Source organism: Arachis ipaensis, chromosome B6, assembly GCF_059453495.1.
Source record: "Arachis ipaensis isolate K30076 ecotype BB chromosome B6, ASM5945349v1, whole genome shotgun sequence".
NCBI classification, from domain to species: Eukaryota; Viridiplantae; Streptophyta; class Magnoliopsida; order Fabales; family Fabaceae; genus Arachis; species Arachis ipaensis.
This window is the reverse complement of record NC_142441.1, coordinates 151,505,223-151,558,376: the sequence shown is the minus strand read 5'-3', so window position 1 is coordinate 151,558,376 and position 53,154 is coordinate 151,505,223. Positions and strand designations below refer to the sequence as shown.

Genomic DNA, 53,154 nt, shown 5'->3' with positions numbered 1-53,154 from the left:
ACCACTAAAATTTTATAATTATAATTTATAAATGTTTAAATCCTTTCAATTATTTAGCTTTTTATTCATTTTACAAATTTGGCATGCCTTTCTTTATAAGCTAAGAGAGGGAAGCCAAAGCAAGAAGATTCTATTCCAATTTTTTTTTTTCTAAAACACTGTGAAAGTGGAAGCAGCCCCACCTCTTGTATCACATATTCACATGACCACCGCCACTACCTTTCAAAATTAAAATTATAATCATATCATGTCTTATTATTTGGACAAAACTTCCGTTCAGATTTTCAAGGAGAGACAGCTTCAAAACACCCAACGTATACGGCACAGTCAAAATTATAAAAAGGAAAAATAAAAAATAAAGTTGTTTCAGAAACTAACGTACACATTTTTATGATCAAGAAACTATGCATAAATTAAAAGTTATTATAAAAAGTTTTCATATAAATTTAATTTATTGTAATTTAAACAATAATTCAAATTTAGAAAGAGAAAAAAAAAGGTGATTAGTAGTTTAGTACACATACTATATATTATATGGTGAATTTTATGGTGCCTAACTTATTTTTTATGGTAATTTTTGAATATTTAATAATTATTTATTTTTATACTTTTAAAATTAAATATTAATTTTTAACCTTTTTTGATAAGTTAAGCAAATACTTTTAGGCACCATGATAATTACCATATTATATAGTATGCATAATACTATTATACAAAAACATCCAAGTAACAAAAATAATTTACTGATGAAATAGTAAATAAAGGTTAATTTTTTTTAGATATTGGATAAAAATTGGTGTAATTCTTTAATATTGGAAGTTATGGTGTTTTACAAAATTTTGGAGGCTATAGAATTCGCAGAGAGTGTAAATTGTCATATCAATTTTTTTTTTAATTTATAAAGACAATACACAGACTGCGTATTATATTATTTTAATATTAAATTACAATACACCGTCTGCATATTGTAAATACACAAACTGCGTATTATCAGTGAAATATGTATTCTGCGTATTGTACTTTCACAGAACAGCTCCCCTAAAATACTGTAAAATTCTATTTTTTATAACATTAAGGTAAAATTCTATTCACTCTTCCATATTAAAATAAAAAATTCATAAATAATATGCATGAAGTTAAAAAATGAAAATCATATATATATATATATATTTGTCATTAATATACCAAAACAAAAACAGAAGACAAAAAAAATATAAATACACACCTTTATTGTTTATATTTTTTAACTGAAATTCTTTTTAACTAAAAAAAGAAAGAAAAAAAAAAGAAAATGGTATATTCTATACGACAAAAATTAAAGCTACTAGGTTCTCTCTTGTGTCCCTTTTGGCACTCTCTATTGTCTGTTTCACTGACCCATCTTCGCTTTCCATAAAAACACACTTTAATAATAATAAGTATCCTCACTTGAAAAATTAATAATATATATTTACATAGATTCGTGTTAGATTATAGTTATAGAAAAAATGTATAAGACAACGAGACACAGCCAATTAATAGTTAGTTATAATAATATTTACATTGTTATTAATTTAATTGAAGGGTCACGAGGGGCTATGATATATGAATCCATTTGCACGAGCCAATTTGCACTCTCTCATAATAATGTATTGGACAACATGCATGTTCATTTGTCTTTCTAGAGCCACACTTTTTTATATATCATACACACACATGTGCCTCATCCTATACCCTATTTATTATGTTTCTTTTTCTTTCTAATTAATAATAATATCTTCTATATTATTATAAGTGTTCATCATGTGTATTTACACATGTTTTAGAGGGTAAGTTGTAAAGAGTTTTATACGGGTATTTAATTATATTTATATTTATGTATTTAGATAATTTTTAAAAGGATAAATTATACTTTTTGTCTCTGAAATTTGACAAAAATTTTAAAAATATCTAAAAACTTTATTTTATTTCAATTTTGTCTCAAAATTTTTCGATTTGCATCAAATATACACTCGACAGCTAAATTTAAAAAAAATTTAAGACCAATCTAACAATAATGCATGAAAATTATACTTAATTTGCTTGTGTTAAGGAGTTGTTCTTATAAAACTGTTATTGAATCGGTTTTAAACTTTTTGAAAAATTAGTCGTTAGGGGTATATTTGATTCAAATAAAAAATTTTTGGGACAAAATTAAAATAAAATAAAACTTAAAGATATTTTTAAAATTTTTGTCAAACTTTAGGAACAAAAAATATACTTTACCCATTTTAAAATAATGAATTTAAAATTAATTATTTATATAAATATAATTAATTATTGTTTATATAATTTTTTTTATACCAACGTTGCATGAAAATTAAATTCATTTTTTTTGGGTGGAAGTGTTTGTTCATTTTATATTTTTTAAGAAAAAATAGTTATAATACATGAAAATTATAGCACATTTATTATTACATAAATGTATATGTATGAAATGATAAAAATAGAATGGAATAAAGAGTAAAGAGTATATATGAACAAAGGGCATCGTTTGCATGCGAAAGTTGAATTATATTGTCCATGAAAAAATTAAAGACGTTGAAAAGCAGGTTCATGGAAGAATATTAATGTCTCCCTAATCAAAATTGTAGACTTGCATGGCAAGTATAAGATTTGCTTTTTATCACTAAAAAGAAATTAAAGATAATTTTTTTAGCTTACTTTAGAGTTAATACATTAAAAGGAGTGAACAAAATATGTCTTTCCTCCTTCTCTTTAATCTTCCCTTTTCCCCCTCTCTTTCTTTTAGTTTCCTTTTCCTTTTATTTATTATATTATATTTTATATTTTTTTCTTCTTTAATTTCTTTATGTCTTTCTTAAAGTCATCCATGCGACTTACGTAGAAAAAAAAGAGAAAAAAGAAAAAGAAAAAGAGATCCTTCCATTTTTGTGAGACAAGATACAAAAGAATGAAACCAGAACTAGTGGTATATTCAATCATTCATGAATATTATATTCCACCTAATCTTAAATGATAGTATCTAATTTTGTAAACTAGATTGAAAGAAGAGTGTGATAAAATTAGACTCAAGAGTGAAGATTCAGTTTCTTGTATTGCAAGAAAGACAAAGAGATATGAGAGAATGATGCTTTGAGTGAAAATAAAATTGTTATTATTCATTAATAATTAAGATGATTGTTAACTAAAGTGAGATTTTATTGATATTAAAATATAAATTAATTTTTTAATTATTTTTTATTTTAATAAATAATTATATATATTATATTTAAATTTATTTTAAGAATATATGTTAAAAATAAGGCTAAACACGCTGATACAAGATGGTATTTAAGTGTATCTAAATTTTTTTTTATTTTTTTATTAAAACACGGTTGAATAAAATATTTATAAACTTTGAGTAGTTTATATAGTTATCTTGCACCTAAAGTATTCATATTCTTAACAAATTTTAATATTTTAGTTAAATTCAAATAATATTAAATTTTTCATCAAATCATATCAAATGAAGAACAAAAAGCAAGTAGAGAAGTGAACAACCCAAAAAGGTTTGATAAAAGAATAATTTTACACCCTCCTTTAAATTTAACTAATATTGAAAAAAATTAATTAAATTTATATGTTTGATAAAGAGTATATTATTCTATCACTTCTATATATTTTTCCTCCCATGATTATTCATCAACAGGGAAAGCAATGACAAATAGTTCTAATAATTAATAATTAATCAATTAATTAATTATTTCCATTTAATGTGATATTAGACCTAAATAACTCCACTATTATTTAAGCTTTTAACTAATTTGCATGAATGATTAAAGAACACTTTGGCATGCATGCATATATGGCCGACCTCACATGTCTAATAGTGGGACCCAAATTATGTTTTCACTACAATTAGGGCTTAAAATGTCTCTCCTTGACCTAAACATGATTATTAACCCAAAAAAGTATATATATCACCGAATGTCCGAAAAGATAGAAGAAATTAAAAAAAAAAAAAAAGAAAAAACGAAAAAGTTAGCTACCTAGTGGATCATTAATTATTATAGGCTGAGAAAATATTCAACAAAGAATAAAGAAGTAGAGATAAAATAATGTAGCTATATATAGAGATATATATATAGGAGGTAATAACGGGGAACATAAAGTCTGCTTGGTCACATGCATGTCACGATCCATCTTTTATTTTTTCTCCTTCTCTTCTTTTTATAATGTGGGTGTGATGAATGTTTAAAGAAAAAAAAAAGGTTGATTACTAGCCAGAAAAAAAAAAATAAAAGAAAGGTAGAAGAATAAGAAGAAATGGGCTATATATATATGGATAATTTGAATATAAAATTTGATATAATTGAATATAAATAAATGGTGAGACATTTATCAAAACGAAACCTTAATGTATATACTTGGTTAAAAATTAGGGTTTGTATTTCCTCTAATCACTATCATCGGAGAGATTTGTTGAGTATTTATATTATTAATGATACAATAATTAATCAGATTTCTCCTTCACCTTATCATAAAAACCAAGAACTAGATAATATAAACTATAAAGTGTTAAAACCCTAGACACTATACACTCACTAATTACCCCTCCCTCAAATAGCTAACAACTAAGATATAATGCTCAAATAATAACAGTAATAAGGGTTTGGCATATAATTATGTCCTACTTTTTCTCTCATAATAATATAATATATTATCATGTTAAATTGTTAATACGTAACATACTAAGATAGATATTAACACAGACATAAATACAGGATATGATATAATATGGGACATATCGAAACACGAATTTTAAAATTTTATTAGATGCAAAAATACATATACATGTATAAAATATAAAGTATTTTTTAGATAAATTATAATAATATTTTGATATTTTATTGGTATTATTTTTTAATTATTTTTAATATCTTATTTTAATTATATAAAATATTTAAAATATTTTTTGTTATAATAAATAATAATATATACTATTTTTAAATTTATTTTAAGAATACATTTAAAAATAAGACTAGATACGTTGATACGTGATAGTATCTATGTATGTTCAAGTGTGTCGAAATTTTTTTTATTTTTTATTAAGACACAGTTAAACACAACAGATACACGTGTCAAATAAATATCAATAAATATTATATCTAATATATATCCAACACACAAACACATCAATTCAATTAAGTGGCCGTCCTATATAGATAACATAAGACTATAGGGTAATGTTAGGTAGACAAAAAAAATAGCCAGAACTTGTCTTATTTAGCATTAATTAATTGTCGCAATAATTAATAAATGCTAAATAAAGCAAGTTATGACTGTTTTTTGCTGATTTTCTTTGGTTACCAAACATTTTCGAGACTATATATATGCCCATCCATAAATTTTACACGCACATTCATATTATTCCACCGTTTTTGACGTAACTTTGAAGTTTGTTGCATGCTATATCATATCCTCAATCTAAGGGATTTCATGAGATAATTAATGAAGCTCCTTTTCTCCTAATTATGGTCCCCAGCCATCATTTCATGCATGTAGTTGAAATTAGAGACCCACATCACTTTCATGTTCATATGTAACTTTGTGTACCATTTTATTAAAGTGGGATTTTTAATTTTTTTTTTTCAGATACTAGCCAATAATACACCATTGATCTGTGTGTAACTATGAACATATATAGTTGGCACAAACCATCATGCTCATTATTATATATTATTATCGTTGATTTTTAATTTGGTATATATAATAAAGAAGCCAAAATTTTGGTATACGATTTTTTTCCCTTAAAAATCAAGTGGAGAATACATTATTATTCTTAACAATTTGGCATACATATATGACATCAATTTGTCACTTTTAAGTTTTAAGTTTGTAGATAAATATATATAACAAAAAGTTTATTGCCTTTATTTTACACCATTTTACCCCTCGAATTTATTTTGAGAAAATATTCAAAGAAATGACTATTAATTAATTTATAGTCATTCTCACATGCAACTTCTTGCAAAAACATTAAAACAATTAGTGTAATTCGTTTTATTATAATGATTTTTTAAAAATTTATTTATCTAACACGTATATTAAATATTTTATTGAAAAAATAAAAATCAATTTATCCAATAAGAATAATTTTTAAAATTTTTTTGGAATAATAAAAAATTATTAGAACCAATTTGAGTATTTAACTCTTAAAAGTATCAATTATATTGCTTATAATATACATAGTCTTAGAAACTTTGGGTAAATAATTAAAAAAATATATACATGGGTACGCATTTCATGGAAAAAGAAGATTAGAAATGTACCATCTAAGTGTGGGGAAAACACTTTAAGCTTTGCATCAGAGTGCAATATCCATCATCATTCATCAAAAGCAGATAGAAAACACAGTATGTAGTAAGCATAAATAGTTAGAATGTTCAGGTTAAAGAAGGAATAACTTTGACTGCAAAAGAACACAAACACACACACATAGATATGAGGAATTATTATTATTGGATTGTCAAATTAAATTGACTTTAGAGATTTAATAATATTGTGATGTGATATGAGTGAGTGGTGAAAAGAGAGCATATAGTTTACAAAGTGGAAAGAAGCAGTGTTAAGAGAAGGCTGACCATTGACCCCACAAAGAAAAGAAAGAAGATATGAAAAAGAAAGTATAAAAACAGCTTTATGGGGAATCAGGATATTGTAGGTTGCATGATTGATCTCAAGTAAACATATTCTTGCTCTTAGATTTTTTTTTTTTTTTTTTAATTTAGATTTAGATGGCATGTTTTTATTTGGCATATAAATTTAAGTATATAGTTATTAATTTTCAATGGTTGTGTTTGATTTAGATAAATGTATAGAGAGATATATAAATCTCACGGAATTACTTATTCTAAAAATTTAAACGAGTGATTTTTATTATAAAAATTATGATGTCATAAAATTACTTATTAGAAAAACTAAAATTAATGGATAATAATATATGAATAATTATATATCTTACAAATAAATACAAGTATAAATTAATATTCTTTTTCTCTTCTTCATCTTCAGTACCAACCCCCCCCCCTCTCTTATTAAGAGAGACTTTCAATAGAATATGTAGTTACATACTCTTTTTTTTTTTGAGAGCTCCCAAAAGCTCCATTAATGTTAAAGAGAAAAATCACATTAGATTTTTTTCTTCTTATTTTCAGAAAAGATCAATTAATTAGGTTTTTTTTTTTTTGAAAGCACATCCTAAAGAACAATCCAAACTACTTGGTAAATATATTGTAAAAAGGAATCATAATGGACTATTCAGATGCACTGTTGAAAAGAGGGGTCACCTTCAGAATCAGAATGATCAACGGTCATCGAGATAACATGGGTAAGAAAGATGAGAAAATTTACAAAATCCATTGTTTGTGTTTATCTTTTATGACTTGTGGAAAAAGAAAACCTTTATAATGAGTTTATCATAATTCCTTTGTTATTTCCAGTTTTTCTCTAGTAATAAATATTTAAAAGTTAAATATTCAAAGAATAAGAAAATTATCAGTAGCAGCCTTTACCTAGTAATCTGGATCACTCCAAAAATAAAATTAAAAATGAAAAAGTAATCACGTTGATGCCATGCATTTTCGATAAGATCATAAACAAAGATTGTCAAGTTTTAACGAACCTTTCATTCCAAGTTTTATCTAACCTAGTAGAATCCATATTGTGTAATCATTTATTTATTTACATCCTTTATCCTTTTTCCCGGAACAGAAATATCTCTTATCTCTTATTTTATAGATTGACAGCATGTAAAAAACAATGTTTCCGAATTGCAAGACCACTCTACTACTATGAAAATTCTACACTATGGTACAATTTGCAGGGATTGTCAAAAACTGCTGCTTCAGCTATGCCTTCCTCAATTGGATCGTTAATAAGTAACAAATGCGCTTTGTCGTGTCCTGTGCCGATGTTAGTGTTCTATTGATATCAACCTTGTCTCAAGAAACTTTTCAACCTGTAAATTTGATCATCCGAAACCAAAAAATGTCAGCTTAGAAGAAGACAGTGATGAAAACCAAAATGGCATTACAACAGTTTAGGTTCTATTATTATGAATTATCCATATACCTTAAATTGAACATATCAAAGCTTGCAATTCTATTGAGGTGCATGGTTTGCCCTTACCCATGTGGCATATATTCCATGATCTTTAACTCTGCATAAATAGCATATCACAAAACCACTTATGCTTAATTGAATCAAACAACAAAATAGTATGCAATGCATCAAACTGAAGTCCAATGAGAACCCAGGAAAAGAATAGTAACATATCAAGCATGATGGTTTCCTTACAAATGCAAATCATCTCGATCAATCTCGGTGAACAGGTTAATATAGAAACGAAATCCATCCGCACTTATATCTCTGCATAGCAAACCTGAAAAGATTCAACCAAGATCACAAGTTAGAACACGGTTATCTTGCTTAAACTATTGAAGTAGTAAGCACTACCATACCCTTGCTCTCAGCAGACAGAAGATGCTCCTTCGCCATTGCTGGGGCAACTCCAAGTGTCCTTGCAGCATCACTAGCACTTATTCCAGCCCGAAGAGTATCGGGCTTCATAACAAGCACCTTGATTTTAGTGAAAACCTGCACCAAATCATACTTGCTTAAGTCAAACTTAACCACCTTTTTAATATAAGATGAGGTTGACGTCAAAATGACAAAAACGTGAATGAAGATTGACAACATTAGAAAGGGGCCTTATCTGTTTACAACAGAGAGACAAACAAAAATTAAAGAAACCTTATCCAATATATATAAAGCCAGCAGACATTTGGAGTTAATGATGTTGAGTTTACCAACGCAGAATTAGGGAAACATTTGGGTAAAATCACTAATGCAAAGATGCCAACAAAAGGACATGACTTTATCCACCACATGATGAAATACAAAAAAATATCTATGCAAAAGGAACAGTGATGGCTGCTATGGTTTGAACATGAACATGGCTTATGATTACCAATTAAAAATAAAAAAATATGGTGCTTTTGATTTATATAGCCAACCCTGCCTATTTTCAGCTACCATAGTCCAAGACTGCAAGCAAAACAAAAGCTCTTAAGGCCACAAACTTCGAGAGTTACATGGAAGCATCCAATAGTAGAAAAGACCACAAAAAAGGGGAGAAAACATAGTAAGGCAAACCAAAATGCAGGAAGATGAAATGAGAACAAGTTCTACTTCACAATGCAAGGAAGAAGAGAATAAGCAACGCATAGGCCTTTAAATTTTCCCCGTTTTGTATGGCCTGAAGCTAAAATAATCTCTGGAAAGGGTGAAGGCAAGGATAAAGGTGGAGCAGAAGAAGAAAATCCATCTCCAGAATATTTCATGGGAACTTCGATTCTGAAAAACATAACTTTCCATTTCCTTTTTTTTAACCATCTTACTTCCTTATGTTTCTAGATTATGCCCTCCACTAGATGGGAGAAGAATTAGTTTTCAAAAGGTAATAACAACATCAAACCTAAAAGAGATATAAAACTGACCGGAAACCAAAAAGATAAATGAACTAACCTCCTCATCACTGTGGGACTTATTCTGTATTACCATGACTCCACTGTCAAACTTACGTAGAACCACGGGGCTGAAATAATTAAATAAGATTATCAATGAATGGAAGTACAGATGACAAAAAAGAGGACTAAATTATAGAATCAAACAAGGTAGAATACAAGGAGTTTGATTCAAGTCAGCTACTACCCATGCCTACACTATGACTTCACTTTATCATGCATTGTAACTGAAGTTATTAATATCAAAGACAATGTCATACTACGTACACATCAAACTTCTCCCACAGGGAACATGCTTGTAACAAATCATCAGGTGAGATTAACTCTGTTTATTAGACAACCAAAACAAGCGAGGAATTAGTTCAAAAATGTAAAACTAGAGGCATAACCAATTCAAGGAAGCACAGAAGGGAAAGATTATTAGAACCTGTGCCACGAGCGCGATTGAAGAGACAATAAATATCAATAAGATTGACTATTCCTCCAGCTCTCTCAAGTGGAACTTTGACAAAATCTGCCAACTAAGTATTAGCACGAGCAGATTAGAATACAACAACAAAAAGTACAGCTAGAAGAAATCATGTTTTTTTCTACAAGTTGGAGTTTTCTACAAGTTCTGAATTGGAATAGTTTTATCAAATACAAATTTAACAAAAGACAGCTAGTCAAGTGAGTGAGTAAAATTAATTAGATCCGCCGAATTAACAGGATGCAGAGACCATTGTTTTTCCCACTACTTTTAAACCAAAATGAAATTCATATCGAATGATATGAAAGTACAGCCTAAAGGAAAATTTACTAGCAAAGTATCAAAACTAACGACTCAGTTATCCCAACTCACCCACCCACCCACCCCAATAGTTTTCCAGGCTCGAGTCATACAGCAACATTATGTCAAACTGCAACATGGGTAAATGGCATCCAATGAGGATAGATGATAATACACATGATATCCTTTGATTTGAGCACACTAAACCTTGCGGGAGAGGTCAATGTCATGTTTATAAGAGATGTTAGTATCACATTTTACAAAATACAAGAATGCCGAGTGTCGTATATCCTAAATCTCACGGGGAGTTAGTGTATAATATTACAAACAAAAGGGTGTTGAGAGTAATATTGCCTAATCACAAGAAATTAGTGTAAATTACTCTATTTTGTATGCATCAAGAGGATATTAATGTATTATGTCGACTGATTGATAGATGTTATTCCAACCTTTAGCTGCCTTCACTCATGTTATGCCTAGCTGTCTAGTATTTTTACTTCCTAATATTACCCTTGATATCATTTCAATAGTCCTGCTATACGAGCAAAACTTAAATGCCACCATTATATTCAGAAAATAAAGAATTTTTCAAATATTACTAAACAACATAAATCCCAAAAACTCCAATCCTATAATTTTGTCTTTTTCCTTTAAAAGAAAAAGGAAAGTAAAACTAGTCTCCATGATAAATATGTTGAACTGTGACTTGTAGGAGCATAAATAATAACTGGGAATCTTATTAACAATGCTGATTTTTCCCCCCAACACCAAATCAACCTTTTAAATGTTAACATAATGATCCATCTTAAAGTCTGTCTTAGAATTTTCAATGCATCTTGATGATTGGGAAATAATTTTGCAAATGAGAAGAAACGATAAGCGAACCTGACGGGATAACTGTTGATGATACATAGCACCCGCAGACTCTTTGGTAACGGGGGATATTATACCAACACTCAACAACCAATCTTGCATCTCTTCCTTCGTACCCATCTCCTCATCATTAGATGCATTGGTTTGAGAAGTTGAGCCAGACAAAAGTTTTTGCCTCATTTTTTCTGCTAGCATTACCATCTCTTTGGCCTTGCTCTGCAATCAAATCAGTTATGTTTTCTTTTTGTTAAATAGATCCAAATAACAAAGAAACACATTTCCAACAGCAGGGAATCAGCAGGGTCAGCAAAGGTTATAGGAAAAACATTGTTTAGAATACCTTCCCCACAAAATAAAAACATTATCCAATATTTCCTGTTACCTATGCCAAGCAAATATGATAGCACTTTGGTGGAATGAATATATGTTCAGGTGGAGGGTAGTTCTATAACTAGAGGTAGAAGAGACCATATTAAAAGAGGAGATTTAAATATAAATGGTTCAAACCTGGCTACAATTTGTAACAGAACATATGGCTTCATTTTATCATGGGATAAGGCTTAGTCGTTGTTAGTGTAAAAACACATCACAAAGACATCTATACCTGTATCACCACATCAACAACTACTACCTTGAAAGACTTGCAAGCAGAAGCATTTCGTTAAACGGTAAGATAAAACCCTTTCAACTGACATTGCATCAAAATAAATCTAATCATGATAAACACAAGGATTCAAGAAAGCAACACATTTCTGAATCCTGATCAAAATCCAACTAACCCATGATCACAACTACCCAAAGGCTTACATAACATCTATATAGTTTGATAAAACAGAATTCAATTCATCCAATTTGTCATCCTTCCACTCTTGATCCTATAAGCTAAAATTGAATTTATCAACAATATGAAAGAAACACCATATCCTAAATAGCTACCACAACAGAATCCAATAAATATCTGAGTAAACATGAACCACATTACCATGAGAGCATTCAAATCTTGAAATGCATCCTGCAAGCTCTTATCAGTACTCTCCCACATCTCCTGCTCCTTCCTCAGTATCCCTGCCACTCCCACCATCCTCACAGTCCCATCGCTCGAATAAATACCACTCGAAGCCGGAGCCGAACCTGAATTCGAACTGAAACCCGAGCCCGAACTGGAGCCCGGAGCAGGCCCGTCATCCTCCCAGGCCCTGGCGCGCCAATTCTCCCAAAACTTGGTGAGGAAGGCATCACAGTCCCCCTTGCCCCTCAAAACAATCGTTGCTACCACCGATCTCAAACCGTGGCCCGAAACCCTACCGTCCGGCGTCAGCGACAGCTGGAAGCGGATCCTCGGCGAAGCAAACATGGACTTGATGGACTTCTTGTGGGAGAAAATGTGGGAAATTGCGGCGAGGGGGACGGCAAAGGCGCCGGTAATTTCGGAGGAGGAAGAATCGGAAATCCAGAGGAGGCGGTGGCTCGTGAGGATAAGGAGGCCCGATTTGAGATTAGGGAAGGGGATGGTGGTGGGTTCGTCTTCGGAGATAAGGTCCACAGAAGAGAGATAGAAGCATTCGATTTCGTTCCGTTGGAGAACCGGCCGGCCGCTTGCGGTGAGCTGCACCGGCGGCAGGAAGTTACCGGACATCGGAGACGCCGGCGATTGCGAGTGACAAAATTCGACGCCAAGACTAAAGTCGCGGCACAGCCTCGTAGACTTCACTTCTTCTGTTTCTGTGTTCTTAATTCTTTTTATGTATTTTTATGAACCCTATATTTTTCCATTTTTAATATGCAGGTAGCATAATTTTATTAAGAATCCAATTAACCAAGTCTTATTTAACTGAAGTCCTATAAAAGGAAATTTTTGTTTCCATATTCAAAGCTAAAATTATTAATTGGAGAGATTAAAATAATTTCCACTTTATATATTGATTAAGTATCATCATGGTTGATTCAAAGGTTTAATAATTTAAACTATGTAACTAAATGGTATATATATTAGAATAAAATATAATTCTCCTTCAACAGAGATAACAATAATGTACTTATTACTTATCCTTTAAGCTTTAGCATAAAATACAATTTTTTTCTTTAAAATATAAAAATATTATAATTTTGTCACCTCACTTAATAACAAAACCGCTATTGATTAACCGGTTTTTTAGATGATTCGATCATTTTAGACTCCATATATTATTGCAAAACAAACTTATTCACGGTACCTAATATTTACATATCTACTACAATATTATTGTAATCCAAGTTCAATCAAGTAGACTAAACACGAACAAAAATCACTCTTATTAAAAGAATGTGATTATACACGCTTTACGATGTCGTCATCATCATTTTTTTTTTGCGTTTCTCTTCCTTCTTCTCCTCTTTCTTTTTAGCATTCTTTTTTCTTTGACGTTTTTTTTTTTTATCGTTATTCGTTTGTTGCTGCATTTTTTTCTTTCCTCCTCCTCACCTTGGTGATGTTGCAGCATTAAACTCTCTTGTTTGACGTTCATCCAAAAGAACTTCATCCCTGCATATGTATGTAGACAAGAATAACTCTTAGAATCGATTCTTGTAAAAAATGGATCTCTTCTTTTTGTTTTCAGAAGTCAAGCATTGCCATGAAAGCTTCTGCCGGTACATCCTTTAGAGTAAGCTCTGAGGTCATGCTTTAACTCATTCCATTTGTGAAAAATCTGGAAAAATGATGAAATACTTTATATTGGGAACATACCAAAATGTGAAACACTATCACTACCAAACATTAAATAAACATTGCATGCAGTAGGAGAAATTTAAATCTCATACAGACATAAGTCGAAATCCCTGTTTCTGTATAGCATCCTACCTTGCATTGAATGACTCAGGCACAATACATTGCATGTTGAAACAATTTATAATTGTATTGAGGAATTAATTGGTTGGTCTCACAAGTAAAAAAGATCTGTCCAATGGCATCCTAGAGTAATGACTTATTTTTTATAATTACATTTGTATAATAGTTTAGGCATACTGTCATTTTGATCGAATCATTGTTAGCATATATGTCAAGAATTTAAATATTGAAAGATAATAGCCAATACACTACAATATGATTGAGATAATATTTAAAAAGTGTTACCTATAAAAAGTTGTCTTTGATCTATAGCAACGTTTTGAGACTTGAGGCAACACTTTTAGGGGACCTTGCCGATGCAGTCGTTGCCTTAGATCGAAGCAATATTTTTTGCTTCAAAAGCAACGCTTCTAAAAAGAATTCTTTAGAAGGATTGCTTATTTTTTAAAATAGACTATGCTTCTGAACTATTTTAGACAACACTTTACCCCTGCTCTTTTAGCTGTGATGCTTCAACTACTAGCAAAAAGTGTTGTCTCTTCCTCTGAATATGCAACACGTTAAAATGTCGCCTATTGTTTAGAATATATAACACGTTAAAATATTGCCTATTTATTTGAAGTTGCAACCTAGTAAAGTGTTGCATGTCAGTTTGATATGCAACCCTTAAAAGCATTGCCTATTCTTCTAAATAAGTAAATATGCAACCCTTAAAAGGTTCTCTTTTTGGCTAAAAATAAGGGTTATTTTTGCAGTGAAAATACAAAAGAAACGTGTAATCATTTTAATTATTAAATAAATTTGTACACAATAAAATTCAGAAAAGAGATAAAATCTTAATAGCTAATAAAGTTCTAATTAAAATAAATATTAAAAAGTTCAACTAGCATTTCAAATACATATACTCATGTTTGCCAATGTCATAACAATTTGGTGAAGAAAAAGATCTTAGCCTGGTTGAAAACTCATCAGATTCGAAAACAAAAGATTGTTGCTGGAGGCAAAGATTCTAGCTTAGTTGAACGCTCGTCAGATATGGTAGACCTCCGTCATCTCCGTGATTTTGATTGTCTAAAGAATTACAAACAGACGCTTGATTATTCTTAGAAGTCAGGTATTGATGTGCATCCAGAGATGAAAAAAAAAAACATCAACCCAGGACCAGGAAATGAGCAAGTTTCTTATCATAAGCCTTAGGCAGAAGCTGAAACATCAACCAAAATAGACTTGGTTTGATGCATGTAGCCCCAGCAAATTTGAATGCCCCTGCTCACCAATAAATATCTCTTGACAGAATCTGCAAATGTATATTATGGGCAGATATAAGAATGAAATGATCTCAACAACTTCAGCTCTCAAAACAGGAAAGACAATAGGTCCAAAGGTAAGATACTAACTTAACAGGTAAGACAATAGTGCTAACAAGATTACAATTATCTCGTGGAAGTAGAACAAGATTAACTTCCTAACTCAATGTAAAAACATCCACATTTTTTTCAAAAGAAAATCTCAGAGCATTCATAATGTGGTTTAATTTGCGAGTTGTTTTGGAAAAGATTAGAAGAATAACATGGTGTCCGAAGGTGAACCACATAGTATCCGATTATGAATTGAGCGCAGTGCAAAGCGACAGGAAAATGGTAACTTGCAGGAAAACAGGAATCTTCTGGAGATAAATCTATACTCTGTTGCTCATCCTTGTGATATTCTACATTCAGCCCATTGATGAAATAAGTAATTTATATACCCTTGCAACAAACTCAAGCCAAACAAACAGTCACGTAACAGTAACAAAAATGCAGTTATTGTTTGCAGGAACCTATTCCATTAACCATGCTAGAAAAATATCCAAAGTATATTGGAGACTAGTAAAATGACAAGCACAGGTGTTTTTGGTCTCGTATTTCATCTCACCATTTCATCACATGCTGCAAGCAAAGCACCATAAGGATACAGATGTGGATATCCTGCAATCTGATTCAAGAAAGCCTCAGCTAAATCAAGCTCTAGTGCACGGCTGCAACTGACTGAAAGTGCTGCCAAAGTTGAATCAAGTGGCTTCAAATTATTCTGTTTCATTTTCTTTAACTGCAAATTAGATTAAGTGATAATAAGGTCAAAATAAAATTGTATTTTACCAAAACAAGTATATAACCACTTAAGCAGGCATGAGGTCAATTGTGTCACATTAGATATCAATTTCAAGTTCCAATACCATGAAGCAATTAATGATCAATTAAGCCCAAAAGTAAGTGGATGAAATTTCCATGAATTCCCTCTGGTAGCAGCCCGCTCAAAGAATAATAGAATAAGGAAAAAAAAACTAAAATAATATAAAAGTTACCAAAAATAAGTGACTTTGAACACAATGATTGTAACAGAACTTACTATTTCCATGCCATCCTTAAAATGTCTTTGAGAAACAACTGCTCTAACAAGGCAATCATATGCATGCCTGCTTGGGTCCAAACCAAGGTCTTGCATCTGAAGACAAAAGAGTCCTTCAATATGTTGAGAGGTATTATTCTAATGAAGTTGTCAATAAATACAGATTCCTCAAAATTTCCCATAAAAGACAAATAATGTGTTATGAAAGAGTTTTGAAAGGAAAAATGTATTGAGACAGTAACACCAATATTCATATCATATCTGCTATTCTGATTGACATTAAACTAAAGGGTGCTTTAAATATTTGAGATCTGGGGGTCTGACATGAAAAAAAAAAAAAAAAAATTGACATAGTAGAATTCAACTTATAGAGAAACTTTCAGGATTTCAAAGTTTTGAAGGAAAATAGAATCTATTGACCCGTATTACCATCACACATAGATTATACACGCATACCGGAATGGTCTGTAATTTACATCCTCACGCGAGCAGAAAAATAATACGGAAATAAAAAAATAATATAATACGGAAAATAATGGAGAGAAGAGGGAGAGAAAAGGATGAACAAATTCAATTTTTATTTATTTCATTTTTTTTTTTTGAAAAACAACAAAAAAAAAATTACAAGGAATCATTGAATCTAAGAAAAAGAAAAAAGGAAAAAGAAAAAATAGAGCTAATCCCAGATTAAGGTTCTAAAAACCCTAATTTCTAAAAACCGTACCTTTATACAAAATTGACCGATGAGCCGTAGAAAAAACCCTACCTTTATACAAAGAAGAAGCTAATCCCAGATTAGGGTTTTTAGAAATTAGGGATTTTTGTATAATCAAGAACTCTAATTTCTAAAATCCCTAATTTCTAAAAACCCTACCACTATACAAAATTGACCCGATCATCTGCGTGGAGCAATTGTAGGCTATGCCTCTGTCTGTTCTCCATCAGTCTCAATAGCTTCCTCTTCCCGGCAACCATTGCCTTCTCCATCAGCCTCACTCGCTTCCTCTTCCCGGCAGCGGCGGCGTAGCTCTTCTTTCAGATGGAGAATCATCGGTAACAGTGAGTGATCGAGCAATAGGACTTTCAGGCTTATAGCAGGGTGGTGGGACTTTAATTTTATCTGATATTAGTTAATTAAAGAAATCAATTTATTAAAATATTTTTTAATTAATTAATTAATAATAAGCCTTAGGAAAAAAACTAATCTCTATCATTGTTGTTAACTTAGAAATTGACAATAGACAAGTAATAAGGAATTCATAAAAAAAATAAATAATAAATTTTGTCTATCATTAATATTATTGGTGAAAAATATTTATTAAAAAAAATTAAAATATTAAGTCATTAATAAACATCTTTAGATGAAAGACATCAAATTCAAAAAAAAAAAAAAAAAAGCTAAAATTATAGATTCTTGAATTTTGTCAAGCTATAATGAATTAATTTTTTTTGTATATAAGAAACCATTTAATATATTTAAAAGATAAAATATTATGATAAATTTTAAAAGAAATATATATTTGAACTAAAATAAAATTAGTTGATATATTTTGACTTATTCTAAAAGTTGTCACGTGTCAATTTACAAGTTTTGATATGCCAATTTAAAATAATAATATTAAAAGTTTAATCTAATCTTTATTTTTTTGGTAATTTCACGTTAAAAATGATTTTAGTCATTATTATTTAAACAATATTTTATCAAATATAATTGCTTTTGAATCAAAATATCCAAACATAAATCACGTTGAAACAAACTTAATTTTAATCAAAATCAATTCTAATATAATTAAATTGAACTCAACTCCTCTTTACAAAAACTAAACTAAACACACACTTAAATTTCTTTGAGAATTTACCAAAAAGAGTGTAATTTTAAAATCAATTCTCATACCAATTTAACTTAACATATCAAATGTCAAAAATATCCCTATTTAAATAAATAGATATTTAATAAAATAATTTTGTCAATGGCAAAATTATAAAAGAAGAAAATTTAACTCATATAAAAGTTATTCCAAACTAATTTAACTCATGTAAAAATTGTTCCAAATTAAAAAATTGAATTCTATTCTATTAGTATATTAAAATCATTTCAAACCATAGAATTAAATTTCAAAAAAAAATAAATTCTTTTTTTAAAAAAAATAAAATCTTTTTTTCATACTCATACTTTTCAAACAAACTCCTAATATGTAGTTTCGAATATTTTCAAACAAATAATAGTATTTTTTACAAAAAAGTAAATAAGCATAAAAGACTGGCAAAATCTTTTTCCATTTTTTTACTTCTCCTCTTATGAGCTTATATGAGAACTATGATGCACGGACACTGACACGGACACGGAACACGACACGACACGGGACACGCTGACACGCGAATTTTAAAATCTTACCTGACACGGGGACACGTATACATATAAAATATAAAGTAGTTTTTAGATAAATCGTAATGATATTTTGATATTCTATTGATATTAAAATATAAATTAAAAATTTTAATTATTTTTAGAGGTAAGTACGATTTTGGTCCCTTAAGTTTAGTGCCAGAATAGAATTCGTCCCTCTTGTTATTTTGTCATTAAAATCGTCCTTAATATTTTTTTTCGTATTAAAATCGTCCTTTTTATTAAAATTTTTAATTTAATACCTAAACTACCCCTATTCCTATTTTAATAATAAAAATTATAAAATTAAAAAAAAAAAAAACAAAACGCGTTTGGGGAGGAGGGGGGGGAAGAAAACGCGTGGGTGGGTGAGGGGGGAGGGAGATGGCGCCGGGGAGGGGAGGGGAAGGGAGCGGGGGAGGGGGATGGCGCCGGGGAGGGAGCTGCTCACGTTGCTGCCGTCAGACCCTGTCGCCGCCGTTCGTGCTTCAGTCGCCGCTGCTGGTCGCCGCCTCATCGCTGCTGCTCGTCGCCTCTGCTTCTTGCTTCGTCTTCTGCTTCTTCTTCTTCTTCTTCTTCTTCCCTTCTTCTTCTTCTTCTTCTTATTATTATTATTGTTGTTGCTGATTTGTTGCTGATTTGTGGAATATTATTGTTGTTTTCTGTTTCTGATTTGTTGATTTGGGTGAGGGGGAGACGGGGAGGGGGAGGTGACGCGGGGTGGGGGTGGAGGTGCTGGGAAGGGAAGACGGGGAGAGGGGGGGTGACGCCGGGTGGGGGTGGGGGTGCTGGGAAGGGAAGACGGGGAGAGGGGGGGTGACGCCGGGTGGGGGTGCTGGGAAGGGAAGACGGGGAGGGGGGTGACGCCGGGTGGGGGTGCTGGGAAGGGAAGACGGGGAGGGGGAGGGGAAAGGGGGGGGAGGACGACGGCAGCGTTGATGGTGGTGCTGCGGTGGTGTTGGTGGAGGTTGTGGCGGTGGTGTTGGTGTTGGTGGTGGTGGTGGTGGTGGAGGAAATAATTATGTTGGTAGTGGTGAGGGTATTTTTGTCCAAAAAAAATAAAAAGGACGATTTTAATACGAAAAAAACATTAAGGACGATTTTAATGGCAAAATAACAAGAGGGACGAATTCGATTCTGGCACTAAATTTAAGGGACCAAAATCGTACTTACCCCCTTATTTTTAATATTTTATTTTAATTATATCAAGTATTTAAAATATTTTTTTATTTTAATAAATAATAATATATTATATCTAAATTTATTTTAAGAATATATGTTAAGAATAAGACTGGACACGCTGACACGTGACGGTATTTAGGCGTGTCCATATGTGTCTGGAGAAAAATTTTTTATTTTTTATTAAGACACGGTTGGACACAGCAGATACGCGTGTCGGACGAGTGTCGGTGAGTGTCGTGTCCGAAATGTGTCTGACACGCGGACACGGCAACTCAGCGAAGTGTCCGTACTTCATAGTATGAGAATGAACTCTTAGATCTTACATCAACATTAATGGTTAGATTAAGATTATATAATATTTTAGTAATTTTTTGTTTAAAAACCTTACCATAAAAACCTAGTATTATAAAATCCATCTTTAAAAAATTATATATATATATATATATATATATATTACTAGAATGTGTATTAATATTTTTTTACAGTATTTTTTAATTTAAGAGACTAATAATTAAAAAATTATTACTAATCAATGAGTTATTGTATACAAATTAAAATTTAAATATAACCACTAAATCAACCCAAGTTAATTATGAGATAAGAATTACATTGCATGAAAAAACAATTTATTTCTATTAATTTCTTAGTTTAGAATAATTTAACATATAAATAAAATTGAATTGTTTTTTGGATTGGAATGACTGTTAAATTCTCATTTGATTTATAAATACAGGGGAAGAAGAGTTATTAACCAAATGTCACACTCCAAAATTGCCACCTGCTGACAACATGGGTCAGCACAGTAGAATTTTGTGATTAAAAATATGGTGAATTATATGGTAAAGATGTAATTTTATAGATTTTTTCTTTAATAAGATGAAAGAGAGATTGATAAAAATAAAATCCATATTTTGAATAATAATAAAATAATAAAAAATAACTATAAAAATACTCTTTCTCTATACCACTTTAATCTATATACTAAAGGGCCTCTAAAAATATAGGAAAAGATAGAAGCCTACTCCCTTTACATTATTATTGTCAAAATTGTATATTATATTATTTCTTTGCATAGCACGAGCATATTACACAAGGTCCAAAGTAAAATAAATACACTTTATTAGTAAAGCATACTTAGACCACTAGTTGAATTTACCACCCACAATTATCCTACACTCGATGCCTGTTATTATAGATATCTCCGTTTTATCTCCAAAGCAAAACACGAGCCTCATCCATAAATTATTTATTCAAATAACTAATTACTTAATAACCAACTAGTTACTTAATAACCGTAATGTACATGACAGAGCCAAGCTCATAAAGGTGAGTGTCTGATATTTGATGGTATGCTATGGTCATGACTGATGTAGTACCAAAGCAAAAGTGTTTCTTTTCTAATGGAAGTAACCATACAGTTCCAGGTAACAGATAGAGAAGTTCCAGGGATTGGTGGCATCAACGGTCGGCCGAGTCAAAACAACCCGAAAATACCTAAAGGGAAGTAAAGCGTTGGGTCCGGTTATTGACCAAGATGCAAACTGACCCGGCTTGCACACTGTTCCATCATTTTCATGGACTTTCAAGTTTGTCCAATTCTTCCCATCAAGTGAGCCCTGAAAGTTTCCCACAACATAAATAACTTTTGACCCAAGAAATAACATAATCATGTAATTCTTCCCTTGTATATAACAGCTCATAATTCCATGCCTTTTTTGGGGTTAAAGCCAAATATACCCTACTACACGTGGCAACATTTTTTTGGTGGAACCGTGAATTTATCGTGTTTCTTCCTTACAGTTTTACAAAGATTTAATTTTTGTTATTATCATTTAGAACAAGTGAATGACTATCAGTTCACAGTTAAGTTTAACAAATCTTTAACACGAAATCATAAACAAAGCAAAGATTGTGTACCTGAAAATTCCAACTTCTTGGGAAGGCCTTGGAACCGTCCTGCCTAAGCGTATAGTAGTTGCACATGAGCTGCATCCAATCATTTTCCATTTTAATTTTAGAACATTGCCTCCATCTATTGAGTTATGATTTACTCGTATATAGTTGCAGTTCTACTTCTAAGCACTTACTTAAATTAAGGTTGGAGGATACAAAAAAAAAAAAAAAAAGAAAGAAAAAAGAAAAAGAAAAGATCTTCAAAGTAAAAGTCTATTACTATGCAGTCATATATGTAATCTTGATGGTTTTCTAAAACTTCATATACCTGATGGTCTTGGCCAAGATCAACCGTCCACCAAGAACAGATATGGCCATTTTCCAATCGAGGCCCAGCATAGCATGTTCCCTGTGATAGCCAAATGAGTTTTGAGTACCATCTAAGAAGCTATAAATTCCATCGACAATTACACTAGAAATATTTTAGCATACCTGGTAGGTTCTTGAGACCAAAACTTTGGGATCGGTGTATCTCGAGCGGGGACTGCTCGCTGTGATGGTAATTGTCTTTCGCTGACAACAGATATAATTTGTTAATGAGGTGCATATATAGTTCACTTATTGGAGCTTGCACTTGAAACTACCAAAGGACATCAATAGGAAAAATGTAAAGTAGATGATCTACCACCTCTGCTAAGAGAGGATTGACCCATGGGTGTTCACCATAGGATGTGCCTGCAAAGTACAAAACTCCATGGTTGTCCCCATCACAAATGTACTGGAGCTCCCGGTAACTGGAATGTCTATGTTGGAATCTAACCCTATAAGGAAATCCAATGTGAGCCGTTCCATTTAGAAATGACACTAGAGGGAAGAGTTATGAAAATTATAAAGATGTGCGTGCTTTTTTAACTATTGAATCAGAATTCATGATACAGTTTAAAAAAAAAGAATATAGACTGTTCCACAATCTAAATTTTGAAAATCTTAACTCAACATGTGACTTAATGCCCGAATGAAGTTGAGGAAACAAAACTAAGTTGAAGAATTTACTTTTCTTCATTTTCCAGCCGCGCTTGTCCACATTGAATGAAATTGATAGCTTCAATAACCTGTAGTGAACAGCAGAATAGAACAATTACTCGGACAATATTTACAAAATTACATTACACAGATGTCTTGAAAAATAAACTAAAGTAAGACAGATGACTTACAAGATCTTGCAAAACAGGAATATGCGAGGTAATGTTGCTTTTCTGCAACTGCACAGAATTACAACGTACAGTCAGAATAAGCAAGCTCTTCGGCTTTACAATGTGCACTAATGTCTAACTTCATGTTATACAAACCTTCTCAAGTAAGGAATATGGTAGCAGCGGAAACCGCACAAATGGCAATAAGTCATAAACTGACTGCAGCCTCTCCCCAAAAAGGATCTCAGGTTCTGAATTAACCAGCAACTCATCCACCATTTCCCACCCAAGCAATTCTTTTGTTCTCATGCCGAACATTAGAATTGCGTTAAGAACTTTCTCCTCAGATGTTACTGTCAGATCTGGATGCTGCAAAATCCAAATATAAATTGTTAGAGGTAGACAAGACCTACTAAGACAGAATTTGCTAATAGTAAATTATCATATCTAAACTAGTTTGCAAGGAATTCAAAGATTAAACAACTATAAGCAGTAAGCACTATTCACATTGGGAATGCAGAAACCAATAAAACTTGTCTTCAACTTTTAAACATATCCACATAATCTTTTGTTGTTTGGCCACTCATTCCCAAGGAGCTTATCTACTTTATGTGCAATCTAATAGACAAGCAGGCCCTTTTAGATGTTATATTTTATTCAGCAATACCATTTGTGAATACACTGTCAAATTCAACAGAAAGAAAAACTTGAAGAGAGACACACCTTAATGATATTGATGAAAGTTGCCTCATCTAACGAAACAAAATCAGTACTTGAACTGATATAATAGTCAAAGTTCATTGAAATTCTCCTCTCTAATGTTTCTCTAATAGGTCTACATGATGGGATTGAAGAAATCACTTGGAGAAGTGGACATACTGAGTCCTGCAACAAAGTTCAACAGTTAGCTTCACAAGCTACGGCATTATTAGTTGCCAAAATTGTCTGCTTCCTCCTCCATTAAATTTCTGTATAATAGGAAAACTCTCTTGTTTGACGTTCATCCAAAAGAACTTCATCCCTGCATATGTATGTAGACAAGAATAACTCTTAGAATCGATTCTTGTAAAAAATGGATCTCTTCTTTTTGTTTTCAGAAGTCCAAAACCGCAACTCTCTTCTCCGATCAGTTAAGTGGCACCCACATGATAAATTATTCAAACTTCTATTAAGTACCAATTTATTTGTCATTCAAGTTAACCAATCTACCTCTGAGAGGCAATCTAAAAGCATTTTGCAGCATTCTTGATGAAGAAAAGTCACTCCAAATTGGTCAGCCAACAAAAGCAGCTGGAGCAACAATGCGCCAGAATCAATAATTTTGTCATTCAATTCACCATCGTATAAGAAGTCAAGCATTGCCATGAAAGCTTCTGCCGGTACATCCTTTAGAGTAATCTCTGAGGTCATGCTTTCACTCATTCCATTTGTGAACATCTGGAAAAATGATGAAATACTTTATATAGGGAACATATCAAAATGTGAAACACTATCATGCAAAACATATCACTACCAAACATTAAATAAACATTGCATGCAGTAGGAGAAATTTAAATCCCATAGAGATATAAGTTGAAATCCCTGTTTCTGTACAGCATCCTACCAATTAATTGTATTGAGGAATTAATTGGTTGGTCTCACAAGTAAAAAAGATCCGTCCAATGGCATCCTAGTATTATAACAGCGTATGTTGAATACCTCTCATCTCAATGCTAAACATGTTAATTCTCTTGATTACCTAAAAATGTTGGTTGTTTCTTCAATCTGAGAATGTAAAAGAAAATATATTCAAGAGATTTCAGGTCCTGTTCATTGTAAAAGTATAAAATAATAAAAAGTAAAAACTTAAAATGTCGGGAGAGTTTTGAATTTTGCTAAAATTTCCTTTCAAGGTTTTCTTGGATGTAATTAACTTTGGATTGAATTTCATTTGGTCAAACTTGCAATTTAATACTTCATTCATTTAAATAGAATCTTAGTGCTAGTTAGGGGCATAAATCTTGTTGCATCAAATCTCCAAAACCCACCTTCATGAGTTTAATTCCCATGTCATGCCATTGGCAGCTTAAGTTCAATCAAACAAAAATATGGTGAAATTGGCTCACCTTGGCAAACGGGACACTCCATAAACTGAGTACAACTTTATGTGCTCGTGCAACAAGGCCGTAACTCTCAATGTAGATATTTACGTCGCTGTACTGGCCAGTTAACTTGAATTGTCTGAGTCTCTCAATGCTGATAGGAAGCGAGGCCAAAGTCGAAGAATGCAGCTGAATGCACGGGTATGTTAATTCCACTATCTTGCTAGGATCAGACAGCTTATCATCTTGCTTAAGTCGTTCCATATTCTCCTCACATTGCTTCACCAGTGACATCACTTCAAACTGTAGGCTCAAAGCCCTCAATGATCCAAGCTGATGCTGCGGAATCTACATGACACAGACACAACACAGCAACCTTGTGAATATAAAATACTAACAGTAGGAATCAAGCAAGCTTAGCACCCCAACTCAAATAAAAATCGCCCGAGCCAAATTATAGTAGAACAGTAGAATCTAAACAACAAATTTATCAGTGAAAAAAAAAACCTTCCACAAGCACGGATTATTATTAGTACAATTAACTTCCACACTAAACAATCATGGCTAAAGTGCTCACATGTAACACCAATAATAGCATATGCCAAGGTTTATGATGCGGCTGTAACCTAGCCAAATTGGCACAGCAACAAACTCCATTTAAGTTCCAAACACATTAATAAAAAGAAAAAGAGCATCACAAAAGCTACAATATCTGCCATTAACAACAACCGCAGCAAATTTAAAACTTAAAAACCATCAGATAGAGTAATCATGATTATCTTAATACTTGAATGATCAGTTTAATGACCCTCATGGTGCCCAAAAGATTAGTTTCGCTTAAATTCACCTAGAGTAAGAACTAATTTGTCTACAAGCTGGATATTGGATAACTATATGACATTATAATCTTTCGAGTACTACAGGATAATATCAATCCAGGAAGATTATTCTATCAATAACTAACTTTTAAGAGTTAAATTGATGGAATAACACCGAACCTGGGTCCAGCCAGTGTATATGTACTGAAGCAGGGCATGAAGAACGCCATAAGAAACCATGGGCAGCTTAACTACGAACGACGAAGGCGAGCAGAAAGAAAAGTTCCCAGAAGCTGCCAAGATCGCCTTATGAGCAGGCACAGGCCGTTCCTCGGAACCAACTATGAACAACATGTCAGACAACTCCCAACTCTCAAGAAAATTCTTAAGTCCCCATTTCTCATAATCCATCATGATGATCTCTTCCCCTTCACCATCCTCAACCTGAGACACACCAAAACTCACGTGCTTCCACTGGGGCACGTGAGGCGTCAAAGACAACACATTTACATTCCTATACTTGACATGCTTGTCCCAGCTGCTCAGCCCAATGTACTGAACCCCACAGTTCGGGTTCGGGTCCCTCCACTGGAACACAACACCCTGGAGAGGGTAATTTCCATTACCAACACTTATCAAACCATCGTAAATGCTGATCCAGTAGCTCTGGAACGAGGAGGAACAGCACAAACCAATCCCTGCCACGTCTACAACGTTTTTCCCGTTGACCTCGATCCGAAGTCGCCGGTTCCGGTGGCTCCCCAATATCACGGTGTAGTGAGGGCTACTGTCCCTTTTATAGTGATACCTATGTTACACAAATTCAAATTAAATACAATACCATACGATATGGAAAATTTCTTGTCTATTACGAAAGAAAATGAATTTAAATATCTCGAAAATGGTTAGATTTTTCGAACTAACCAATCTTTAATAGGTATCGAATTAGTACCCTAAGCCAAGGATACCTAACAGTATATTTGAGCGCCAACAATTGAATGATGTAAACTATTTCGAAAACGGTTAGCTTTTTCGAACTAACCACATCGAATTAGTTTCTTCTATCGTTTCAATTGTGAGCGGTCAAATCTCAGATATGGTAGTTTTCTCGAATCAGTACCCTTGGCTTCCAACATTCTGACGAAACACCAAAGTGACGTCGTTGCAGGCGTAAGCCTCGAACGCCACGCAGCCGCGACCGGCTTCTCGGAACTTGAGATCCTCTCGCCACGCGCACTCGAATGGCGGAACCGTTAAGAACGTGTCCTTCTTCTCCACCATCGTCGGTTGAGATCTAACTAATTCGTAAATTCCACTTTCTAGAGTGATCGGTATTTGAGAAGGAAAAAAAAAAGAAAGAAAGAAAGTGGCTTCTGTTGTTGTTGAAAAATGAAAACTGCAGCGCAGGGAGGGAATTTTAAAGAGTGGTCAGATTTTAGAAGGCAATCATTGATGGAACATCGTTATCAAAGGCAACAGCATCCAGCATATACATACATGGTAAGAAAGTGCTAGAAGTTTTGTTTCATAAAAATAAAAAATTAATTAATTATGTGAAGAAAGGATAGAGATGAATGATGTGAAATTAATTAAGAATAGTGGTGGGGGTGGGGTGTGGATCCTGAGCCACAAGCTTATCCCAAAAATGAAAAGAAAGCAGGAAGGGGTTGATATAGAAAATATCTGTGCTGACTAAGATCCTCGTAAGAAAATTGGATTGAAAGAGAAGGGTGTGTTTGGCGTCTTGTGCGGATCTTTGCCTCATTGGATTTTTGTGGGGTCATCGGAGACAGAGAGAGTCACATCACATCACATCCAAGATCCACCGTTATGCCCACTGATATTTCCAAGTTTTTTGTTTTTTTAAGCCACTAGCTCTTATTAGATTCAAAATTTTATCATTTTACAATATGAAAATAATCATTTGTATATTAATTCACCTTTTTCCTTGTTTATGTTGTTGTTTGAAAAGTAAAATGTGACCAATTATTTTGTTATTGAAATCAAAAGGGATTACTACTAATAATCTAGAATGTATAAATAATATTTCAGCTCAGTTTTTATTTAGGAAAAATTAGTATAAACACAAGATATTAAAATAGATAAAGAATTTTAAAAGAAAAACCAGTAATTTTCAATTAAGTAAAAGTACCAAAGACTTTTTACATGTAGATGATACTGATAAAATCCCAACATTTCTCAATTATACTTACAATCTTCAACAAAGATTGAATTAGTTGGGTAGTTTGTTTAGTATAATTTTGTTAAACTAACCTCATTTTCATGGGCATTAAATTAGTTTATATCTTTCATTGATAGAATTGTTAGCATTCAAATCTTTTATTACCATAAATAATAGTTAACCCTATTGGTCTTTTATTAATTCTCCATTTGATCTATTTCTATACAATTTCAGCTCAATCTAAGTGTGCTGTTCACTTTGAAAAGAATTTAACTTCATTTGGTTGAAGACAATCATTGCAACCAGAGAGAAGTGTTTCTAGGTCTGGTAAAATAGAAAACAGTTGCTCTTAACCAAGAACAGAAAAATTACTCTCAACAGAGCTTGAGACAGCAGAAACATCTAAAGCGTATTCAAGGAAGGTGCCATGGCTCTGATGATTATATCTGCCTATTGTGGTAATAACTTGAGGACTGATAAGATCTCATGCGACCAGGCACCAAGAGCCTCCTTGTATGGAATTGTGATTCAAGTCTTTTGGCCCAAAGGCTTTGATCAGCTGACTTGAGCATTGGAAATCCTGCAACAGCACACCATCTTAAATTCAACAATGCAACTGAGAGTTCCTCGTTACGATCTTTAAATAGCTTAATTATTCTTGACTCGGCATCCGAATCTTCTGCAAAAATGAATTCGTCGAGAAAATCTTCCTCTTTGAGTATGCTGGCGTATTTAGACATCATACGCAAAGTTAAGACCTGCAATGCTTCCATTGCTGTATGGTGAAAACCAGCAGCTACATATGCACAGAAGACATGGCGACATGTTGCTGGATCAGGCTGAATTTTCTCTCTGTGCATATACTCCACAATAAACTCAATTATATCAATCCTTCCCTGATACAAAAAGAAATTTTCAAGGCAAAGAGAATATTATTAATTCTCTAAATTTTCCTTCTTTAATGGAAAAAGGTACGCCCCAATGAGACTTTTATAAGTGAAGAAACTTGCCCATGAATACAAAGTACTAACATGCAAGTGTGCAGAAATTGTAATACAGCATATAATATAGTAGTTGCAACAGAACACTTCAAACTTACCTATGGGCATTTCTATGAGTTTCATTTTGGGGAGAAGAAAGGAAAACGAAGGGAAGCATTCTTAAGAGTACTAGTTAGTCTAATTTAATCACACCTATATTTCCCTCCTTTTCCTTCTTACCTTGTGAGTTCTATTTTAAAGGGAAAGGGAAGAAAATGTAGAGATTTGAGGAGAAATAGACTCGACAGATTTGAAACAGATTACTCTTATTTGTTACTTTTAATCCCCCTCCAGGAAGAGATACTTCCGAGGATATTTTATCGATGACTCTTTGGCACAAAATCCAGATTTACTAATGAAACATTTAATTATCAACATTCAATTATTTCAGTTTGGGGATCTCACACTACATTTCTCAATTCTTGCTATCTTTGGAATATTTTGAAGGGTAAAACTGAAAACGTGAACAATAAATGCTTCATTGACATACGAGAAATTGAGAATGGCAAATATTTTAACGTTTCCACCTAAAATAACACATAAAATAGACTGGAGGGAATATAAGATAATGAGCAGGGTACCTTGTAACTTGCAGATCGAAGAAAGGTATTAAACAGCAGCACATCAAGTTGAATCCCACCCAATTTGGCCCGTTCCAACAGATTCAAGGCTTCACTAAAATTCTCATTTTCCATCAAAATCTGATACGTACAGGATCAGTAATGTATCAAGTTGGTATATCAAGGTTCTAAAGACAAACTACGGGCATGACACACAGCAAATCAGTAGATATAACAAAACATGCAAAATGGGCAATGTTCTACATACAGCTCCACGAATAAGATATAATTCACCTCCCAAAAATGTCCAGAAGTCAGCAAAAATATCCCTGAATCTGGACATTTTGTTGGAATAGAGCCACTGCAAGCCAACTGATATATTGAGCAATACGGAGAGGACAAACCAAAGCTAAATGATCCAGGCGATGGCTTATACTTCCCTTGGGTAATGGGAAAAACTTTTTTTTTTTTGCCACAAAGAAAACATAAAATTTAGGCCAAAGCAAATATTTGGTGGTTTCATATGTTCAAACTCCATATAGCCTGCTAATTTCAACAAAACGGCACCATATTTTGTTCATCCAACTCCCTTATTCTGAAGGAATTATGAAAATGTTAGGCAAATTATGTACCAATAAAATGTGCAAGACAAATGCATGAATTTGTCACTTGCTAGCAAGTTGATTTACTTGACTTGCGGAAGGGGACATGGAAGTTCATAAAGTTGTTAGACACAAAATTCTATCACAATCCTTCACTGAACAGCTTAAGCTCATAATCTATTAAGAAGTTGACATGAATCAGAACATCCATGTACTAGGTAGATGGACATGAACATTGATTAAGCTGAAAGGCCAAAGGGGTTTGGCGTCAAATGTTATAATAAAATCATTTATAAGCTTCACCTAAACACATAAGCTTTAAGGATAGATGCCTCTTGACAGGTACAATAAAATGATAAACAAGCACATCTTACTGTTTTTATACGAATCATCTCAGTCAAGTAAATTTTGGTTGGGGGGGGGGGGGGGGGGGAGAGGGAGAGGGAGGGGGGGATTCGCAAAATCTCACAACCCTTAATGAGAGCAAGACATGTGCAAACCTTTATGAGAGAAGTATACGTGCAAATCTCCAGATGAAACCCTTTACGTATCATCATTGAAACCAACAAAGAAGCCGATTTGAAGCATCTTGTGATGCTACAACAATCAATCATTATATCATATGTTGCCGAATCTGTGTGGAAGCCAAACTTCTTCATTTTCTTAAAAATTTCAATAGCCATATGACTCTGCATTTCCAGACATGATTAATAAAATACCTACTTTACATGGGAAGTGTCAAATAGTAAAGTAATGACATCTGAGTCACTTACTTCTCTGGCTTCAACAAGATAATGCAACACTGTGTTGTACATCTCTGTTCTCAAAGAAGAGTTGCTGTAAATGGAAAGATTCTCTGCCACATGTAAATATTGGAACAATTCTCTTATCATTCCTTCTTCTCCGAGGGCCTTCAACTGAGAAGAAAAAGAACACAGGCAAGTGATAAGCAATGTAAATGAACAACATACCATTCCTGTCCTATCAACCTAAGTGAACTTTGATAGCATTAGTAACAGAGTTATACCAACAACATAGTAAATAGTAAGACTAGATTTCCCATCAGTGCGCTCCCACACAAGTATCTATATGTGCATATGAAGGAAAGTAGAAATAAGAACTAAAAGAAGAACATAAGTTTTCTTTTTTTTTTTTTCCCCAATCAAAAGAAGTAGCAAGATGTATCAAGAGATGCCATTTACATCAAGGTCTTTTCTTCCAAGAGTTTCTTTGGCCTTCCTTGACTTCTGTATATCAGGCTACACTCCATCACATCAGCTCCTCTTTGCCTTTTGTGGTTTTTTCCTTACCTGACCATCACATCTAAGGCAAGATTGTCATTTTTATCCTCAATAGCTGTTGTGTATCAATTTTTACAATTTCCTTGTTTCTTGTATGTTCACCCATTCACCACAATATTATCACATCAGCAATATTAATTTATGCTGCTGTTGGCAGTTCAATCTCAAACATACATAGGATGAAGCATTATTTATGACTTTCCTTTGAACTTAACCACCTCCATTTAATTCACCACACCACCAACACCATCACCAGCAACAACATATGGCACAAGAGTAGTCTAACCTAACAGTAGAGTGCAAAAAAGGTAATATGAATTGAGCTTACCAAGTTTTTCATTGAAATATGACTGTGCTGAATCCCATTCTTGGCCATATCCCTTTCAATAGCATTAATTCTTTTAAATGCATCCGCCTGTGACATTCTGTTACCATTTTCGTATGGGGCATTTACAGTGCCAAACAATGAAAAAAGATTCTCGTATATCCTGATATCAGGTACAAGTTTTATCTGCTTCATTTTGGCAAACACCCTCAAAGCACGTTCGGGTTGATCCTGCAAATTTTGATTAGTTTAATGAAAAGTAAGCATTATAGTTTCCACAATGCAAGACACGAAAAATGGTAACTTGCAGGAAAACAGGAATCTTCTGGAGATAAATCAAGTATAAAGCATAAACTCTGTTGCTCATCCTTGTGATATTCTACATTCAGCCCATTGATGAAATAAGTAATTTATATACCCTTGCAACAAACTCAAGCCAAACAAACAGTCACATAACAGTAACAAAAATGCAGTTATTGTTTGCAGGAACCTATTCCATTAACCATGCTAGAAAAATATCCAAAGTATATTGGAGACTAGTAAAATGACAAGCACAGGTGTTTTTGGTCTCGTATTTCATCTCACCATTTCATCACATGCTGCAAGCAAAGCACCATAAGGATACAGATGTGGATATCCTGCAATCTGATTCAAGAAAGCCTCAGCTAAATCAAGCTCTAGTGCACGGCTGCAACTGACTGAAAGTGCTGCCAAAGTTGAATCAAGTGGCTTCAAATTATTCTGTTTCATTTTCTTTAACTGCAAATTAGATTAAGTGATAATAAGGTTAAAATAAAATTGTATTTTACCAAAACAAGTGTATAACCACTTAAGCAGGCATGAGGTCAATTGTGTCACATTAGATATCAATTTCAAGTTCCAATACCATGAAGCAATTAATGATCAATTAAGCCCAAAAGTAAGTGGATGAAATTTCCATGAATTCCCTCTGGTAGCAGCCCCGCTCAAAGAATAATAGAATAAGGAAAAAAAACTAAAATAATATAAAAGTTACCAAAAATAAGTGACTTTGAACACAATGATTGTAACAGAACTTACTATTTCCATGCCATCCTTAAAATGTCTTTGAGAAACAACTGTTCTAACAAGGCAATCATATGCATGCCTGCTTGGGTCCAAACCAAGGTCTTGCATCTGAAGACAAAAGAGTCCTTCAATATGTTGAGAGGTGTTATTCTAATGAAGTTGTCGATAAATACAGATTCCTCAAAATTTCCCATAGACAAATAATGTGTTGTAAAAGAGTTTTGAAAGGAAAAAGGTATTGAGACAGTAACACCAATATTCATATCATATCTGCTATTCTGATTGACATTAAACTAAAGGGTGCTTTAAATATTTGAGATCTGGAGGTCTGACATGAAAACAAAAATGAAATTGACATAGTAGAATTCAACTTATAGAGAAACTTTCAGGATTTCAAAGTTTTGAAGGAAAATGGAATCTATTGACCCGTATTACCATCACACATAGATTATACACGCATACCGGAATAGTCTACCTGTAACATAATCTTCTGCACAAGCTCATAATTTTTGTGCTGTCTACACCCATATAGTACTTGATCAAAGGACCATATCAAAACCTCCTTAAGCAATGAGTGTTCTTCTCTATTTAGGCCAGCTAGTGCCGCAGTTTTAACTTCTCTTTTTCCCACACGAAAAGCTTCCTGCTCTACACTAGCACAAATAGCATCTGGGAAAGCAGGACATATCCAAGAATCCAGTTGCTCGTTCTCCTTTAAATCCAATAAAGTTGAACTAAAATCCCTATTTGAAGGTACAGGGATATCCAATCTAGCAGAAAATAACCTCCCACTAGCCTTTCTAGTGATACCAATGTTTCCCATGATGGCTAACGACACCATATGCTGTAGTGTTTTATAAGCAGATTTTAAATCTTTCAATGCTGTAAAAGAGTGAATGAATTTCATCAGAGGTAACATACTCATGCTGTAGTTTTTAATATAATCCTCCCAAATTAAATGAACCGTGGACAAGTTTTCCTGCAAAACTGCAAGCTGAGAAACAGGGTCAAGACAAATGGTAATTATTAAAAAAAAAAAAAAGGAGGCAAAACTGTAATAATTACATAATTTTCAATATTCTGTATCTCTGTAATTTGAACATCAATGTAAATAACGAAAGTTGATAATATACATTTTCTCTTAGTTTATTGAAATGGAATAAAATGTTTAATATCAGATATAATTACACTATTCTAAGATATTTTAAATAAAAATTAAGCGTTCCTAATAAATGTAGTGATGTTAATATTGGCATCAAATTAAACAAATTTTAAAAATAAAACAATTTCAATAATATATATAATCAATAGTTTAAATGACAATACTATTTTTTTTTTAAAAAACTATACTAGGTAATTTGCACTAAAGTATATGTTTTGAATATAGAGGGAAGGGAAGTGTATTCAAACTCATCTCAAAGAGAAGGTGAGTGTAATTAATTACATACAGAAAGATTTAATAAGTAAATTATATCAATGCCAAGACTGAGGGAGGAGATTATAATGATCGCAAATCCTTATGATATATGTAATAAAACAATGAAGCCCGAAATTAGTGCTCAAACAGAAGTTTCACCACAAAAATCTACCCATGATTTGGAATATAAATGAGCCAAAGACTATTCTAGTTGCAAACTAGCATCATATATGTACCAATCACTATATAATACATTGTAACAAACCTAAGAACACATCATTGTTCAAATAAAGTGATTCACAACATTACACTGAATTAAAAAATATATGCTTGTATAATCTGTCAAATATTAAGTTCAACAGTAAAGCAATAAAGTTTTTACTTTCCACAAAATCAAAACAATAAAGTTTTTTATGTTCCACAAAATCTATATAATTGAATGATGCTATAACTTTCTATCTGCAAACCTTGAGAAGCTCTATATATGTGATTTCATTCTTCCCTGCCATCTGCTTTTCCATCAATTCCAAACATTTTCTTGCATGAATTATATTCTTCTCTTTAACGCAGGATGTTAATAAAAAATTATACAGAGAGGGAACTGGATGGAAGTCATGACTTTCTCCAAGAAAATCCACCATATTAAAGGCCTGAACAAAGGCAGAAAAGAAATAAAAATCTTCCAACGTTAAGATGATCCACTAGTGACTACTTTATGAATTTACAGTATAATAAAAAAATTTTTTCACAGAAAACAAATATAAATAGAATCTCAGAAAAGCTTTAGAATCTATAGAGAGAAGCTTTGGAATTCTGTTATGATGATTTTGATAATTATAATTGATTAATTACACTCAGATTACGGAACCTATACTGCAATAGCAAGGGTAGTTGAGGGATTCTACACTGGAGTTAGTGACAGTGGATTAGTTATGCTGGTTGTCATTGTGAAAGCCTAACCTATACGCATCAACTCACACTATTATCCCCCTGAAACGGGGCTCTCTAAGGTCCTGCAGATCTGCTACATGCAATGCTTCTTTAACTGAGGAACTTAACTTTGGAGACTGTTTTAGTGATCAGATCTGCTGGCTGCTCTTCTTAAGGGATCGAACAGTTAACAGCTACCCTTGCATCTCTTTTACTCTGACAAAGAACAATTTCACCTCCATATGTTTGGTCCTTGAGTGCAGATCTGATAATAACTCTTCTCAGATTGTCAAAATACACCACTGATCTGATTATAGGAACCTGCAGCTCCTCTAATAAGGATTGTAGCCACATAATCTCACCTGGTAGATCATCCAAGCTCCTGCATTCTCCTTCTGTGCTGGACCTTACCACCAGAGTTGGTTAGTGATAGCTAGGGTTAGTTATGCCAGCTGACATTGGTGTAAGCCTAACCTACACTCATCAACTCACTCTATCAAAGATCACCTTAGTATTATCTCCCCTCTCCATCAAGATATTTACAGAGGAAGGGAAGATAAAAGGAAATATATAATCAATTATAGCATTTATGAAACTAATATTTTTACCTCTTCCAAGTAACCCCCCTTACATAGGGTCTGAGTCATAAGAGAGACACATTTATCATTCAGGCTAATGTTTTTGGCCTCCATTAACCGCCAAGTCTCCATAACAAACTGTAACGAATGAAAAGGAGAAGGAATAAATTTCACACGCATAAGATATTCAACAAAAGCCGATGGTAACATCTCAGAGGTAGTGTATATACTCATGGGAAAGAGAAAAAGAAGAAACAAAAATAAAGCACCGAGATATTTTCTTCTTCCTAATTGCACAAAGGAGAATATAGAGTTGGCATCTGATAATTGCAACTGAACAGTGTAAATATTACTTATTGTTACCTAGACCTGTTCAGATACGTTAAAGTTTATGATATTGCCGCAGTTAGTAATTAATACAGTTTGATGAGAATCTGTTACGTACCCTCCCAGAGATAGTATGGTTAGGAGAGAAGATGCAGCTAAGGTGCAGCCTCTCAAAATATTGCTTTGTTATCTTCTCTTCTACCTTTCTTTCATAAATCATACTATTCTGGGAAATACAGTGATATCACACCGAAACCACTCCGTATCTCCCTGTTTCTGTACTTTTTCTTTATCTCTCTACTGTTCTATTCCTTTCTAGATGTTACTGGTGCAAGGTTCTTACAGAATCACCAAGCCATGTGTAGAGACATTGAAACAATTTGTAGAATCATTACTTAAGGATATAAATGAACTGCAGCTTTTATCACAATGTCATACATTTTGAACAAATTTCAATATATTTAAGTATTTATTTGTCAAACCCAGAAAATTAATGTAGGAAAACACAGAAAGACATGTGGCGTCCACGTTATTTATATAGCGTACCAACGGATCACAAGATTGTGCACAGCACTTAAAAATAGGAAGAAAATCATCAGCTCTTAATGAAGGGCTTCTCTGAGCAAAACCCAAAAGTAAGTCAGAAGCCTTTCTTCTGTCACCATAGCGAAGTGCCTTAACAATTTTTCGGATTTTCATAGAATGTTTAGATGATCTTCTAACAGGATCCATATAACCAGAACCTGCATTTATGGAGTATAAGTAATTGATTGATCAATTAATAATAAAACAAAAGTTTAACTTAATGTTACACTATTAAATAACCTTTTTATCATAGTAATTTTTTTTTAAAACCTACCAGTGGCTTACAAGCCTATATATTTTAGATAATGTCTAGAAAATTTCATATCAATCCAAAATCATTTAACATACCTTTTTATAGATCAAAATTGACGATAATATAATAGTTTAAAATATACATGAATTGAGTTATCAAAATATAGTCCAATTGATGTTCAATTTTTCAAAATTTGGTACAAATGATCTTCATGATAGGTGAATATAATTCAATGGTTTGATTGATAAAAACTCATAATTTATAGAGATACAAGGGTGCAACTTTACTTAAATTGACATCGATGTCATTTATATTATGCAGCTTCATAAATTTAGATTGCAAATAATAAGAGATATACAATCGGATATATGAACATATTTGGATAATTGGAAACTATGTCCACAAGTAGTCATCAAAAGTGAGTAACTACCTCTTGTGGTGGCTGTGGTAAGATGTCGGGTGAACTCTGAATGGCCAGTGTGGGTTTCACCTCCCTACAATAACAGGAAAAGTCAGGAAAGCAGAGACAGAGAATGAAAGAGAAACTAGACAGGAAATAAAATATGAGAGATGGATACATGGTGGTAACGGTGTTTTAATTTACAAAATGTGCGGAGAGCAACCGTTGCTCTGAAACCACACATTCTTTCTCTCAACCTCCTCAAAAGCTACTCAAAGCAAATCCTGCATTCCAATTTGTGGTTAGATATTTAAATGACGTTGGCCCAAGTCCCTATAGCACAGGTCAGTCTAGGGGTGTTCATGGTCCAGCAATATCAAGCTCCCAGAGTCTGGACAATAACAGTATGACAAGAGAGTTAGGGACTATCAAAAGCCAAAACACAAACTAGACATTTGAAGCAAATATTTGAAACACTCTGAACTCATACGCATTTGGCATATAAAAGATTATCTATATAAGAAGAGTTATAGGAGAAGTTGAAAGGTCAGAAAAGCAAAGGCAACGTACTGGCCTACATAGAATATAGAACACATCAAGATTATGATAACAAACAACAAACAGGTACTGTAATTTACACAATGATAAGACCCACTAATATTTCTATTTCATTTTCACAAACAGGTTAAGCAGTGGGAATGGGAAAACGATCCTCTAAAGTGAGGAGAACTATAAAGTGATAAAATAAAAGGTTAATCACCATTGAATTTGTAATTTCTATCATGTTTGATTTAAGAAAATATTTTCTGTTAATCATCCTCTGAAAATAGATTTCATGTTTGAATTTTCAAGTTCTACGAAACATGTTTACAACAACAACAACAAGCCTTATCCCACTAGGTAGGTTCTAGGAAACATATTTATTATGACTATTTTCGTTTTCAAAAACTGAAAGTATTGAAAATTCTTTTCCAAAAGAGGTCTTCACGCCCTCAATCCCCTCTACAGCTACCGCTTCCCTCATCTCCTCCAATCACTAGTGATCAGAGCCTCCCATCACTGTTTTTAGGATCCACTTTCATGGCAAGGCATCTCATGGCTTCATCATTCACCACAATCTCAACAACGGTAATTCGCACAAGTCAGGCATTTTGTCAAACACGTACAAGGCACTCGCTCATCTCACTTAAGTTCCAGCAAGATGGAAGACTTGTATGATTCACATGCAAAGACGTTAATAAAAGTTAATAAGATGAAGCACCAGGATAATCACTTGTTGCCGGCGTCCGTCACCGAAGAGGAGCGGCGTCCACTGCTGTCGCCGGCGGTGGGAGAAAGGGGAGCCTGCAAACCTGAGAGGTGGTACCACTTAGCCTCACGTTTGACGCCGGTCAGGAGAACTTCCAGAAGCCGTGATAAGAGAGATTCTTCGGCGGCAGTGATGGGTTGGTGGCTTAGGGAGCGGTGGACGGTGGCGGGTTGGTAACTCAGGATTCAACTAAAATTGTCTAAATCTTTTAAGACCTTGTTTGGTTGCTATGGAGTCATTAGAAAAATATTTTTTTTAATTATTTTTTTTAATGTATTTAATAAAATTTTAGTAATATAAGTTAAAATATGTTTTTTTTTTAAATATTTTTATATTATCGTATTTAAACATAATTATTAAATAAAAAAATATTTTTAAATAAAATATTTAAATATAAAATTATTTTTATTTTTTTAATTTTCTTAAAATAATCACTTAAAACAAATCTTTTTGTAAAAACATATCCAAATAATCTCTAAATATAAAGAATAAACTATAAAAAATTCACAAAGTAAAATAACCTAAAAATACTAATGACAAATAAATTTTTTAAAATTTAAAAATATGACCAAAAGAATAAATATTAAATATGAGAAAAGTTTAATTGTTTAAGGATTAAATTTATTATTTGTATTTTTAATCATTAATTTAGTTATTTTAATTTAGTAATTTAATAATATATTTTTAATTTATATTTTTAAATATTATTGATTAATTGGTTAAAAATAATAAATTTTACTAATTTTTTAATATTCTTTTAGTATATTCTAAAACAAAATTTTGAAATCATATATTGATACAATTTTTTATAAGCATCAGTAGAAAAATAAGATCATTTTATCATCAAATTTGATAATTTTATATTAAGTGAATTATTTTAAAAAAATATTTTTAATGACCAAATTTTGTTGAAAAAAAATATTAAAATCAAATTTTCTTCTAAATTTTTGTATACACCTTTTTGAATATTTTGAATTCCGTTAGGTACCTAATGGAGTATTTGTACAATGTGTACAATAGATTATTTATTTGATCCAATATAAGTTAAAAAATGAACATCCAGAATAAAATACTACTAATTTCTTAAACATAATACACCCATACTATCCAGAATAATCATCTGGGTATCAGGGATAATAAACATCTGATATCCTACTGAATCGAAAATCCCTAAATTTCATTGTGCACATTATATAGATACTCCATTAGCTCCCTATACTTCCTCTTATTCAAATGTTATCACAAAAATTTATATAAAATAAATAAATCTTTTGTTAAATAAAAATTTTTTTATCATTTATAAAATTATGATATTTATTAATTATTTTTTTTATATTTTAAATTTTTTAAAAATTATTTTGTTGCTAATATTTTTTAGGAATATTTTTGTTAAGAGTCTACATTTTTCGGTTATGGAATTAATAGTTAACTTAAATGTAAAATATAGAAAGTTTATATAAAAAAAATTAAATTTTTAAAATAACTATTAAATTCCTAACTTTAATCAAGTCCATCTCCCTCATCGCCTTAATTCACAAGTGATTAAACGAAATTTTTTTTTTCTTCACCAACTTCGAAGTTTTTGTAGATGCAAAGACCAGTCGCCATTTCCATTCGTTGCTGCTTGTCTCAGCAGTTTCCATTGCATGAATGATCTTCCGAGCAGCAAAAACGATTAATCGAAACCCAACAACTCGATTTCTCCATCACCATGTAAACAACCTTCAATCCAAAACCTCTTCTTCAAATCTTCACAAACCCAAACGCAAAAAGGTTATTCCTTTTGTCGCCGAACTCAAACAAGTTCAAGACCCAAAACAAGCCCTCTCTTTATTCAATGATTACAAGGAACGCAGTTTCAAGCACCATTACCCTTCCTACGCCGCACTCCTCTACAAGCTCGCACGTTCTAGAAGCTTCCATGACGTCGAAACCGTTCTCGATCACATGCAACGCACAAACATACAATGCAGAGAGAGCCTCTTCGTTGCGCTCTTTCAACACTACGGAAAATCGAAGCTTCCGGACAAAGCTACTGAGCTTTTTGATCGAATGCCCAAGTTTAACTGTGCCCGAACGTTGCAGTCTTTCAACGCGATTCTTAATGTTCTGGTTGACAGTGACCGGTTCGACGAGGCCAATGATGTTTTCTTGAGGTCACGTGACATGGGGTTTCGTCCAAACACGGTTTCGTTCAATGTTATGATAAAGGGGTGGTTGGAAAAAGGTGAGTTTGGGAAAGCCTGTGATGTGTTTGATGAAATGCTTCAGAGGAAGGTGCAGCCAAGTGTTGTGACTTACAATAGCTTGATTGGGTTTTTGTGTAGAAAGGGTGATTTGGACAATGCCATGGCTTTGCTTGAGGACATGAACAAGAAAAAGAAGTATGCTAATGCAGTGACTTATGCGCTTTTGATGGAAGGGTTGTGCTCTTTGGAGAAGTTTGATGAAGCCAAGAAGCTGTTGTTTGACATGGCGTATCGTGGGTGTAAGCCTAGGCTGGTTAATTTCTCTGTTCTGATGAATGATTTGGGGAGGAGAGGGAGGATTGAGGAGGCAAAGTCCGTGCTTCATGAGATGAAGAAGAGGAGGATTAAGCCGGATGTTGTGACATATAATATACTGATAAATTATCTTTGCAAGGAAGGTAGGACAGCAGAGGCTTATAAGATGTTGGTTGAGATGCAGATAGGTGGTTGCGAGCCGAATGCTGCGACATACAGGATGATGGTGGACAGTTTGTGCAGGGTTGGAGATTTTGAGTTGGGTTTGAGTATTTTGAATGCAATGCTTGTCAGTGGACATTGTCCGCGTCCTGAAACTTTTTGTTGTTTGGTTGTTGGGCTGTTAAGCTCTGGGAATGTTGATGGTGCTTGCTTTGTTTTAGAAGAGATGGAGAAGAGAAGGGTAGAACCTGACATGGAGAGCTGGGAAACTATTGTAAAGAGTTCTTGTAGCGAGGATAAGAGTGTAACTGAGCTTATCACTGAACTTGCATCACTGTCCACCTAATGCAGTAAGTTGGGAAGACATTGACTAGATCTTCTTGTGTGTGATCTTTGTCTCTGTTCCGATTTGGTGGATTGTCCCAGCAAAAAAGGTTCCAAGGCAGCAATGAAAAGTTTCATCACAATGTGAACCAATAATTTGAAGTGGGTGTATGATGTTTACTTATCTTAACAGATGAGTAATATTTTCCGGTTAAGATTAATGCAGAGACTTGGGAGGTTGTAGTTGCTGATATGCTGTCTGAAACAACCTATTAGTTGGCTTTTAAAGTGTTGAGAATTTTGTGGAATTGCTACCAACTGCAGCAAAAGAAGCTCATGAACCAACTCAACTAGTAATTATTTATTCGAAGGTGATCTTAGATTGTTTAGAATGCAAAATAATCAGCCATTTTAAGGGTTACCTTTTGTGTTCGAAAGATGCTGAGAAATTGATAATCGTGTATTACTGTTGAAAAATAATAAAAATAGATAACCTGTGTAAGGAAAATTGTTCTTGGAAAAAAATAATTTGATCCTGCATTTTCATGTCATAGTATTTCATGATGCCAAATTATCCTTGACATATATTAGAGCTCACTCTATGATACTTGCTGACTTGATGTTTAGTTCTAACTTCTAACTGCTACAACTAGAACTTTGGTTTGAGAAACAAAACCGATATATCTAACCCTTCTTTTAATTATCTTTTTAGTTGTGAATAAACATGGCTGTGAATGGCATAGATCTGCTACGTCCATCCAATGAAGTAGCCAAATGAAAGCCCTGTTCTTTTTTCAATAACCTCCATCAAATCCTAAGAAACCATTTTGTTCTCTCTGCTTTTAATCAGGGACAAATTAGAGATCCACATAACTTAAATATAAAATTAGAGATCATGTTACATGCCAAAGTAATGTATCAAGTTACAAATAGACCTGCATACCAATAAATTTAGAGGATTGACATAAAGGACAAAAACTAAGCTTACTTTCACAGTCTTTACAAAGGCAAAGATGCTTACAAGGTAACAAAAGCATGTTAACTTCATTGACTCTACAAGCCTTGCATGTCATCATCTCTCTCATACCATTGTTCTCCTTTGAGAGAAGATGGAAATCGATGGAACGGCCGTTGCAGCAAGAAGCCGTGTCGTCCACCTCACTGTCGCCACATCCTTCCTTACTATCTCGGCTCTGGACATATGCTTGCTGAAGGTTGAACTTGAGAGCAGCAATCATGCTCTCGTTGTGCTTGGCTCTTTGCTGCCACACACCTGCTTCCATAGTTAATTGCTCCATTTGGTCTTCCAGCTCCATGTTCCTCCGGTTAATGCTTTCTACCTCGGCTTCCTTCTCGCGGAGTTTCTGAAGGACCCTGTCTTCGATAACCAAAACGCTCTGAAGCTGTGAAGCCTGAACCTTATCTAAAATTGATTGCCTCATTTGTTCGCCCTATTAGAGAAGATGATTAATTAGTGTCCCATCTTCATATACAAGAAAAGTTTTCTTTATATGGATGGCACATCAGGCTTCAATGTGGCATAAAGGACTTGAACTTTGAAGCAGTAACTTCTAAAAGCAAGAAAACACAGTTGATTGAAAAAAACAGCCATCATGCAGAGAACGGGAAGATAATGAAGTATGTTCAGATTTCTTTGAAGATTCAAACAATGATGCACATATTTATTCAATAGGCAGTTCGCATAACCATCTAAGGAAACATACAGCAACTGAACTTTATTCAATAAAAGCAATAAGCATGAAAAATGCAGAACCACCTCTGTCAGGCACAAATGATATTGGCTTGCATGCATTCGAAAGTTCATATAAGACTGAGCAAAGAAGAGAATAGAAGGGTTTTTTTTTGTTTGGGGGGTGGGCGGGTTCGGAAACAAGATACAAAAACAGATAACAATCAGAACATGTCCATCTTATGGTGAGAATAAAAGGCATTAACAATAGGTGACTCCATTTCGGTTACATAATTTACATCCCAATTAAAAGGCTGATATAATACTCCCCCTCTCATCCCAGGCAATGGGATCCCGAAATTTTCTAATAGGAAAAAGTAGCATAAAATGGAGACTAGACATTAAGCCGTAAACTTGAACTAACCTGCAATTTGAGAAACCTTTCTACCTCTAATTCCTGCTGCTGTAACTCACGCTCAATGTCATCTCCAATGAGTGACAACAGAGCAGAGTCTCCAGTTGAAACCAAGCGGGGATTGTCAAGTGACAAGCCCAATCCAGTGGACACCGATAGTGGCTGCAGGAAATCTACAGAAGATACCTGAGAATTGTTCTCCAAGAAATCCTGTTCTTTTAGTCTCTTCCTCTCAGGTTCCAAACCGTAATTCCATTGCAAATCAACACCACCGTCACTACCATCGGCGGGAGGAACTGGACCCGGAGCAAACCCAACAACATGGACTACATACAAGAACAAAAAAGCATCATAATCCATTAAATTGAGAGCATAATTTACTATGGTGAACTATGTCAATCCCACCAACTACATTTAACATGACCAAAAGAATGTTGAGGGAAAACACAACAGACTTAAAAATTTCAAACTTTCTAGCGATGGAATAATCATGCAACATAAAATTAACAGCTTTAACTTAAAATAACCAAGAGGGGTGTCATGCCACAATAAAACCTAACTGAGTCATTTTCTTTACAATTCAGATTTTCCAAGGTACTATTAAACATATGCAGCTGAAAAGAAATTTTCAAACTTTCCGGTAATGGAATCATTATATAACATAAATTAACAAATTTAGCTCAAACTGACCAAATGGGGTGCTATTCCACAAGAAAACCTAATTGGGTCACTTAACAAGTGTACTATTAAACATATGTAGCTAAAAAAAAGGCAAATTCAGCAAAAGGATAGCTAAAAGGTGAAGAATTTACATACATGGAGGAATGTATGGTGGATGTTGGGACTGATCTTGCAAATCAGTGGGATTGTAAAAGGGAACCTGAGGTGGCATATGAGCTTCCATTGCTTGCAGGTTTCTGAAGTAGGAACAAAAATGATATATATAATAAATACAAAGTTAGGTGAAATGAAAGGCAGAAAGAAAAATTGAAAAGGGATGTTAAATTGTTTTTTTTTTTTTTTTTTTGAATTTTGGCCACTAAGTAAAAACATTTGGGGTGATGATAATTACCTGAAAGATTTAGTTTGTGGTTGTTGTTGCTGCTGCTGGTGGTGGGTTTGGTAGTGCCGTTGGAACTGGTGCTGAGGGAAAACCATGGAAGAAGAAGAAGAAGAAAGAGCGTGTAAGGAAGAAGGTTCTTTCCAATGAGAATAGCGAAGTGGCCAATGAAGGAAGTTTCTTGTAATTTCCACACTCCTTTTTATTTTTGACAAAATATTTTTTGGGTTACACTTAAATACTTAATTGCAAATTAATGTATTAAACCATCAATTTCAATTCCGTGTTTAAATTTTAAAAATATATAATTAAATATTTACCCTTTTTGGGTTGGGCATCGGGACCGAAGCACCGAGACCTAAAAAACATTATCTTCAGATATGAACCCAGCTGGCCCAAAACAAGTGTGAAAACCATTAACGCATTATCTGTTTTGATATTAATATTAAAATTTACTGATATTATGAATTGATATTTTTATTGTGTTAAATTAAAATATTATTGTATTAGTATTAAGTAATTTTATGTTTATATTTGTATTAATTATTTTTAAAATTTAAGATTTAGTTGTTTTTTAAATATTAGTAAATATGTGTATTTTAAAATTTTAAAGGTTTTTGACTATTTTTTATTTTTTATTTATATATAACCGGTTTTATCGGTTCAATCAATAATTTATCGGTTGAACTAATAAATCAGTAAATTAGTAATTTGATCGGTTTAATCACCAATTCGATTCTTACAATTATGGTTTAAACAAATGTCGGGGTTCGAGTGTGCAACGGATCAATCTTTGACCTGTCAAATTAGGAGATATCGTTGACAAAAAAAAAGAACCATTAACTACATTAATATAAGTATATAAATATAACCCAACGTATTGTATAGTAGCTATTCAATTTTGACAATATTTGTTGAAACTAAAATATATTTTTTAATATTTAAAAGATATTATTTTCAAAAAGTGAAAGTTAAAAATATTGTAAAAATATAAAAAAAACGTGGTGATTTTAGACAATCATTGTAATCACTATTATAATAATAGCTTATTTACAATTCACCTTATAGTTTTTATTATGGAATTTGTTATATTTCACATTATCCATGAATGGTGATGAATGGAGAATAGAGAATATTATATGTATCTCTTTTGTATAATTTTTATTTTTGTGTTAAAATTAATTAATAAAAATAAGAAAAAAAATTATATAAAAATATACACAAAATATCAATTTTGATTATCAAGTAGCAAACTCTTTGCCACCACCTCACACCATGCATGCATCATGCATGTAATGTTAAAGGTGGACCACATGTCACATGTGTAAACAAAATAGTAATGATGGAATATGATTAGTGATGATCATTAATATATATTAAGCACACAATATTAATACACACTTTTTGTTTCAACTTGTATTGTGTCTCTCATGCATGTCATCCTCCAATTCATTCTAATCTTAGCTTCTTAACATTTTGAGACTTAGGTAGTGTTTGGTGGAGAGATAGAGACTGAGACTGAGAGACAGAGATTAAGAGACAGAGATTGAAACAAATTTCAGTATTCTATTTGGTGCAAAATGGGAGACAGAAATTGAAACAACAATAAAACTCTAATTTAATTTGCACAAAAGGTAAAATTGGAATTAATCAATCGAAATGAGGATATTTTAGGTATAAAATGTTATTAAAATTTCAGTTTCCATCTCTAAAAATTTTAGTCCCCTGTGTCCCCACTTTTTGGAGGTACTGAAATACTGAAATTTTGGAGACAGAGACAAAAATTTTAGTATCAGTCTCTGAACCAACAAACATGATACTGAGTCTTAGTCTCTCAGTCTCTGTCTCAGTACCTCAAAACAAACGCTACTTTATATTCCACCAAAGGCTCATCTTCAAAGTTCTAACATTCCTTGCCTTCTCTACCATTATTATGACCTAGTAATTTTTTTTTTTTGCTTTTGCTTTGCATGTAAGTAATATGATTTTTTATTTTTTATTAAAAAATATCAAATTGGAGCCATTTTGTTCGAATTTGAATATAAACTATAGGTTTAAATTCCTTAACATCTAGTTATAATTTATTGATTTGCAACTAACTTGTTTTTGTCAAATCATTTCATTAGGGAAAAAAATTTGACTTATTGTGAAACTCAAACTTCAACTTTGTTTAAGAAAATAAATATTTAATTACTTTAATGTAATTAAAATTGGGTCTAATTTATTTATTTACTCGATATTTTGTCATCATCATTAGCACACCCGTGTTTAGGATTCAACAAAATTTGTATAATTTATCTGAAGACATTGTTTTTAAGACGGATGTATTGAGATTACAATAATAGTAGTTAAATTTCCACATATCCAAACACTCTAATACTAAAATTTATATTCTTATCCACTCTAATACAAAAATTGATGTTTTTGTTGCATTCATTTTGCAACTACATTTGAGTACATAACTAGGATCATAGATAATATAATTGAGTATATATTTAATTTGAAGGGTTGGGTTTGTTTGGAAGCACTTTAACCCAAAATGAAAAGAGAAAATTCAAGGGAAAATAGCCAAAAAATTATGTCGTTAAATTTTAACAAATAAAATAGCCAAAAACATTAACCAAGTTGGGTTGGTCTAGTTAGATTAGTTTAGTGGTTAACTTACTAGTCCGTTTAAGCAAGTGTCGGGAGTTCGAATCCCGCCTTGTACATGCAGCAACCCACGCCTTGTACATGCAGCAACCCATTGGCCAGCGACAAACCCTTAAATGGAACTCAGTCCTTAGCCTGTCGGGTTGAAGGATACCGTGGGAAATCAAAAAAAAAAAAAAAAAGCCAAAAACATTTATTTCAATGTGAACATAAGTGAAATTGCTAAAAAAAAAAAAAAAAACACTTTCATCAAATGTTTTTCTATTAAGCAATAAAAAAAATTAGATATTGTTTTTGTGGTTGTTATTTTGTTTTATATTTATTTTTGTTCATTTTTCTCTTCTGAGTATTTAAAAACACTCATTTTTTAGGGGAAAGAAAAAACCAAGATTAAATCCTTTTAATTTGTTCTGACGCTATCAAGTGTGATTTTTTGTTTTCCTTTAATTTCACTTAAAGAGGCTATAATAAAATATCACATTTTACAATATTACTTGAATTAATTGAGAGAAAAAAAAAATCCTCTAACCTACAGTATATTAGATAGGTCACTAAGTATAATAATCTAAATAAGATTAAATGACGCAACCATAAATATTTACATTCTAACCAATATTATACCTTTTTTTAGATAGTTCGTTACAAACTCGACCCATGAAGAGAAGAAAGACACACTAAATAATATTCACCAATGTGATTATTAATATTATTATACCTATCTAATTACCTATAAATATAACTAACAAACATATAAAACAAAACCAAATACTTAAAAAGAAAGTCATGATATGGTGTAGAATGTTACATGATCCATTTTGCATTTGGATATATATTGTATATTTTTAATGCTAATGTAAGAGCACAAAGATTGTGTCAAACTATTACCAATTATACCACGAAGAAGTGAAGCAACCCAATGGAGTTCCATATGTAGTTAGCAAATTTGAGTTTTGAGTTTAGACTATAATGTCTCAAAAACAAAAATATATTCTATTTAGAGATGGCTTTGCTGAACGAAATATGAGATTTTAAGACACTTCTGGGGATGGGTTTTTTCTGATCCTTGTTGTATCCAAAAGCAGTTATGGCATGTGTGCATCCTTTCACATCACAAACAACAATTGATAAGTTCCAACAGATTAAGAAAGAGAGATTATTTATCCTTCTAAGTCCTAATAAATTCTCCTAAACATCATCCTAACTAAATGAGCAAAATAATTGGCGGAAATATTTAGTAACCAAAGAAAATCAGCCAAAAACAGTCATAACTTGCCTTATTTAGCATTTATTAATTGTTGCGAAATGCTAAATAAGGCAAGTTTCGGCTGTTTTTTTTATCTCCCTAACATTACCCAATAATTGATTGTTTATTAAGCTTCTAAGATATTGAAAATGTTTTAAGATATTGAAAATATCTACTTTAAGTATTTAGTAAAAGTTTTTTATTTTCAAAATTTTGTAAAAAAAAAAAAACAAAGAGAAAACAGGGATTTTACTATTTGAGAGAACAGAAAGCAAGATTTTATTATTTGAGAAAACGATAAATAAGTCTTTGGTCTTTTACTTTGATGACAAAAAAGTCATCAACTAGTCACTAAAAAAAAAAGTCATCAACTAATTAAAAATACAAAAACGTTTCTCAGTTTCTAAAATATGAAACCTCTAAATTCTTCTATAGGATCTATTTGTCCTTATATATTTTGGACAGAAAAATTTAAAGGTCTCGTATTTTAGAAAAAGATAGACGTTTTTGTATTTTTAATTAGCTAAAGACTTATATGTCTTTGAATTATAAAGTCATATACCTATTTTTTTTTTTCTTATTTGAGAAATTTTCACTATTTTTTCTTTCTCTTTTGCGAAATTCTAAAAATAGAAAACACTGAAAATAAAAACACAAACTCAAAATCAAGGCTTGATATGAAATGTTTCACCAAGCCTTGATTTTGTTACTTTAGTCATATCTTAATCACTCCCTTTTGAGAGAGTATTTAGGATCATATCAAAGGGGCTAAAGTATCAAACATGTACCTTGATAGAGGATTGAAAGCTTGATGAGTTATCTGAAGTAGCTAGATTTGTCAATGATGGCATAGCAGCAGATTGGTTTGAGATGCTGCATGGTCTGTGAAAACCAAAAGGCGGCCGCGCCACCAAGCTTTCGTCGGCTGTATATGATGATGGAGCCCCACCATTGATAGAGTTCTGAAATCTGTTACCTTCATCAAAATCCACACCAGTATGTGGCAGGATCATAGGTCTCAATCCTCCTGGTAGTGACATTGGATGTAAGCTCAAACCATTTCTCATCATTAACATCTGCAAAGTATTGAAAAGTATTGAAACATTTTCAAAGTAAAAACAACATAGAATTTGACAAGGTGCTGAAATGTGCTGCTAAAAATCCCTCACACAAAATCAAAGTTGGCCACACTAAAACAATTTATTAAGTCCATGATACTATTTGCTGTTGGTTCTTATTAACAGATTGCAGTGCCAAAACATGTTTTATAGTTCCCAACTGTTAGAAAAAGTTTATACAATAAAATTAGACCTTTTTTGAATGTCAGATAACTAAATATTCTTATTTAGGAAAACAAAATATATGGGTCAAGGAGAGAACAAATGACAAGCCCAAACTTAAAGAAGATTCACCTGCACTTGAAGCTGAAGCTGCTTTAAATATTCTATAGCCTCATCTAGCATTGAAGCTTTGTCTGTCTATTGAAACCAAACCAAAGAAAAAGAAAAACTCATCATAGGCAAATATTGGTAAAAGAAAAATTAACAAATTAAAGTGATCATTTTTGTAAGGGTGAAAGGATACTGGGAAGAAAAAATAATTACCAATTTAGATAAAGTTGTAAATTTAACAATTATTTTTTTTTAAATAACACTTGGTTTAAATGAACTACTATTATAATATACTCATGTACCTTGTTAGAATTTGGAATTAAATTCTGTAAAGCCTTCATCTTCTCATTAATCCTACTCCTTCTTCTCTGAAAATCCAACAAAACCACATAATCAACAAAAACCTCCAAAGAAAAAACAATTTCCAAAAAAAAAAAGAAAGAAGGAAAAAAAAAAAAAAAAAACCTTTTCAGATAAATTATGAAATTCTGCAGCTCTGCTCCTCTTTGAAGAAGTACGTGGTGGTGGGGCATGCCTTGATGGCAATTCAGAAGTCTCACCATTCTTCTACACAAACAAGTAAAAGAAACAAAAGATTCCTTTCATAAAGGAAATTTTAATCTGTACTTGATTACTGTGACCACTACAGGGTGCTATGCAACAGAAAAATTATTCAAAAGATGCAACTTTGAATTAGACCCCGGTAAAAAAGAATAAAATTGTAAGATCTACCAAAGTTCATGATTTAATTTTTCCTAAGCTTAGAATAATTGCACCCCATTAAATATACTAAAGAGGGTGGGGGAAAAAATGGTATTTTTATAATATATTGTAAGATCTACCAAACTTTTAAGCTTTTAAGGTCTCCTTAGCTTTGCACCCCATAAAACATACTAAGTATCTATTTGAATTTAGCTTGCTTTATGTTCAAATCAGCTCATAATTTAAAAATCTTAAGATAAAATTTGACCCCAACAGACAAAAAAATGATTTTTTTTTTTTTTTTGTGTGTGTCTAAATTGAATCTAGTTCAAACATACCCCAAAACTGGGAGGGTGTGCAAGTTTCAATTTTGACATAAAAACTGAGAAGTTGAAGGCTAAAATGTAAATGGGTTGAAGAGATTAAGAAGAAATTAAAGTACCTCAATTGGATGATGATGATGTGGCCTAGTGTTGTTGTTAGCATCATCAGAGTCATGAAGAGGTGCAGGGATATAATCGTCATTACAATTATTATTATTATTATTGTTGTTGTTGTTATTGTTACTGGGATTGTGATCAAGAAAGGGATGATCTTCATCATCATCATCATCATCATCATGAAGAGAAGAAGAAGAGAAACGGAAAGCAGATGAAGAAACAGCAGAAGAAGAAGGGCCAAGAACCCGGTTTGTTATGGTCAAATTGGGCTGTGGTGGCGGAGAGAGGAGTTGGTTGAACAAAGCTGAGAAGTCTTCTGATGAGTCACAAGGGAAGCTTCCACCATTGCAGCCACCCATGAATGAAGCAAGCTTCTTCTTCAATATGAATATCAGAGAGAGAGAGAGAGAGAGAGAGAGAGAGAGAGAGAGAGAGAGAGAGAGAGAGAGAGAGAATGTTGTGTTGTGTTTGAGAAAGAGAAGGTTTGCTTTGCGGCTTTGTATTTAAATAAATAAAAAGAAAATGTGAGTGAATATAGAAAGGGAGGGATTAAGGTTTTAAATTTGGTTATGAGTTCGTTTATTCTGTTATTATTATTTAATTAAAGCTTCATTATTCTCCCGCCTTCACTTACTTGTGCTTGTAACATCATGTTTGGATACTGAGTTTAGGATATATCCTCAATTGCCACAAACCAGAGTTAAGGTTTTATTTTTGTTAGCATGTGAGTTTTGGTTATTTTTCCAGGACTGTGTGATTAGAAAAAATAATAAAAATTATTGATTGTTGGGATAATAGAATTGAGGGGGAAAAAAAAAGAAAAGAAAAGATGACGATGCTACAAATTAAGAGAAATAAGCATGGATAACAATTTGAGAGAGAATTCTTTTATTTTTTTTCTTAATTGTTATTGTAAAGTATAATTTCTTATTGTATATTTTTTAAGTGAGATTTAAAAAAATTGTGAAAGAAGATATTAAATAGTAAAAAATTATATTTGACAAAATAATTGAGAGAAATAATTTCGGCTTTAGTGTATAAAGATTCAAAATATATATATGTTATAAGAACACGAGATTCAAATGGGACAATATCAAATTTCTTTTAGATAGGATATTATATGTATAAATTTTTAAATAAATTATAATAATATTTTGATTTTTTTATATTAAAATATAAATTAATTTTTAAATGTTTTTAATATTCTTTTAAATATACAGAATATTTTAGATAACTTTTTTGTTTAATAATTAATAATACATATTATTTCTAAACTCATATAAAAAAATACAAGATTGTTACAAATTTAAGTATTTTTTCATTAAAGTTTATTCAAGCAGCTCTAACACCAATAAAAATCATTTTTATTAAAAGAGCGTCATTACACGCGCTTTTTCTTCTTCTCCTCTCCGCGCTTCTTTTTTTTTCAAATACACGTATACGTCCTCTTCCTCCTCCTCCTCCTCCTTCTTCCACGCAGATTCTTCTTCTCCTCATCCTCTTATTCTTCTTCTCTTCTTTCGTTATCGTCATCACCCACAATACCAACATTTTGCTAATGGATTATTTTTTCAATCGAATTGAATAGAATGCAATTGTTAAATTGAATTGAATGATACATGTGTTTTGAATTGAATTGAATTGATAATCTCTAAATTGTAGACACATGTGTTTTGAATTTGATTTTATATAATAGATAATGTTCCGTTCATTTAGTACTATATAATTATTGCACCTTAATAACATGTTCGATTCAT

The 53,154-nt window shown here is 32.5% G+C and overlaps 7 protein-coding genes across 12 annotated transcripts; 1 reads left to right on the top strand and 6 right to left on the bottom strand.

Annotated features, from left to right (window-relative positions):
• Window positions 1–7,626: 7,626 nt before the first annotated feature.
• LOC107605662 (EAP30/Vps36 family protein) lies at window positions 7,627–13,086 on the bottom strand. Its single transcript, XM_016307616.3, has 9 exons — window positions 12,173–13,086; window positions 11,203–11,406; window positions 9,976–10,069; window positions 9,816–9,873; window positions 9,550–9,619; window positions 8,484–8,619; window positions 8,320–8,404; window positions 8,095–8,182; window positions 7,627–7,981 (listed from the first exon to the last, which is right to left on the bottom strand). The coding sequence occupies exons 1-8, from the start codon at window positions 12,824–12,826 to the stop codon at window positions 8,125–8,127; spliced, it is 1,359 nt and encodes a 452-aa protein (XP_016163102.1). The 5' UTR covers window positions 12,827–13,086; the 3' UTR covers window positions 7,627–7,981; window positions 8,095–8,124.
• Window positions 13,087–14,740: 1,654 nt separating this feature from the next.
• Window positions 14,741–17,614, bottom strand: LOC107605660 (pentatricopeptide repeat-containing protein At1g76280). Of its 2 annotated transcripts, none has more exons than XM_021105346.2 (4): window positions 17,172–17,614; window positions 16,406–16,501; window positions 15,932–16,105; window positions 14,741–15,725 (listed from the first exon to the last, which is right to left on the bottom strand). In XM_021105346.2, the coding sequence occupies exons 2-4, from the start codon at window positions 16,499–16,501 to the stop codon at window positions 15,696–15,698; spliced, it is 300 nt and encodes a 99-aa protein (XP_020961005.1). In that variant the 5' UTR covers window positions 17,172–17,614; the 3' UTR covers window positions 14,741–15,695. The 2 variants fall into 2 exon arrangements, with proteins under 2 accessions (XP_020961005.1, XP_088345636.1); XM_088489510.1 differs by having other exon boundaries at window positions 14,741–15,314; window positions 17,172–17,611.
• Window positions 17,615–21,011: 3,397 nt separating this feature from the next.
• On the bottom strand, window positions 21,012–27,600 carry LOC107605659 (BTB/POZ domain-containing protein). The gene is made up of 13 exons (XM_016307613.3): window positions 27,079–27,600; window positions 26,139–26,766; window positions 25,165–25,488; window positions 24,269–24,496; window positions 23,783–23,944; window positions 23,216–23,428; window positions 23,081–23,128; window positions 22,920–22,978; window positions 22,555–22,687; window positions 22,359–22,439; window positions 22,195–22,275; window positions 21,891–21,959; window positions 21,012–21,589 (listed from the first exon to the last, which is right to left on the bottom strand). Exons 1-13 carry the CDS (start codon window positions 27,237–27,239, stop codon window positions 21,371–21,373), a joined length of 2,406 nt encoding a protein of 801 aa, XP_016163099.1. The 5' UTR covers window positions 27,240–27,600; the 3' UTR covers window positions 21,012–21,370.
• Window positions 27,601–28,285: 685 nt separating this feature from the next.
• LOC107605658 (Tetratricopeptide repeat (TPR)-like superfamily protein) lies at window positions 28,286–39,035 on the bottom strand. Of its 4 annotated transcripts, none has more exons than XM_016307609.3 (14): window positions 38,767–39,035; window positions 37,684–37,896; window positions 37,536–37,599; window positions 36,814–37,010; window positions 35,971–36,078; window positions 34,900–35,082; window positions 33,491–34,009; window positions 33,028–33,123; window positions 32,554–32,727; window positions 31,972–32,199; window positions 31,116–31,259; window positions 30,843–31,031; window positions 29,762–29,881; window positions 28,286–29,036 (listed from the first exon to the last, which is right to left on the bottom strand). In XM_016307609.3, exons 2-14 carry the CDS (start codon window positions 37,747–37,749, stop codon window positions 28,581–28,583), a joined length of 2,544 nt encoding a protein of 847 aa, XP_016163095.1. In that variant the 5' UTR covers window positions 37,750–37,896; window positions 38,767–39,035; the 3' UTR covers window positions 28,286–28,580. The 4 variants fall into 4 exon arrangements, with proteins under 4 accessions (XP_016163095.1, XP_016163096.1, XP_020960996.1 ...); XM_016307610.3 differs by having other exon boundaries at window positions 38,779–39,035; XM_021105337.2 differs by lacking the exons at window positions 36,814–37,010; window positions 37,536–37,599; window positions 37,684–37,896; window positions 38,767–39,035 and adding an exon at window positions 36,386–36,693.
• A 1,301-nt stretch (window positions 39,036–40,336) lies between these two features.
• Window positions 40,337–42,290, top strand: LOC107605657 (Tetratricopeptide repeat (TPR)-like superfamily protein). The gene has a single exon (XM_016307608.3). It carries the CDS (start codon window positions 40,465–40,467, stop codon window positions 41,824–41,826), a length of 1,362 nt encoding a protein of 453 aa, XP_016163094.1. The 5' UTR covers window positions 40,337–40,464; the 3' UTR covers window positions 41,827–42,290.
• Window positions 42,291–42,644: 354 nt separating this feature from the next.
• On the bottom strand, window positions 42,645–45,219 carry SBP1 (S-ribonuclease binding protein 1). Its single transcript, XM_088491931.1, has 4 exons — window positions 44,982–45,219; window positions 44,726–44,826; window positions 43,919–44,235; window positions 42,645–43,255 (listed from the first exon to the last, which is right to left on the bottom strand). Exons 1-4 carry the CDS (start codon window positions 45,065–45,067, stop codon window positions 42,728–42,730), a joined length of 1,032 nt encoding a protein of 343 aa, XP_088348057.1. The 5' UTR covers window positions 45,068–45,219; the 3' UTR covers window positions 42,645–42,727.
• A 2,999-nt stretch (window positions 45,220–48,218) lies between these two features.
• On the bottom strand, window positions 48,219–51,923 carry LOC107648578 (uncharacterized). Of its 2 annotated transcripts, none has more exons than XM_088491551.1 (6): window positions 51,400–51,923; window positions 50,721–50,819; window positions 50,558–50,623; window positions 50,277–50,342; window positions 49,653–49,940; window positions 48,219–48,721 (listed from the first exon to the last, which is right to left on the bottom strand). In XM_088491551.1, exons 1-6 carry the CDS (start codon window positions 51,754–51,756, stop codon window positions 48,704–48,706), a joined length of 894 nt encoding a protein of 297 aa, XP_088347677.1. In that variant the 5' UTR covers window positions 51,757–51,923; the 3' UTR covers window positions 48,219–48,703. The 2 variants fall into 2 exon arrangements, with proteins under 2 accessions (XP_088347677.1, XP_016207876.1); XM_016352390.3 differs by having other exon boundaries at window positions 50,721–50,822; window positions 51,400–51,870.
• Between the last annotated feature and the right edge of the window lie 1,231 nt (window positions 51,924–53,154).

Bases quoted from the DNA above. Each gene is read 5' to 3' on its own strand.
- LOC107605662 (XM_016307616.3), bottom strand. From the start codon at position 12,826: ATGTCCGGTAACTTCCTGCCGCCGGTGCAGCTCACCGCAAGCGGCCGG. The intron at 8,620-9,549 runs GTTAGTTCATTT...GATTTGGTGCAG, and splicing joins AGTCCCACAGTGATGAGGAG to GTTTTCACTAAAATCAAGGT. The intron at 8,183-8,319 runs GTAAGGAAACCA...CTATTTATGCAG, and splicing joins GATCGAGATGATTTGCATTT to AGTTAAAGATCATGGAATAT.
- LOC107605660 (XM_021105346.2), bottom strand. From the start codon at position 16,501: ATGCAAGACCTTGGTTTGGACCCAAGCAGGCATGCATATGATTGCCTT. The intron at 16,106-16,405 runs GTAAGTTCTGTT...TCTAATTTGCAG, and splicing joins TTAAGGATGGCATGGAAATA to TTAAAGAAAATGAAACAGAA. The intron at 15,726-15,931 runs GTGAGATGAAAT...GGCTGAATGTAG, and splicing joins TTGCAGCATGTGATGAAATG to AATATCACAAGGATGAGCAA.
- LOC107605659 (XM_016307613.3), bottom strand. From the start codon at position 27,239: ATGGTGGAGAAGAAGGACACGTTCTTAACGGTTCCGCCATTCGAGTGC. The intron at 22,979-23,080 runs GTAAGTCATCTG...TGTTCACTACAG, and splicing joins TTCCTGTTTTGCAAGATCTT to GTTATTGAAGCTATCAATTT. The intron at 22,276-22,358 runs GTATGCTAAAAT...TGGCTATCACAG, and splicing joins TGGTCTCAAGAACCTACCAG to GGAACATGCTATGCTGGGCC.
- LOC107605658 (XM_016307609.3), bottom strand. From the start codon at position 37,749: ATGTGTGGTTTCAGAGCAACGGTTGCTCTCCGCACATTTTGTAAATTA. The intron at 32,200-32,553 runs GTGAGATGAAAT...CAAAATTTGCAG, and splicing joins TTGCAGCATGTGATGAAATG to GATCAACCCGAACGTGCTTT. The intron at 29,882-30,842 runs GTTTGCACATGT...TGTACGTATCAG, and splicing joins CGTATACTTCTCTCATAAAG to ATTTTGATGGAAAATGAGAA.
- LOC107605657 (XM_016307608.3), top strand. From the start codon at position 40,465: ATGATCTTCCGAGCAGCAAAAACGATTAATCGAAACCCAACAACTCGA.
- SBP1 (XM_088491931.1), bottom strand. From the start codon at position 45,067: ATGGTTTTCCCTCAGCACCAGTTCCAACGGCACTACCAAACCCACCAC. The intron at 44,236-44,725 runs GTATGTAAATTC...TCTTGTATGTAG, and splicing joins TCCACCATACATTCCTCCAT to TCCATGTTGTTGGGTTTGCT. The intron at 43,256-43,918 runs GTTAGTTCAAGT...CTTCTCTAATAG, and splicing joins AAAGGTTTCTCAAATTGCAG to GGCGAACAAATGAGGCAATC.
- LOC107648578 (XM_016352390.3), bottom strand. From the start codon at position 51,756: ATGGGTGGCTGCAATGGTGGAAGCTTCCCTTGTGACTCATCAGAAGAC. The intron at 50,624-50,720 runs GTTTTTTTTTTT...TTGGATTTTCAG, and splicing joins TTCATAATTTATCTGAAAAG to AGAAGAAGGAGTAGGATTAA. The intron at 50,343-50,557 runs GTACATGAGTAT...TGGTTTCAATAG, and splicing joins TAATTCCAAATTCTAACAAG to ACAGACAAAGCTTCAATGCT.